Source organism: Pectinophora gossypiella, chromosome 20, assembly GCF_024362695.1.
Source record: "Pectinophora gossypiella chromosome 20, ilPecGoss1.1, whole genome shotgun sequence".
NCBI classification, from domain to species: Eukaryota; Metazoa; Arthropoda; class Insecta; order Lepidoptera; family Gelechiidae; genus Pectinophora; species Pectinophora gossypiella.
Genome location: NC_065423.1, coordinates 13,093,983 through 13,166,071, shown reverse-complemented (window position 1 = coordinate 13,166,071; position 72,089 = coordinate 13,093,983). Strand labels below are relative to the sequence as shown.

General features: G+C 39.1%; 1 long non-coding RNA gene and 1 other non-coding gene across 2 annotated transcripts; both read left to right on the top strand.

Moving 5' to 3' along the window:
* Positions 1-4,880: 4,880 nt before the first annotated feature.
* Positions 4,881-6,657, top strand: LOC126376356 (uncharacterized). Its single transcript, XR_007567716.1, has 2 exons — positions 4,881-5,612; positions 5,684-6,657. It is a non-coding gene; the product is annotated as an uncharacterized LOC126376356 (long non-coding RNA).
* Positions 6,658-52,589: 45,932 nt separating this feature from the next.
* On the top strand, positions 52,590-52,661 carry Trnal-caa (transfer RNA leucine (anticodon CAA)). The gene has a single exon. It is a non-coding gene; the product is annotated as a tRNA-Leu (tRNA).
* The last annotated feature ends 19,428 nt before the right edge of the window (positions 52,662-72,089 follow it).

The window sequence follows — 72,089 nt, the reverse complement described above, 5'->3', positions numbered from 1 at the left end:
GGCGTCCGACGGACGTAATATACGATCCCGACGACCCGATTACTCTAGCCATTGAGGCAGCCAATCAGCTCGCGACAACAAACACTTCAGGACCCCGATAACCGACTCCGCCGGCGCGGTCGACGACTTCCCTCAATCAGCGCTTATCGCTATCGACCCACTAAGGTCGATTAATTCTTTTAAATATTCTTCCTCTCAGACGACGCCCTGAGCTAAGGTTCGCACTCAACTGGGCACCCTCGGGCCTGTTGTCTTAAACGTTGTACCGGGTGAGAGCCTTCAGCGCAAAATAACTGGTCATGATCTGTGGTCCAGTGGTTGAGCGTCGGGCTCACGATCCGGAGGCCCCGGGTTCGAATCCCGGTGGAGACATATCACAAAAATCTCTTTGTGATCCCTAGTTTGGTAAGGACACTATAGGCTGATCACTTGATTGAAAGCACGTTAAGCCGTTGCTCCCGGTTACTACTTACCTACTGATGTAAGTACGTATTCGTTACATGAGCCATGTCAGGGGTCTTTGGCGGGTCAGTAATAACCCTGATACCAGGGTTGATGAGTTTGGAATTCCACCTCACAACCCACACGATAAGAAGAAGAAGTATCAAAAGAAAACCTCATTGCGATTTTGGCTACGTTTCCATTATGTAACCTCTCACGGTGCAACGTGCATTTGTTTCCATTACCGCGACAGACTGCTCTGTAAGTCTAGAATCTAGACTGGCAACCTAGTTACCTAGTCTAGCCCACGCGCCGTTGTTTGCATGTCAATGTGGCCGTTATCGGGTTCCTATCTCGACTGATGTTAGATATTGTTGTGAGGGGAACATTTACTGTGTTTTGAAGTGCTTTTTCTCTTTTATTTTATTACGAAGGACGTAATATACGATCCCAGCGACCGGATGAATCTAGCCATAGAAGCAGCAAATCAGCTCGTGACACCAAACACTTCAGAACCCCGATACCGATCCCGCCGGCGTGGTCGACGATTTCCCTCATTCAGCGCTTATCGCTATCGACCCACTTGAGTCGATGAAATCTTTCAAATATTTCTTCCTCTCAGTCGACGCCCTGAGCTGAGGTTCGCGCCCAACTGGGCACCCTCAGGCATGTTGTCTTAAATTTTGTACCGGGTGAGAGCCCTCAGCGCTCACCATTTGTCCGGTCAAGTACAATAAATCACGTCAAAAAAAAAAACATTTTTTTTATAAACGATAAGTTTGTGTTTGACCAAAGTCTCACCTGATAGTAGTGAAGATGTGGCTTAAGTTGGTACACGATTACCTAGTTTTGAGGAAGAGTGAATACTCGTAGGTATGGAAAAAGCAGTGATGCGAGGTACTACGTTGGCGGCCCAGCAGTGCGTACACCAGGGTACTGTACTGATGCACAGCACAAGTGCCCGGACCTCTTTCTTCAGCTTCTCCAGACATCATGCCTAAACACGAGTTTGTGTGTGGTAACTAGCCACGGCCTTCGCGGGTTCAGGTCCCGTTCGAGTCAATTTTTTTCAATTTAACAACAAGAAACTAAAGTAAGATTAGCATTCACCATCTGCCCGGACGGGTAGTGGATGCTATCTGTGGCACTATAAAAAAACAAAAAAAAACTTACCGTGGGATATCAGCAAGCCTAGGCGCACGCGCACGACGCGCCGTGCTGGCCGGTGGCAGCACGCCCATCTGTAGACAAACAAACATGTTATGTTTATTAAACATGATAATTAACTACAAAACAAATATTTAAAAAAATATTATAAATCGCCGTGGTCCCCTTAAATGGGGATACCCGGATCGAACCCCGGTACCGGACTTCCAGCAATGAATTGTTAATTTAGCCAGTTTTTCACTAACACAGTTGGCTCAACCATTAAAGACGGCGATATGGCTCATCGTCTATCACGTTGGCCTAACAGAAAGCTCAGTGAGGCGTGGGCCACGGAAAAATCCACTTGATATCAACTCAGAATCATGGTCTGTATCATCCCCCCTATACTTACACAGGGTGTTAGTGACATCGTAACGAAAACTTTGAGGGGTGATTCAGGCCACGATTCTGAGTTGATATGAAAATAATTAAAAAAATCACAAAAAAATTAATGAATTTTCCGATAGGAAATTCCACTTTATATCAACTGAGAATCATGGTCTGAACCATCCCGCTCAGTATTCGTTACGTTGTCACTAACACCCATACCTACTTGTATGGCTACCTGTATGTACTGGTACGGGTTGTAAGTGACATCGTAACGAATACTAAGGGGGCTGATTTAGCTCATTATTCTGAGTTAATATCAAGTACAATTTTCGATCGCAAAAGTATAGAATTGAAAATAATAAAAAAACTAAAGAAAAAAACATGATTTTTGCGACGGAAAATTCCACTTGATATTAACTCAGAATCATGGTCTGAATCATCCCCCTCAGTATACGTTACGATGTCACTAACACTCAGTATATAAGTATTATGGGAAATAAATGGAAAAAACAATATGAAACACTTGACATTCCAGTTTGAACTCTAAAGCTAAGGACTACAAACGCTTTTATCTATGAAAGTTTGTTCAAGTTCGTATTGTAACTTTAAATAGACTTGTGCCCAAAACTTCCCAAATAGGCCATTATTTTTTTTATTCGTTTTAGGCTTTTTATAGGGTACGCCATCCGTTAATCCGCAGTAAACAAGTCCATTTCTGTTTCAATAGGAGGCTTTGTTGGGTTGTAATGCCTTGGGACATGAAATGTTAATAAATTCCGTCCTTTGAGTTATTTACTTGAACTTAGTTAAGTACTTATTATACAAGTCAGCATTGAATGAGTCGAAAATTGGGGTACACATACATATAATCAGTGTTGCCCTCTGGGCAATCGCTGAACTTTGGCCTTTTTTCAGTGAGGCACCCACATAGAGCTACACGGAACCCTTTGGGCACCCAGAATTTGAGATTTTTATTTCATTGCTGCAAGGAAAGAGAGGAAAGGGAAGACCAAGTAAGAGCTTACATGGAACAGATTAAAGAGAAGGCGAACGTCGTGTCTTTTAAGCAGGTGAAGGAATTGGTCTTTGATAGACAAGAATGGAGAATGCTACACCGACAAGAGCGTGGCTCTTAATTAGTGAAGATTTCATCCTTAAATTGTGTAAATAAATGTAATATATATATATATGTCGGAGTTAGTTATGAATAAAGAAGAGAAATTGATCAAATCGGAAAATACAATGAAGTTGCAACGCTCCGACGTCAGGTGGCGTACGAGCAGAGCGGAGTGAAGTCGGGGGAGTCACTACAGAGTCGTCGTGTCGAGCGGACGTGCACTGCCGTTCTAGTCGGGCAGTCTACCGCGAACCATCGTCGTGAACGGACGTGTCGAATAATTACGATCGGAACGTGGAGTGATATAGTCGCTCACCTATAACTTGTAGGGACGTCAAGAAAGTGTGATCGGAAAAGAGTACCTAGCAAGTACGTTCACATGTCCCGATGATTCGGTCCGAATATAGGAACCATGGGTGGTGGAGGGCAAGTAGAGGGCGAGTAGCCCCTTCGCGCTAACGTCCTTATGCGCGCTAGATAACGAGAGACTGTGTAACCGTTACGAATACCGTGACGTTGCCGTGAGTGTGTACCTTATGCTGTGACTTTATTTAATCGTGATACAAAAACTATGTGGAAGTAAATAAAATGATTGTGATACTGATGACGGCCATTATTGTCTTCTAACGCCCACTCTTATAACGCCCACCCTCCATTCTGATGATGATGTTACGACCGACCACCCACTGTTACGACATCAGAAGCGGGATTAGTGGACTTGGATGAAGACAACGTAATGCGACGTTCACAACAAGACAATGCAAGTTTCGATTATCACAATCAGAAGAAGATTATGATGATTATCACATTCGTGTGACCACGTGATGAAGATGTAGTCTACAGCCATGCCTGAATTTGGAGATGGACCTGAATTTGAAGTGACCTGGACCTTGTTAATGATCGACATCACTACATGCCGTAAGATATGATGGCGTGAACATCACAATATGTCCATACTGTGTGCAGTCGTGTTTGAAAATTATGGAACCTGAAATTGAAAACTGTTATTACGGTGAGTCGTTTTCATACTGGAACCTTATTGTTGTTGACTTTATTGCTATGTGAATTTCCGTTTCTAATAATGAGGAAATTGTTTTTTAAAAAAAACAAAATTGACGAGACACATTGTGTCAATCCGTGTCAATCATACCGCGTTTTCCAATCTGTTTTCATCATTGTCAAATCTTTGTATTTTGGTCTAAAAATATTTCGAATTGGTGTAGACACGCTTAACCCGCGTGATCAAAGTTGTATTTTCTCACTCCAAGCAAAAAGAAATTAATCATGACATGATAATTGAGTCTCGTTAAATAACGTGTTTTGTTATCTACCGTCATTCATCAAATGTTTCAATATTCAACATTCTTTAATAATCTTTTTAAACTGATTGAAAGAAAGTCATGTGAATACGATAATACAGTGAATTCTTTTGTTTCATGTCATAACTTGGTTCGGCAATTGGTGGATTGCAAGCGGGGAAGAAAATGGCGCGGGCTGAGCCGTAGCCGTGTAAAGTGACGACATCATGGCAGCGAGTTGTATACCAGCCGGACTTGCTGCGCTGGTGTTGTTGAAGACCTAAACCATGTCACAAGACCAGTGGTTGATCTTTTATTGGAAATTCTTATAAGTCCTGGTGAGTCCTATCTGTTTTACCTGATTTGAAATATGGGAAGTTTAATAGGATACAAACGAATATAGTGGAGAATGTTATCGTAAAGAAGTGAAATAAACATTGCGAAGTAAAATGATTTGGATTATTGAAATAGGCTTAGAAAATGCCCGAAACAGAGTAAATCATAAGTGAGAAAATTGGAGCAAAACATTCTAAATGATGATCATACCGAATCGGTAATTGTTTAAGTGCGGTAATATTTCCTCGAGGTGTTGGTCGCTACATTGTGACTTTATGACTTGTGTGTGTGAGAGCAGGGTGCTCTGTCGTTTTGTGGTCGTGGACCATGGTGGCCATCCCGGGAGGGGATGTTGTGACTTATGACTGTTTTGTAGCGTAACCACAGTTTGGGGAGGAATATTACAGTCTGTTGTACTTTGCAGTAGATGTGTAATAATGTTAATTGATTTAATTGAGCAATGAAAGCTATGATTGACCTGTTTCGGAGCAACTCTGATAGGAAGCTGCGCACTTGTAGTGTTCGGGGCTGCAGCCACTTTTGTGCTGCTCGTCTTAGAAACTACAGGTATGCGGTCGAGGCCTGGATGTCATGTTGACTTTGTATTTGGTCATGACATTGTACCTGAATCTAAGTCAAGTTGACCTCCGGTAGAATTAGTCGAACTGCACAAATTAGAAATTAGTGATATAAAAGAAATTGTGTAACGCATTGACCACTATTCTACCAACTAAAATGTAAAGTTTGTGTGCTAGCTGTGTTGAGATATCGTCACTTGGTGTAAGTGGCATGAGTTGCTGTCGCTCGATTTAGGTGGCAGCAACGACTGTGTTGAGATATCGTCACTTGGTGTAAGTGGCATGAGTTGCTACCGCTCGATTTAGGTGGTAGTGACGCCTGGTTATGAGATATCGTCACTCAGTAGAGTGGCATGAGTTGCTACCGCTCGATTTAGGTGGTAGTGACGCCTGGTTTTGAGATATCGTCGCTCAGTAGAGTGGCATGAGTTACTATCGCTCGTTTAGGTGATAGTAACGACCGATGTGTAAAGAGTAATTGAATTTTCAAGTTTGGTTGTTTATAGTGTGTGAATACTGGTCAATGGTCCGTGTATTGTTAGTTGATGATTAATCATGATGTAATGTGAGCTCGTGTAGAGTCACAAGTAGAGCTCGTGTAGAGTCACAAGTAGAGCTCGTGTAGAGTCACAAGTAGAGCTCGTGTAGAGTCACAAGTAGAGCTCGTGTAGAGTCACAAGTAGAGCTCGTGTAGAGCTCATGCAGAGTCCTATATAGAGTCTCATGTTAGGTCAGGAATGACCGAGCGAACTTGGATACTGTGCTGTGGTATATTGTTTCAGATTAACACACGAGGACGTGTGTCACGCAGGATGGCCGTGTCGGAGTTAGTTATGAATAAAGAAGAGAAATTGATCAAATCGGAAAATACAATGAAGTTGCAACGCTCCGACGTCAGGTGGCGTACGAGCAGAGCGGAGTGAAGTCGGGGGAGTCACTACAGAGTCGTCGTGTCGAGCGGACGTGCACTGCCGTTCTAGTCGGGCAGTCTACCGCGAACCATCGTCGTGAACGGACGTGTCGAATAATTACGATCGGAACGTGGAGTGATATAGTCGCTCACCTATAACTTGTAGGGACGTCAAGAAAGTGTGATCGGAAAAGAGTACCTAGCAAGTACGTTCACATGTCCCGATGATTCGGTCCGAATATAGGAACCATGGGTGGTGGAGGGCAAGTAGAGGGCGAGTAGCCCCTTCGCGCTAACGTCCTTATGCGCGCTAGATAACGAGAGACTGTGTAACCGTTACGAATACCGTGACGTTGCCGTGAGTGTGTACCTTATGCTGTGACTTTATTTAATCGTGATACAAAAACTATGTGGAAGTAAATAAAATGATTGTGATACTGATGACGGCCATTATTGTCTTCTAACGCCCACTCTTATAACGCCCACCCTCCATTCTGATGATGATGTTACGACCGACACCCCACTGTTACGACATATATATGTGTGTTTATCAAGGACGCCTGTATCCCAGAAGGGGTAGGCAGAGGTTTATTGTATACACCCGCTTCGCCAGCTAAATTTAAGTGCCGTCTAATAGAGGGCGAACCTATTACCATTAACCAGGCTCAGATCCTGGAAACCACGTGATTTCAATTATCTATGATCCAAACATGTATTCAAACTCGAATTATAAAGTCAAATACAGTGGTTTAAAGCCGGGATCGGGATTCGACGAACGCATAACGGAAGTATACCAAATTCATAAAACAATACGATTGCTACGTTTGCTACGCGCGACGTAACGCTACGCCGTAGGTTAATCAAAGTTTCTACGAATTTCCATACCGGCGTAGCATATTGGATTGTAATTTCCATTTCAGTTTGATAACAGAGATAGGAAAGCGTGTAAGTGCATACATTCCATAAGATTGGCAAACAGCTGGGCGAACACGGAACATTCTGGAAGTTCTCGAATGTATTATTTAGGTACTAGCCTTTGCCCGCGGCTTTGCTCGCGTTAAATTCGCGGTAATACGTTTCCTCTTTCTTATTTAGCAATTTTAAGCTTCCTACTGCGAAAAGTTCCATATAAAATTTCACCCTCTCTATGAAGAGGTTCGGGGCAGATTACAAAAAAAATATTATGAACGATTTTTTTGTTAGTCACAAAAAGTCCGCATACCAATTTTTAGTTCACTGCCTTGAAAATTACGGAATTCTCCATATAAACTTCTACCCCCCCCCCCCATTTTAGAGAAGTGATGGGTTAGAAAGAGGCAAAAAGTAGCATATTTGTCACTTTACGTCCCACTTAAAAATCACGTTAATTCATTTTGCCTCCGCAGTACTGACTGATATTAGGCAGCCAAATTCCTAAATTGTATATACTTCTAATCTAATCTAATCTAGCCTACAAGGTCCCACTGCTGGGCAAAGACCTCCCCTTCCTCTTTCCATTTACAGAACTATCACGGAAGAAAATTTAATTACATTTCTGTTGCTTTCTTTCAACTTGTGCAATACAAAATATTTTATTCTTTTTGTTCCCTGTTTATGCCCGCCCTCGTTCAAGCTAACAGATGCCAAAACCATTCTCCCCTTTACTCAGACCCTTCAAGCGCAAACCTGATAATTTTATAAAAGATTTCAATTAAAATAGACTTTATAATAATTAGCCCCACAAAATTAATTTACTGAATACTGAATTTTGTAGCACAAAATTGTGTATTTGATCGGGAGGAACCTTGGAATAATTAATTTTAAGACTACTTATTATGGAATATTCAATTATTTTACAACTTATTTCTTCTTATATAAATACATTATAGTTACGCCGTTTTCCTACCGGAATTATTGCGAAATTATTATACTATATATATTTATATATAAAGTACGTTGAATAAATGATTCTGATTCTAAATAATTCCAAAAAAACATTAACGCATTTGACGTTTTTCCTTATTTCCATAAAAACCTTTTTTTCACCTCACCCTCGCAACCGTTTTAGCAATTTCCCCCAAGTGTTAAACCGACCTTGGTCAAACGAGCTCTTAACTTAAGCCCCTAATTTGTGGCGGACTTATTGCGTGCAGTTCCTCGCATGTTCACACTAAGTGTGGCAACATAAACACTTCGGATCAATTATATCTTTGAAAGAGAAGGCGGATCAAATCGACATTGTGAATCGGTCTGTAGTTATTATTTTTCATATAACAAGTTCGTGTTTTATAATCTCATAATAATAATTATGATTGCTAATGGCGCGATGTTTGACAGATTTTCTTAATGACGTCAAATGGAGAGGAGAGGCGTATATTTCCATACAATATCGATATTTTTTCGTTTTGACCTTGCGTGAAATGTATCTCATTTGCTTTTTCTTTTCCCTGGCTATACGGGTTGTGAGAAACTGCAGTAGTTTCAGACGGATGACACGTTTGTTATGTAAAAAATGTCGATTCAAATGTTAGGTTTTCTGTAATTTTGTGCGAATTTGTGTTGCCTTCATATGCCAACACTAGGAGAAAGGGTATAAAAAAGCGTGTTTGTCTTTCATTGGGGTTTTTTTGATTCGAGCACGCATCGAAGGCAGACGTACCATTTTGAACACGTGTGCACTTGTGTTTGAGCACGTGTGCGTTTTGGAAATTTAGAGTAAGTAACCAATATACTTATTATTTATTATTTCAATGGTTGTTTTATTTATAGAGCATGTACCTGAGGCAGCTTTATGTGTATCCAGGTATCCGTATGTTAGTTAATGATCATGTTACCGTGGTCTTACTACACAAAGTATAATGTTACCTACTGAATGAAGATATTTTTCAAATTTGAACTAGGTAATAAAATAGCTTATTATATTGTATGTACTAAATATTGAAGGAACGCAAATATAAAAATAAAAACTCATTTCATAAATAATCTTATAATCCCGTATCCGTGATGAAAAAATTAAAAGCATTTTCGTTTCAAAGGTGCTTTGTTGAATGATGAATGAACGAACGAGTGATGAATGAGTCGGTGAATGATGAATGGTGTAGCGATGTGGACTCTGTTGTTGAAAGGATTGAATGAATGACTGTGAAGTGTGGTTGGAAGATAATCGTTTGTTCAAATACAATGAAATGAAAACATTGAACGAAAAAGTGTTTTGATAAATCTGTTTTATAATAACTATAAAAATAAATTTGAAATAAAATTTGCAATTGAGTAAGATAAAAGGCGAATGAGGAAACCCAAATTCCCGAGAAATGCATTTTCGGAGGTATGTGACTAACTGTATTGGGCTGGCTTTCCCTTCGTGGGTTGGAAGGTCAGACAGGAAGTCGCTTTTGTAAAAAACCGGACCTATCAACACTTCTCTTGCTTCCTCCACATCATCATCATCAACAGCCTATATACGTCCCACTGCTGGGCACAGGCCTCCCCTCAATCAACAGGAAGGGGTATGGAGCATACTCCACCACGCTGCTCCAGTGCGGGTTGGTGGAGGTGTTTTTACGGGTAATAGCCGGGGAAGCACGGAATCATCTTACTTTTTCGGACAATCAGGTGATTCAAGCCTGAAAAGTCCTTACCAAACAATGGACAGTCTCACACTAACACAACTATCAATACAGACACACACACACAACAACACAACAACAACAACACAACACAACAACAACTATTAATTAACAACAACTATTACTATTAATTTTAATAAAGACTCAATTTACGTAATATTTATGTTGTAATATAACATAGTTTCCTATTAAAGTATCGGATGTCTTGTCGCTGAACATAACGACGTCCGTGCCTCCGGGCGCTTTGCTAAGATTATTATATCTAGACATTTATAATTAACCGGGTGACTCGCTTCGTCTTCGCATTTGAAGCCGACATTTGGAATACTGTACTGGTACTATATGGTGAAACGTGGACTATGACACAGAGAGACAGAGAGAGGTTGGAAGCGTTTGAGATGGACTGAAATGGTGTCAAATGAAAAAGTGCTGGAAATAGTTGAAGAAAAGAGAACCATATTGAAGATTATAGAGAACCGGAGAGGAAATATGATTGGCCACCTGATACGACACGATTCATTTAAACAAACATTATTATAGAAGGAAAAATTGAAGGGAAGAGAGGAAGGGGTAGACCTAGGATAACATTACTCATACTCATACTCATACTCATTTATTCATAAAATTTTTAAATTTTACATGTCAAATATCTACTTATAAATATCAAGTACCCATAGTTAATAATACATAATTATATCAGTGATGTCAACATATTATCTATCCATTACAGAACTCATCCATGTTATAAAAGGCACATTTAACAAGCCATTCTCTTAATTTATTCTCAAATTTGAAATCGTTTACACAATTTTTTATGTCGACAGGGATTTTATTGTAGATCTTTGGTCCAATAGCATGAATACTTTTAGTTGATTTTTCCAGCCTGCACAAGGGTCGCATTAACTCGGTTTTACTTCTAAGGTTGTAAGTGTGTACTTCACATTTCATAGAAAAGAGGGAAATGTTGGTCCTTACGTATTTTGCGATATTAAAGATATATTGTGAACAGAGTGTTAAAATCTTTAGTTTGATAAATAGTGGTTTAGCATGAGTTTTGACAGGTACTCCAGCAACGATTCGAACGGCCCGCTTCTGCAGCACAAATGCACGATCGTGATCAGCTGCCGTACCCCACAGCTCGAGGCCGTAGCACAGCACGGAGTGAAACAGCGAGAAGTAGCAGGAGCGCAGCGAGTCGCGCGGCAGCACGCCAGATAGCCTGCGCAGAGCGAAGCACGCGCCGCTCAGTTTACCACACAGCGCGGCTATGTGGTGTTCGAATGTTAACGAACTATCTATCGTTATTCCGAGGAATTTAGTATATTTTGTTTGGGGTACCTGGATACCATCTATGTTAATTATAAGTGGACGAGGAGGTCGACCACCTAAGTTAAAATGTAGGATTTGTGTTTTTGATAAATTAAGTAGTAAGCCGTTTACATTAAACCAGTTACGAAGGCTTGTTATGTCTTGCTTTATTTTGTATTCTAGGTCAGTTATTGTACTGCCTATTAAGATGTCACAGGCGTCATCAGCAAAAACGTATACATCTCCGGAAACAGCTTCTGGTAAGTCATTTACTTGAACCAGGAATGAAATGTTGGCGAGGGCGGAGCCCTGTGGGACGCCGACGTCGGTGCTGCCTTCGGGGGATTTGGTAACACCGTTGTTGAGTGTAACGGTTTGTTTTCTATTAGATAGAAAGTCTACCATGAAGTGTAAAGCCGGACCCCTTATCCCTATGTGTATCCATGTATCCATTTATGAAACAAATAAAAGAGAAGGTGCAGGTCGTGTCGTATCGGGAGGTGAAGGTTTTGGCGGGAAGAAGAGAGGAATGGCGGTTACTCCACCGACAAGAGCGCAGCTCTTAAATAGAGAGAGAGACTATATGGTACTCTCCACATAACATAGTACCAGTCCTCGTAAACGCCTTTTTGAATGTGATTTATGCTAACAATGTCTCTGCCTACCCCAACGGGACGCTTAACAGCCTCCGTGGTCTAGTGGTTAGAGCGTTAGGCTCACGATCTGGAGGTCCGGGTTCGATTCCCGATGGGGACATTGTCGCAATCACTTTGTGAGACTGTCCTTTGTTTGGTAAGGACTTTTCAGGCTTGAATCACCTGATTGTCCAAAAAAGTAAGATGATTCCGTGCTTCGGAGGGCACGTTAAGCCGTTGGTCCCGGCTATTAGTCGTAAAAACACCTCCACCAACCGTGGAGTATGCTCCATACCCCCTCCGGTTGGGGAGGCCTGTGCCCAGCAGTGAGACGTATATAGGCTGTTTATGTATGTATGTATGTATGCTAACAAAACCTCGCAACACACGAGTCTAGGTATAAATAACACAACACTTTTAACAAAACAAACTGGTATCTGGTGCCTTTGGCGGCTCAATAATAACCCTGACACCAGGGTTGATGAGGTTGGTATTCTCACAACCTACACGATAAGAAGACTGGTATCCCCGAAGGGAATTTAAGTCCCATATAACAGGGGGCGAGCCTAGTGCCATTAACCGTGCACAAATCAGATGATCCAAACATGAATTCGAACTCATGAAGTCAAATTCAGTGGTTTAGAGCCTGAGCTGAGATTCGAACTTATAAATAAATAATATGTTTGTACGTTGTCTGTATGTGCATTAGCAGTCGTTAATAACCACCAATCCGCACTGGGCCCGCGTGGTGGTTTAAGGCCCGATCTCCCTATCCATCCATAGGGACGGCCCGTGCCCCAGCAGTGGGGACGTTAATGGGCTGGTGATGATGATGTTAGTATGTATGTAACATATCTGGCATGAGTTTATGCGTATTCAAGCGGCCATGATGTCTTGCTACGTACGGTCACGAGTACTAATATGTATGCACTCTGAAACCATGTCACATTACCTGTTTTGACAAATTAAACCGTAAGTCTCATTAAATGTCAATTGTCGTAGTGCGACAGGGTTCTAAAGTGGGTAAATAATATTGCTAATGACTGTACATATTATAAATCCACGCCTGTTTCCCGCCGGGATAAGCAGAGACTGTGGAATTCCATTTGCTTCGATCCTGACACACTTCTCTAGCGTTCTCGGCAATCACATTGCTAACTCGTTCCTTATTAATAAAGTCTTTAATTATACTGTAATAGTAAAATCTGATTGTCCTTATTTAAACTGTAGGTACATTGTTCTTTGTAGACAGAGCGAGGTGGTCCATTATGTATTCAGAGGTACAAACAAGGTACAAAGACCCTCTGGGAGGATCCCTCGCCCGCGGTCGTACAAATTGTTGGATGCTACTGAATGTACGTACATTACAAAGGGAATATTTTGTCGGTGAGGTTTGTGTTTGGTTTTGACAGATTAAAAACTGAAGTGAAGAATTTTTTATATTCCATATAACACGTGTAATCTTTTCTCTCATCAAAGCTGATGTCAGGATTACAATTGAGCACACACACGCAAAAATGTGCATTGGAATCTAACGAACGTCACACACGCAGATACGCGTCTACGATAACGTCAATGTGTAGTGTCTGTGAAAAATGGAAATATTTGTATGAAGTGTCCAGTTTGTAGCATTATGTCTGTGATAATGAGAATCACTGTCACTCACAGATGCTTTTGATCATGGTATAAGAAAACCAGATACGCTCAATCCTATGAAAAGCCGCCATTGCTAGCCGTCTGATGACGTAAGTGTAACCACTGTGTTACCATTAAATTGGTATCTCCAACATACCAAGTACGTAAATTTTATTATTGAAAATTAAGCAAAATTAAAAATTTTGAAAAAAAAACCCCACAATTGTAAAAATCTCATCGAAAATGATTAAAATAACTCAAAACCCCCGACTTAACCCAATTATTATGTAACGTAATATTATAATAGACTTGAGTTGATATCTCGAGAAATCGGTAATAGATATACTTAAGTACCTAAACAATGAATATGGATGTTTACAGTTTTTTCCTAACGTGTCTGTTTCTCGAAGATGTACATAAATGTAGCGATAATAATTTTACCATAATACATAATCGAGGAATATCCGTCCTGCTCATTCCAATAGGAAACAGAGGCGTGATTTTTATGTAAGTAGTGTAATCCTTGACAGCGTCTGTGGTCTAGTGGTTAGAGAGTTGGCTCACGAACTGGAGGTCCGGGTTCGATTCCCGATGGGGACATTGTCGAAATGACTTTGTGAGACTTGACTTTTGTAGACTTGATGTACTTGAATCACCTGATTGTTTGAAAAAATAAGTTGAAAAATAAAACCTCCACCAACCCGCAGTGGAGTAGCGTGGTGGAGTATGCTCCAATCCGTGAAGGGAAAAAAACAGTCCAATACTTTAGGCCAAACACTTTGGAATCATATTTCTCGGGCACGTGAATTTCCTCGCGATGTTTTCCTTCATTCTATTTCTTTTCTTCTATCGTGTGGGTTGTGAGGTGGATTACCAACCCCATCAACCCTGGTGTCAGGGTTATTATTGAGCCGCCAAAGGTACCTGAAATGGCTTTTCTTCATTTATGATTCAAAGTTTAGGCCTGTTTCAGGATTCGAATCTGCGACCTCACGGCTCTCCAGGAAATCACCACTGAATTAATGTAAAAAAGCTTTTCATCTTTACTTTTTTTTTGACGTGACTTATTGTAGATTTGCCGAAGATGGCATTAACTACTTGGCCGGACAAATGGGGAGCGCTGAAGGCACTCACCCGGTACAACGTTTAAGACAACAGGCCTGAGGGTGCCCAGTTGGGCGCGAACCTCGGCTCAGGGCGTCGTCTGAGAGGAAAAAAAAATTGAAAGAATTAATCAACCCTAGTGGGTCGATAGCGATAAGCGCTGAATGAGGGAAATCGTCGACCACGTCGGTATCGGGGTCCTGAAGTGTTTGGTGTCGCGAGCTGATTGGCTGCCTCTATGGCTAGAGTGTTCATCTTTCCAATAATATTGGTAGCAGGTGTTATTACATGAATAGAGGAAGTTCTCGTGTTATTACGTCACTAAACATACTTACAAAATAGTTGCCTTTGCTAGTTCGCACCGATAACTTCGAGAATGTTATACTTATTACGACGGTTATTAGCGATATTACGGGAGAATGTTTATACAAGGATTACATTAACATACATAAATCTCCTTATCCATCCATAGCGAAGGCCCGTGCCCGAGCAGTGGGGACGTTAATAGGCTGATGATGATGACATAAATAGCCTATATACGTCCCACTGCTGGGCACAGGCCTCCCCTCAATCAACCGGAGGGGGTAACACGCATAAGAGTTTAAAATATGACGACAAACATGTAGAACAATAACACTGATAGAGTTCAATGAGTATGGCTGCGGACAGCAGCGAATTATTTCGAGGCGAGGAAACTGTTAGAAATAGAATAAAGTTTGGAAATAAGAAGATTGAAAGTTTTCGAGGTGCACAAAGATGTAAGTGACGCGTTCTCCAAACAGGGCTATCACGGATTTTTAGTAACATATATACAGGGTGTTAGTAACATCGTAACGCAAACTTTGAGGAATGTTTCTGGTCATGATTCTGAGTTGATATCAAGTCGAATTATCCGTTGCAAAAGTATGGAACGGAAAATAGTTTAATGAAACGCAAAAAAAAACATGAATTTTCCGATAAGAAATTCCACTTGACATCAACTCAGAATCATGGTCTGAATCATCCCCCTCAGCATTCGTATGGTGTCACTAGCGGGTGCGTACTTGTATTGTTACCTGTACAGTACTTGTACGGAGTGTAAGTGACATCGTAATAAATACTGAGGATAATTCTGCTCATTATTCTGAGTTAATATCAAGTGGAATTTTCCGTCGCAAAAGTATAGAATTAAAAACAAATTCAATTTTGATATTAACTCAAAACCATGGTCTGAATCATTCCCCTCAGTGTTCGGTACGATGTACCACTAACTCTCCTGCCTGAAATTATTTCTAAAGTGATTTAAATAGAGTGTCGGATATTGGATATCTTTGTAGCAGGTACAATGTATAAATGACAGAATGTAGATTTTATGCATGAGAATTCTGCGAAGTACTTTCTCGCTCACAAATCCCGAGGATCGAATTTTGTACAAAAAGCGATGTGATTCTATCTAAAACTGATTTTCCACTGACTGAGACCGAAAAAGGTTCTTTAAGGGTCAAATGAGATCAGCTGGAAATAAATCGGATTAACAGGACAGATTTTCAAGTTTTTCAGAAAATATATCTCCCAAGAACGATAAGCTAAATACATAAAGATTATTCGTACGCGGTCCCTCTTTTTACAGCACCTTTTTAAACAACACTCTGGTGTCTCTTTGTTGATTTTTTTTGGACGTAGCTTATTGTAGATTTGCCGCCTATTTCATTAATTACTTGGCCGAACAAATGGGGAGGGTTCTCACCCGGAACAATATTTATGATAACAGTCCTGAAAATGGCCAGTTGGGCGCGAACCTCGGCGCAAGGCGTCATCGTCGGCGATTATATTTGAAAGAATTAATCAAACCTAGCGGACTGATTGTGAATGAGGGAAATCTTCGACCACGCTGGCAGTATTGAAGGTCTCTTTGGTTTAAGTAATCGCGACGTCTCGTCCTACTAAGGTTTCGTTCAAATGTATAGGGTGTTAGTAGACACCGTAACGAAAATTTTGGGGAACGATTCAGGCCATGGTTCTGAGTTGATATCAAGTGGAATTTGTAGTCGGATAATTCATGATTAGATTAGATTAATTTATTTCACATTAAGTTATACAACACATTTTAGACACAATATAAAACGGTAACAACATAAATATGATCGTCGAAAATGATAATAAAATAAAATAATGACAACAAAGAAGATAATAATTAAATTAAAATGTCAAAAGATAATAAATCAATACAATGTCATGGCTAATATGAGTAATAAATTAAATTTGTATAAAATAAAATGACATTCAAGAAAACTTTAGTGTTTCTTGAATGTCATTTGTTGTTTTTATATTATTTCCTGTCTCATATTGTGCTTTAAGCTGCATCATTTATATGTTTTGTGTATTATTATAAAAAAATATAGTACATCAAAATTGTAACATTGATTCATTTAGATACTTACAATAGAATAGATATATTTTTAGACTAAGATGATTATCATTTTCTACTCACTTTGACTTCTTATTAAACATTTCGTTATGGTCACCATTTAGTTAATTGTAAAATATACGTGCAAAAGGAACTGAAGATAATGCGAAAGATATGGAAGACTTGGTAAGGCCAGAAAGTTACGGGAGCACAATCACCCCTTTGAACAGCATTGCTTATACACAGACCAAGAGCAGGGGTGGGGCGAGGATAAAAAAACAAATTTAAAATATAAAAATAAAAGTGATGAATTATCAAAAAAACAATCTTAATCAAAGAACGTGACCAATCGCCAGACTACGTATAGGCACGCGCGCTTTTCGTGTTGTTTGATTTACGATGAGGCGCAGTCAAAACTCAAAATCTTAATTAAACATTTCCGACACGAAAAATGTGTACCATTTTCAATAAAATCATGTCAGACTTTCAATTTTTTTTTCGATATTGTGTCACGCCAGCTACGCAAAACAATTCAGTGATCGAATTTTGACTTTGAAATGTATTCTGGGACCCCGTTGACAGTTTACTTAGAGATTCAGATACTATCCGTTGTTGATTGTTTATACGTAATATATTCAATTAGCTTAGAAAAATGACAGATCCGGTTTTTCACAGAAGCGACTGCCTGTCTGACCTTCCAACCCGCGAAGGAAACACCAGCCCAATACAGGTTCGGTCACATTCCTCCGAGGATGCATTTCTCGGGAATGTGGGTTTTCCTTCACCGATGAGGACGTGCTAATCATTTATGATCAAAACATGAATGCTACCTAATAATTCGTGAATCTTATAATAATTAATTTATTATTGCGTATGGTAGACAAAAATAAAATATCCTGATATAACATATCATAACATAAACTGCCTATATACGTCCCACTGCTGGGCACAGGCCTCCCCTCAATCAACCGGAGGGGGTATGGAGCATACTCCACCACGCTGCTCCACTGCGGGTTGGTGGAGGTGTTTTTACGGCTAATAGCCGGGACCAACGGCTTAACGTGCCCTCCGAAGCACGGAATCATCTTACTTTTTCGGACAATCAGGTGATTCAAGCCTGAAAAGTCCTTACCAAACAAAGGACAGTCTCTCATAGTGATTTCGACAATGTCCCCATCGGGAATCGAATCCTGATATAATAAAAATAAAAGTGAAGAATTATTAAAAAACAAAATTAATGAGGGAAATCTTCAACCACGCCGGCGGGATCGGTATTGGGTCTTGAAGTGTCTCTTGAAATTACTCTAGTAAGCGGGATTCATGATGATAAATGTTTAATAAGAAGTCAAAGTGAGTAGAAAATGATAATCATCTTAGTCTAAACTAGCTTTTGCCCGCGACTTCGTCCGCGTGGCGTGTTATATAAGAGAGAGATCTTTGTGTGTGTGGGAGTGCATATCAAATTTCAAGCATCTAACTTATGCAGTTTAGATTTTTTCATACAATTTTTTTCCCAATAACTCCCATTTTTCAAAATACAGCCAAAAATAAACTTTTTATTTACTAAGGTATGCATGCATGCTAGATTGAATCAATTGATTGAATTGATTTTTTTTTTAATTGATTGTTCATTGAGTTTTAATTTTAATACACACTTCCTCTCTTCCCTTCAACGTTGCTGTGCCCCACAGGGTCCATGTTTTAGTTCCTATGCCTATGTAACACCCCGTTGTACTACATGGAATGCAATAAATAATTTAATTGAATTGAATTGAAAACATCTATCTTACGCGGTTTCGATTTTTTCATACAAATGTTTTTTTCCCGCTAACTCCCGTTTCCGTGGGAATTTTGCAATATCCTGTTGCAACTAAGCTTTAAGTTAACTAAGGTACCTGCATGCCAAATTTCAAGCGTCTAACTTAAGCGGTTTAGATTTTTCATACAAAAGGATTTTCCCGCTTATTTCCGTTCCCGTGGGAATTCCGGAAATTCCTTTCTTAGTGCACCTCTACGGTACCTAAGCTATGTCTCTTCCAAATTTCAAATGCCTACGTTTAGCCGTTCAGGCTATGCGTTGATATGTCAGTCACTGAGTCAGTCAGTTTCTCCTTTTATTTAGATTTGATTTTTTCGTACAAATGTTTTTTCCCGCTAACTACCGTTCCCGTGGGAATTTTGTAATATCCTGTTGCAACTAAGCTTTAAGTTTACTAAAGTACCTGCATGCCAAATTTCAAACGTCTAACTTGAGTGGTTTAGATTTTTCATACAAAAGGATTTTCCCGTTAATTCCCGTTCCCGTGGGAATTTCGAGAATTCCTTTCTTAGTGCACCTCCACGGTACCTAAGGTACCTGCATGACAATTTTCAAACGTCTAACTTGAGTGGTTTAGATTTTTCATACAAAAGGATTTCCCGCTAATTCCCGTTCTCGTGGGAATTTCAGGAATTCCTTTCTTAGTGCACCTCTACGGTATCTAAGGTATCTGCATGTCAAATTTCAAACGTCTAACTTGAGTGGTTTAGATTTTTCATACAAAAGGATTTTCCCGCTAATTCCCGTTCCCGTGAGAATTTTGGGAATTCCTTTCTTAGTGCACCTCTACGATATCTATGGTACCTGCATGCCAAATTTCAAACGTCTAACTTGAGTGGTTTAGATTTTTCATACAAAAGGATTTTCCCGCTAATTCCCGTTCCCGTGGGAATTTCGAGAATTCCTTTCTTAGTGCACCTCCATGGTACCTAAGGTACCTGCATGACAAATTTCAAACGTCTAACTTGAGTGGTTTAGATTTTTCATACAAAAGGATTTTCCCGCTAATTCCCGTTCTCGTGAGAATTTCAGGAATTCCTTTCTTAGTGCACCTCTACGGTACCTAAGGTATCTGCATGTCAAATTTCAAACGTCTAACTTGAGTGGTTTAGATTTTTCATACAAAATGATTTTCCCGCTAATTCCCGTTCTCGTAGGAATTTCAGGAATTCCTTTCAAAGTGCACCTCTACGGTACCTAAGGTATCTGCATGTCAAATTTCAAACGTCTAACTTGAGTGGTTTAGATTTTTCATACAAAAGGATTTTCCCGCTAATTCCCGTTCTCGTGGGAATTTCGAGAATTCCTTTCTTAGTGCATCTCTACGGTACTTAAGGTATCTGCATGTCAAATTTCAAACGTCTAACTTGAGTGGTTTAGATTTTTCATACAAAAGGATTTTCCCGCTAATTCCCGTTCCCGTGAGAATTTTGGGAATTCCTTTCTTAGTGCACCTCTACGGTACCTATGGTACCTGCATGCCAAATTTCAAACGTCTAACTTGAGTGGTTTAGATTTTTCATACAAAAGGATTTTCCCGCTAATTCCCGTTCCCGTGGGAATTTCGGAAATTACTTTCTTAATACACCTCTACGGTATCTAAGGTACCTGCATGACAAATTTCAAACATCTATCTTGAATGGTTTAGATTTTTCATACAAAAGGATTTTTCCGCTAATTCCCGTTCCCATGGGAATTTCGGGAATTCCTTTCTTAGTGCACCTCTACGGTATCTAAGGTACCTGCATGCCAAATTTCAAACGTCTAACTTGAGTGGTTTAGATTTTTCATACAAAAGGATTTCTCTTCACTACTCTGCTCCTATTGATTGTAGCGTGATGAAAAGTATACTATAACCTGTACAGGAGTGTGAAGAATAATTGTACCAAGTTTCATTAAAATCCGTCCAGTAGTTTTTGTTTCTATAAGGAACATACAGACAGACAGACAGACAGACAGACAGACAGACAGACAGACAGACAGACAGACAGACAAAAATTTTACTGATTGCATTTTTGGCATCAGTATCGATCACTTATCACCCCCTGATAGTTATTTTGAAAAAATATTTAATGTACAGAATTGACCTCTCTACAGATTTATTATAAGTATAGATAATTCATTCATTCGTCGGTTTGTTCGTTCCACACATTTTTTCATATATATGAGAAAAATAAGTAATAAGCAGCTGAACACCTTTAAAATTTTATCTTTTACCTCTAAAGCAGAAAAATCCTTTCTAATGAAGTACAAGATTCAGTGCATAACTCGTATAAACGACAGTATTCTTTAAATGAATAAAACGGTCATGGAATAACAGCCAGTTCCTTCCTTCATACACAAAGCGGCAATACCCGAGCCTCGTTCACATCGCCGTCAACGGTAAGCAAGTTCAAACGAGCTTATTATCGACTTGTCCTAATAATACATTCCTTTGTCCTACGAATCTCGAATTACGTACTCAGGATTAAAGCGTGTGTTCTACTAACTACTAAATACATTAACAAAATACATTTTCATTTACAATTGTTAGTTAAAACGTAGGAAATATTATTTATAAATTATATAAATTATTATTATTTACATTACAAATAAAAAAAAACAATAAGCGAACTGTCCAATAACAACTATTCGATAAAATAAATAATTGGGAAAGGTTTAGTACGATCTACTCTGAACCGGCGTGAATGTGGAGGAAGCAAGAGAAGTGTATCAGGATCGAAGCAAATGGAATTCTATAGTATCTGCTTACCTCGGTGGGAAATAGGCGTGAGTTTATGTATGTATGTATATAATTAGGATAATACCCAATAAAGTACATATTAGGTTGGTCTAACAGAAGGCTCGGTGAGGCGTAGGTTGTACACGTTACATTGACAATAAAATTGTTCACGGTTTTGTTAGCTCACCGATGATATGCAGGGTGTTATTGACATCGTAACGAATACTGAGGGTCAGGATGGATCAGCTCTTGATTGTAAGTTAATAACAAATGGAAATTTTCATCGGAAAATTCCACTTGATATCAACTTGATAGCACCATAATTGGTATATGTTTACATCTTAATAAAGAAATTTGAAAAACAAAAACACTTTGAGGTTATCGTACACGCGCATCTGTGTGTATGACGTCTGACGCCATACGATGCAAGCACGGTATGCAAGTCTAAACTATGTTCGAGGGGGGTGAGGTAAACCTAGCTCAGCCGCTGGTGGGGAGCGGAGAGTTGCCGTTCTATACGTAGTATTATTCCTTATTCTATGCTTTAGGGTCAATTATTTACGGACGCGGTCGATAGGCCTGCGATTCACATGTCTCTCATTATATAAAGAAACTCGATATTATTGTCCCTGCGTACCTGTCGCGTTGTTTGTGGCTTTTACAATGCCTTGGGGAAATAACCGGGGTTTTGTTTGGTAAATTTTCTACACGAGACTAAAATAATAGTCATAAATATTCACAAAGAGAAAATTAGATCAAAAAATTCCAATACAATTGGGATTCGATTCGAAAAACACGAGTAAATTGATACTTTTAAATATTCGCGCTTTTTATAACATACAATAACTTAAGCTCACGACTATATCCCAATTGGGGTAGTCAGAGGTGCACCCATCGCAAGATGAACTAAGTACCCACACCTCACCGAGCTTTCTGTTAGACCAACGTGATAGGTGGTGAGCAGTATCGCCGTCTATAATGGTCGGGCCAACTGTGTTAGCTTACGCTTAATTTTTTTATACATAATCATCATCAGCCGTACGACGCCCACTGCTGGGCATAGGCCTCCCCCAAGGATCTCCACGACGATCGGTCCTGCGCTGCATAATAAGTTATCATTATCCGACAAAAAATAGTAGTGAAATGAGGGTAGTTACACCTACAACACCTTCGCAATGAAAAAAAAGAACAACGACAATCATTCGCCGCGCCAGTCATCACGTGACCACCGTCGTTGCAACCAGGGTAGTTACTTTTTACTAAACGGCAAAATACGAAATTACTATGGAATTTGTATGGAAAAGCAACCTGTGAAGTCGTAGAAAAACGTGACAATATGTCGCACTTATTAAAAAAAAATCTTTATTAAAATGCATAAATAAGTTGAACGTATTCTATTTTTTTATTCACTCCCGGTCTAACACAGTCGAAAAAAAAACACCTAACTATTCCACTCGTGAAAGAAAGAGTGAAAGCGATACTTTGGCTGTGGGATACTTTGATTGATAGAAAGGCTGAAAGGGTTCTCTGATAACAGGGGAGCTAAGATGGGTTAATGTATCGTGGAGGTAGTGAGGCGTGCTACGTGTACTTGAGGGTTAATAGGCGGTAAATTATGTTGGAATACGTCACCGGTACTTACCGGGATTAACTGTACATGTCCTCTACTCGTGTACAGTTAATCCCGGTAAGTATCGTTAGATATCCTGCCTGCCTACCTTTCAGTCTCAGGGTTTCGGGGTTGAGGAGCTCGGTTGCGCAGCGGTTAACGCGCTCGGTCTGCGATTGTTCAAGTTAAGCAACTTTCGTAAAGGCCGGTCATAGGATGGGTGACCACAAAAAAAAAATGTTTTCGTCTCGAGCTCCTCCGTGCTTCGGAAGGCACGTTAAGCCGTTGGTCCCGGCTGCATTAGCAATCGTTAATAACCACCAATCCGCACTGGGCCCGCGTGGTGGTTTAATGCCCGATCTCCCTATCCATCCATAGGGAAGGCCCGTGCCCCAGCAGTGGGGACGTTAATGGGCTGGTGATGATGATGATGATGACCTTTTAGTCAGTTACATTCGTAGGTACGGGACCATACCCAGCAACTACACAACGACAGATGGGCACAGCTGCCCACATGCAGACAGTCGAAGGATATCATGCCTATGATATCCAAGAGCTTCACTCGCCGACTGCTTCGCTTAAACCGCAACCACCTCCGAATAGTAGTGGGCAGCATCACAGGTCACTGCCCACTCAAGAAACATACATATATACACTCACGTGTATTTCCCACCGGGGTAAGCAGAGACTATAGAATTCCATTTGTTTCGATCCTGACACACTTCTCTTGCTCCTACTCAAGAAACACCTATTTAATTTAGGGAGAACGGACAGCCCACTTTGTAGAGGCTGTCTGGATGCAAAAGAAACTGCACCCCATGTAATCCTGCAATGCACGGGAGAGTCAGCACAACGGGTAAAAATCCTCAAAGAAATGGGGTCGCTCCGCGAAGCCTGTGAAAAGCCCAGGAGGCTTCTGACAATCTTGTTTTTTTTAAGAATGTCCAAAGTCCTGTGCTGAGGTTTTTCCTTACAGCTATTTATCCTCGGCTGTACAGGTTGTGAGGAGCTGCAGTTTAAAAATATATTTATGTAAAATATGTCAATTCAAAGTTTAACTATGTTACTTAATGAATAAAGATATAGGGTTTGAGTTTGCTACGTAACATTTTCCTTATTAGACATAAGCATACACTGCATCTATTGGTCGTGTGTGCATCGTTGGCTGCGTTTACGTAAACACGTTGCCTTTTGCGTAACTCACGCAAAAGGGGCTGGTCCTTATCAAAGTCTCTCTAGTCAGCACAAATGTGTCCAATGTATCATTATCCCTAATTTAACAGCCACTCTCTTGTCGCATTCTCCATTCTTGTCTATCAAAGGCCAATTCCTTCATTTCCTTATAAGACACGACGTTCGCCCTTCTATAATCTCTTCTTTCCATTCAAGTGTTACAAAATTGTTATATGAAATTCCAAAACGTTACAAGAATATAGAGCTCACGTAACTAACATAACGTTACGGAAAAGTCACGTTCTTGACAAATTACTTTCAATCTAACACCGGACTCCGCAGAACGATGTAACCCGAGAAAATAAGCAAAATAATTTTCAATCTCGACGACTAGGCGTCGACGAGCGGTCGTTAAGTTCAGATAGACGGATATTTACGTCGGCACGTGACATGGAAGGATACTGCGTGGGATTGGGATAACTTTAAATATACAATGGGTAGTTTCCTAGGTCACTAAATAAAGACCGATCTAAAAGTGACAAAAAAGTTTCCTTTTTTCTATTTAACTTACATACATACATAAATAGCCTATAAACGTCCCACTGCTGGGCACAGGCCTCCCCTCAATCAACCGGAGGGGGTATGGAGCATACTCCACCACGCTGCTCCACTGCGGGTAGCGGGTTTCTAGTTTACTTATTTATGAACTTTAATAACGAAAAATATCATAATAAGTGCGACATTTTGTCAAGTTTTTCTACGACGTCACCGTTTGCTTTTTTATTAAAATTCCATAGTAATTTTGTGTGTTGACGTTTAATAAATAGTAACAGATTTGACTAGTGGGAAACTACCCTATTGCTGAGATACATAGTTTTTATGGAAATTCATCATCATCATCATCACCAGCCCATTAACGTCCCCACTGCTGGGGCACGGGCCTTCCCTATGGATAGATAGGGAGATCGGGCCTTAAACCATCACGCGGGCCCAGTGCGGATTGATGGTTATTAACGACTGCTAATGCAGCCGGGACCAACGGCTTAACGTGCCTTCCGAAGCACGGAGGAGCTCGAGATGAAAACTTTTTTTTTGTGGTCACCCATCCTATGACCGGCCTTTGCGAAAGTTGCTTAACTTCAACAATCGCAGACCGAGCGCGTTTACCGCTGCGCCACCGAGCTCCTCATGGAAATTCAACGTAAACTTAAAATAATTACGACGTGTCAAATTCACATGGGACTTACACGTTGCTGGCGAGGGATGGGTGTGTTGTATATTGTCATATTTGAGCGGCTATTCTATTGAGCTGTTTTTCCGGTGTACATAAATTTACCATAAGCTCATAAGCGTCACTTCCGATAACCGTTATTAAAGTTGCCACTTTCACCGCCTCTTTAATGTCATTAGCGATAAAATATTGTTCTAGTCGATCCCAATTGTCTTTGTCAATGTCGAACGGAACTTCCCGATCGACATTATTGCACACTATAACCGTTACCAAACCCCGTAATAGTTTCACTTGACGTTATATTTTAACACTCGCGTGTGAACTTTCACTTCTCGTCGCCACTGTAAAATTTGTGAGTTTATAGTTTCATGAGAACACAATGAAACACGTCCGTTCGATATGACATATATATACGGAGAGAGCAAGTGAAACAACTACCCTCATAACAATCATAATAACGAACAACAGAAAGATACCCACATATCACTACATAGTATAAAACAAAGTCGCTTTTTCTGTCCCTATATTCCTATGTACTTACGCTTAAATCTTTAAAACTACGCATCGGGTGAGAGCCTTCAGCGCTCCACATTTGTCCGGCCAAGTAGTTAATGCCATCTGCGGCAAATCTACAATAAGTAAAAAAAAAAAAAATACGCAACGGATTTTGATGCGGTTTTTTTTTAATAGATAGAGTGATTCAAGAGAAAGGTTTATATGTGTAATAACATCCATTAAATAGTGGAGAAATACTGTTATTTTTGAGGTTTCTAATGTGATGTCGTAAATAATTTCATTTTTTCCTCAGCTTTGCATACGAGCGAAGCCGGGGCGGGTCGCTAGTACATAATATACTATACACTTTTACTTACCCCTTTAGGGATACAGTTGTGATGCTATGTGTGTGTGTATCGAACTATACTCAAACTCAATAATGTATTTCTTCAGTTGGTAACATAGTTACACTTTCAATATTCAATTAATACTTATATATCCCCTATGGAGGGAAAAGATTATAGAAGGGTGAACGTCGTGTCGTATAAGGAAGTGAAGGAATTGGCATTTGATAGACAAGAATGGATAATGCTACACCGACAAGAGCGTGGTTCTTAAATTAGTGATAATGATACATTGGACACATTTAATATCAACGGTGAATAGAGAGACTTTGACCCAATTATACCTTTATTCATTAAGTAACATAGTTACATTTTGAATTGTAATTTTTACATAAATATATTTTTAAAACTACTGCAGCTTCTCACAACGTGTATAGCGGAGGAAAAGTAGCTGCAAGAAAAACCTTAGCAAAGGTCAAGTTCTTTAAAAAATATATATAAAGTATTGTTATATAATTTAGTAATTGAGCTGCCTAATATAGGTTCCCAGACAGTTAAACCCATGCATTTTTTATCTTCAAAATAATCACTAACCTTATAATACCGGACTTGTACCAATGAGTTATGAGTTATCTTAAGTGCAGTTTTCACTAACACAGTTGGCTCGACCATTATATACGGCTCACCACCTATCACGCTGGTCAAGGTCGGTGAGGTATGGGTACTAAGTTCATCTTGCGATGGGTGTACCTCTGCCTACCCCAGTTGGGATATAGTTGTGATAAATGTTATGTCTTTTCAAGCGTTCAGGCTGAAAACTTCGGTGCGTAATGTCAAATACCGCTCACTGGACATTTTAATCTATGAAAGTGTGAAATATTAATTTGTTTATCCTTGCCCGTGGACGTATCAAAACAAAAAAAAATTGCCACGTGCGTCCGTAGTACAGTGGTTGAGCGTTGGGCTCACGATCTGGAGGTCCCGGATTTGAATCCCGGTGGTAATATATCACAAAAATCACTGTGTGAGCTGTGGTTTGATTAGGAAATTGCTGCCTGATCATGACTGACTCGATTGTCCGAAAGTAAGATAATCCGTGCGTCGGAAGGCATTTTTTCTAACTTACAACATTTTTTTCCCGCTAACTCCCATTTTTCAAAATACAGCCATAACTAAACTTTGTATTTACTAAGGTATGCATGCATGCTAGATTGAAAGCTGATCGGCGCGGCGGTCGAATGGAAAAAAAATATTTTGTTTGTAAGTACTAGTAGTAACCAAACTACTTTACCGACCGAGCTAGAATCGGGGTGCGGCGCGCGCGATATACATATAGGTTCTAACACAGACAGACTACACAATACACATTCATGGAATTCGTATTTGTTTATATTATTACATTTGTTTACTAGTTTTACCTATATTAATAACTTTCTTTTTTATTCTAACCTTAAGTATTTACGTATACATCTTTGCGATAATATTTGTCTATGTACACTCTAATTCTATTAAAATAATTTGGTATATATTATAAAGTATATTTTGGAATTGAATTGGAATATATACACCATTAACACATGTTTATGAAATACGATGTTCGTGCGTCACCCAACAGGGTCCACATAATATCAGCGTCGTGGTTCACGCCGCGACTTGTGCTGAGTGAGGCCCTTTTATCTCAGGACGTCCACCACCACCTTATGGTCATTTCGACAAACATCCGTCTTGCTTTTTTGTAATTGTTTTAGTGGAAATTTGATATGATGTTGTTGTCTTTTTTTTTGTGAGTGGCGTCCTTTTATAATAAACTTTTTCTATTCTATTCTATTCTATTCTAAAACATCTATCTTACGTAGTTTAGATTTTTTCATACAAATGTTTTTTTTCCGCTAACTCCCGTTTCCGTGGGAATTTTGCAATATCCTGTTGCAACTAGGCTTTAAGTTTACTAAGGTACCTGCATGCCAAATTTCAAGCATCTAACTTAAGTGGTTTAGATTTTTCATACAATAGGATTTTCCCGCTAATTCCCGTTCCCGTGGGAATTCCTTTCTTAGTGCACCTCTACGGTACCTAGTCTACGTCCCTTCCACGTTTAGCCATTTAGGCTGTGCGTTGATATGTCAGTCAGTCACTCACTCAGTTTCTCCTTTTATACATTTAGATTAGATTATTTTATTTAACTCATATCAAAGAGTTACGAATAATATTCGAGTAAAACCATATCTCTATTTACCGAGAATTAATTAAAGATGTAAGTTATATTAAAACCTATATTGACTGCTTGTATTTTCATGTTTATTCCAGACAATTTATTATACAACATACAAGCATACTGAAAACCACGCTGGCATACTCTACTAGGGTGAGCAGAGTAAGTTGTCACAGACGTCGACTGAGAGATCACATTGAACAGTATTTATTTAAGGCATAAGTAACTTTTTTATTGGTTGGCAGCTCGCTGCCGTCTACTAGTCCGGCCACGTAGTGAGAATCAATTTTGTAGCAAATTAAAATCAGACGAGAGAGTAGCTATGTACCAAAATAGTGTTAAGTAAGTATTTAAAAAACACCAACCTTCCACAATCCTTAATATTTAATTTGTTGCGAGCTCTTCGCAGGTTTTATAATCTTTCTATATGTTTTTTATATATATTCCTTGTTTTTTGACGTTTTTGTATTTTGGTTTTGTTTCGTTGTTACGTCTTGTGCTTTTTTTGGTGACTTTGGTGGAATTACATTAAAAATCTCTATCAAAGCTAAGTATTTGTTATTCATTCATTTAGTAATACAGTCCACAACATAATATTCATCAGCTACCACCGTAGCTCACATACTTATATAAAAGAATCGTACCATAGATGCGTAATTAACACATACATACACGTATAGAATAGAATAGAATAGAATAGAATAGAATAGAATAGAAATTGTTTATTATAAAAGGACGCCACACACAAAGACAAGACAATAACATCACTTATTTTTTTTTTACAAAACAATTACAAAAAGCATAGAAGGATGTTCATTACAAAGATCATAAGGTGGTGGTGGACGTCTTATGTACATGTAATTGTTGATTTGTCGATCTAAAGTAATATTAGTACTCAATATTTTAGATAGATGGCGCAGGCGTTGGCCTAAGGACGATACATAGATCGATAGAATTTCGCATGGACAGGAGGAGGACCTGGTGGTATAATCGATGTGCCCACACACAACCTCCGGCCACGCAGCCGCCCGCTGCTGGCTGTGCCGCCGGCGCGCACTGTCTCTCGCAGACACTCGCCGCTCCTCCGCGCACAGCACATGCTCAATACACTCTTGGACTCAGCACCAGAGTGTGATCTGTTTATGAATGAATGGACGAGTGTGTGTCGTGAGTGTCTGAGGTTCTGTGAGGCTATGAATGATGAGTGAAAGGTGATTTAATTTTAGTTTAAGTATTGTGATTTTTGTGATTTCTGTTTTATAATGCTCTATTAATGACACCTGCGTGTGCCTCTATTTAACTTTCACGGCGCATTAGCGCTTCGGCACTGTAATGTCGTGAACGTAAAAGATATAATAAATAAATAAATGGTAAACAAATGGTGGCATGGTTAATGGTGGGGCTGAAGGCAAGGGGAAACCACTGCCCTATTTTTCCCTAAAAAGCAGCATGGAGAATGCTACACCGACAAGAGCGTGGCTCTTAAATTAGTGATGATGATGATGAAATGGTTAACACACTCGTCCTGGCTTGACAAGAGCTGCGGGTTCAAGTCCCGTTCGAGTCAGATTTTTTTTCGATTTAAATTTTCTCTTTGTGAGATTCCCTAGGCACGGGTAAATGCCATAAAAACAAATATAATCGTACTATAACTACCTATTAAATACTTCCGGATATAAGTTATTCCGGATATAGCAGATATTAATTCAATTCTTGACTGTATTACTGTACAGGGGACCGGTACAAACTTCACATGACAGTAACTCGATAAACCGCCGGCGTAGCAAGTGGCTACGGGTATCAATTTACTGCTACGTGCTACGCGCTACGTCGTGAGCCGTAGAACAGCGTTATATCAGTTGGCTAATTGCCCAAATTACGGCGGAACGTTTTGCATTTACCTCATTTATAAATTATTATTTTTTTTAATTTCTAATAGCCATCACTTATAGATGAGTAATATTTAAAAATGGGTTGATCAACCCTGATTATACATATAATTTAAGTCAAAAATGTTTGCGTACAACATACATACACAAACTCATCCTTTTTCCCACTGGAGTAAGCAGAGACTATGGAATTCCATTTCCCTCCTGACACACTTCTCATTCATCAATCGTTTCATATGCGTATCGTACTAAACTTTTTCTAAGGACATCTCCAATTTGGTCAATGTACGTCCTTCTAAGTACTAAAAGATAAATAAACTCTCAGCATATCATGGGAGCAAGCTATAGAAGCTTCAAATAATCGCGAGGCGTAGAAATGTGTTATCCATCCCAACAGAGGATATAAGGATTAGAAGAAAAAATAAATGTAAGTATACTCAGTACCTACGAGAAGTACTCTTATAGCGGTGGGCAAATTAACGCAGGACTGAAAAAATAAACTATTTTTTTAATAACATGACACAATGCTGGGTGTTATTGATACCGTAACAAAGACTTTGAGGTGTGATTCAGACAACGATTTTGAGTTGATATCAAGTGGAATTTTCCGTCGCAAAAGTATGAACTTGAAAATAATTTAAAAAAACACTACAACTTTCATCAGGTTCCACTTGATATCAACTCAGAATCAGTATTTGTTACGAAACCACTAACACCCTGATTAATTTAAAAAAATAACCTATTTTATTTTACTAACAGGAAAACAAGGATTATTAAAGTATTATACTGCGCGGTGTTACGTAGTAGTGAAACCTTTCGCCTTTCTAGAATTTATTAATTTGAATCGAATTGAATAATAAATATTTGAAATCCTATTTAGAATTGATATTATTAGAAATTAATTGAAAATACCAGAACAAAAGCTGCGAAATACTCTCAATTAATTTCAAAATTAGAATTTATTTTTATTATATATATATGTCACCGTAAAATTGTAAATATCGTTAGATTATAATCTATCTCGCGAGATTGTGAACTGTCGAAAAATTGTGAAACGTAATATACTGCTTACAATTTAACGTATTATTATTCGTCAGATTATAATCTATCGAAGTAAAACTGTTAAATCACAATCTTACAATTGTCAAATTGTCAACTGTCCTACGGCTGTCCCTGATTGGTCGGCCTTACAGTAGACCGTTCTGTGTCCATAGATTTAGGAATAAAACACAGGTGTCAGTCAAATAAAATAAATGCTCTTCAAGATTGTGAAATCAAGTACGTATTTATTAATTATTTAGTAAGTAATCAATAATTCTGACATCACATGGTAAGAAAAAATGTATCAAAATTAAAAAATCTGAAACGTATCATTCAGTATACTTTTCGTGTGTAAGATAAACATGCTGGCGGCATAGGGGTGGCCCAAGGGCCACCCCCGCCGCACCCTAACCTACTGTTATGCCTTGTAAAAATTATGACAAAACACTATTATTCTAAAAAAGAATTATGGATATCTATTTATTAATCCCAAAAATAAGTTATACCTAACAAACCAGTATTCCTAGATGTTATTATGGGAAAGTAAAACTATTATGCTAAAAAACGTTATGCAAAAAGGATTATGATAATTAAAATTATGACAAAAACATTTATGCATTTTAAGAGAATCCCAAATAAACATTATGCTCACTCTAATAGTTTTGTAACTCTATGGTATAGCACGCGAGGTGCGTTTCGTATCACAATTTGACGGTTTCACTTCGATAAATTATAATCTACCGAAAAATAATACGTGAAATTGTAAGCAATATAATACGATTCATAATTATTCGACAGTTCACAATCTCGCGAGATTCAAATCGATAGATTATAATCTAACGTTATTTACAATTTTACGGTGACATATATAATAGACACTCATTAACGGAGTCGGTAGAACAATAGAATATACCTTACCTGCCATAGAATAAGGAATAACACTACGTACAGAACGGCAACTCGCCGCGTGTTTATAATGTCAATGTGTAGTGTATGTGTAAACTTTTTTTTTGAAAAGCCGTGGTAGCTTTGTTGGTAGAACGCTTGCTTCTCACTTTGAGGTCGCAGGTTCGAATCTAACACAGGCCTACTAATGATTATCACGTGTTGAGCGGTGAAAGAAAACACAGTGAGGAAACCCACTTTCCCGGGAAATGGTTTTTCAGAGGTATGTGACCTAACCTGTATTGGGCTGGATTTCCCTTCGCGGGTTCGAAGGTCAGACAGGCAGTCGCTTCTGTACAAACCGGACTAGAAGAAATTGCTATTTAGCAATAAGGCCGCCGATTGTGTCACTTTTGTAATTGTTTTTAATGTTATGTTTATATGTGCAGTAAAGAGTTTTTGTATTGTATTATATTGTAAAGGTAAAGGTAAGTCGTATTGCCGTCTATAATGGTCGAGCTAGCTGTGTTAACTAAGATAAATAAATATATTTATTGGTGCAAGTTTGGTACCGGGATTCGAACCGACGCTTCCCGTTTGAGAAGCAAGCCGATGAGCCACAGAACCACAGTGCCTATACTTATTGTAATTGCTTCAAAAATGCCTCTCACATTGTTATTCATAACTTCAACAAATATGTTGCACAGTAAACACATAACATTTGCATTAACAATAATTTCCACGCTATTAGCCGCATGTTTTCCAACATATTTCCTCTCTATGACGGGACGTTATGTTTTCGCAATTTACTCATTCGTATAAAACCAATATTGAATTTTCCGTTACATTTATTGTAATTGGAGATGAAGGTAAATATTAGGAGAACTTTTTAAATATTAGTTTAGTGTCCAATCCAAACAGGAATAAAATTTTCTTGTAATAAATTAATTTGTATATTCAATAAATATTTAAATTTAATAAATTATCAAATATGAAAAAAACATTATATTATTAAATATAATAAAAAAGTAAAGTAAAGTATAATTTGTATTTATTTGTATTTTTGAGTGATCGGGATTTATATGAAGATCCTTGTTATGCAATATTGGAATAACTATTTAAGTTTCGGTAATTGAGCATTTTTTGTTAATGCGTTATTTTTTTATTTAACTAGGTACTCTATTTATTTTATTTTTACAATTTCACATTCAGCAGTACAGAAAAACCAATTCGACTGAAACAAACTCATATTAGACAAAACTATTCGCTCTCTTATTTAAGATCTGCGCTCTTGTCGGTGGAATAATCGCCATTCCTCTCTTCTTCCAGCCAAATCCTTACGATACGATCAAACAAACAAAACAACACTATTACTGCAACAACACTAAACAACACTAGTGTTTGAACACACTCACTCTATGTGTGTCGCCAGTGTTTGAAATTTTGCGAGATGATGAGTGAAAATTAAATATTAAACATATTGTTTACACCTAAGTATCATATATCTAATTATGATTATTATATATTATGAAAGTTTATATTGAAAATTTCACGGCGCATTAGCGATTCTGCACTTTATTTTAATGAACATTTTAGTGTTTTTTTAAATTATTTTCTGTTCCATACTTTTGCGACAGAAAATTCCACTTGATACCATCCCTCAAAGTTTTCATTACGATGTTGGCACTAACAACCTGTATAGTATATGCAGTACACCTAGGCCTCGGCAGCTATTTTTAAGTCCCATATGTTAGGGAGCCAGCCTATTGGCGTTAACCGGGCGCAAATCCTGAAAATCTCGTAATATCAACTAGCTATAATAGAAGTATGAATTCAAATTCATAGTCGAGATCAGTGGTTGTGGTCAGTCACTTATTGAGTCGTTAAAGTCCCCTGACATGGCTCATGTAATGACTACATAATTTACTTAAGTAAATAGTAAACGGGACCGACTGCTCCACGTGCCTCCCAAAGCACGGATCATCTTTCTTAAGGACAATCGGGTGGGTGGCCTTCAATATCCGAAACTAACTTAGGAAGGGCTCAGGAAGTGATTTTTGGCTTCACCGAGATTCGAACCCGGGAATAAACTAGGGATCTCAAGGTGATTTTTGTGATGATGTCTCTACCGGGATTCGAAATCAGGGCCTCCGGATTATGAGTCCAACGCTAACCACTGAACCACGATGGCCATACCAGTAACTTTACGCCAGTCTTTGATATTCTACACTTTAATGTACCCTGCCTATCTACAAACAGATCAGATTTGAACTTTTGACCTCTTGCATCAAAGTCGAGTATATTTAGACCTTTGTAGGTACAGGTAGATGCTAAGTTATATGCTGTTTATGTTTTCTATTACATTTTCCAGCTCCTATAGATATAATTTTGTCTTCTTTCTTTGTCTATGTTATTATAACTTCGTGTTTTTTCTTTCTATTTGAGGATACGTTATGATATTATGTCTTTTTTGTGATTTTTTGTAAATCTTCCAAGTGGTCTTCTTCTTCTATCGTGTGGGTTGTGAAGTGGATTATCACTTTGTGATCCCTAGTTTGGTTAGGACATTGATGATCACCTAATTGTCCAAAAGTAAGATGATCCGTGCTTCGGATGGCACGTTAAGCTGTTGGTCCCGGTTACTACTTACTAATGTAAGTAAGTAGTCGTTACATGAGCCATGTCGGGGGCCTTTGGCGGCTCAACAGTAACCCTGACACCAGGGTTGATGAGGTTGGTAATGCACCTCACAATCCACACGATAGAAGAAGATGTACGTATTTATGAGCAAGTGATAAACATCGATATCGTAAACTAAGTATACTTTAAGAGGTACTAAATCCTATCTTTATTTGCCTATAAATATATCTCCACCCTTCCAATAAAACACATTCCACCAAAATATACTATTGAAAAAGGCAGCCAAGTTCTCGATAGCTTTATTGAACAAAAAAGTATTTAAGAGTCTAATGCGAAGTTGAAATGCATTACCCAACACCAAACTAAAATAGGTATTATGTTCATGGTTATGAATAAAACTTTGTTTAAAGTACTTTTCTATTTATATATTATATTTTCGGTAATATATTTTTAGATTTCTTTCCTTATTAGGTTAAATTATTATTATTATTTTTTTTGTTTATTTTTTATTTTTATTGTATATACAGGGTGTTAGTGACATCATAACGAATACTGATGGGGATGATTTAGCTCAAGATTTTGAGTTAATATCAAGTGGAATTTCCCGTCGCAAAACTTTGTATTTTTTTTTTAATTGTTTTCATTTCCATGCTTTTGCGACGGAAAATTCCACTTGAAATAAACTCAGAGTCATGATCTTTCGTTACGATGTCACTAACACGTATTTACTGTAGTCGACCCAATTACTCCAGGCATAGAGGCGGCCAATCAGCTCGCGACAACTGACACTTCAGGACCCCCATCCCTCATTTTGGCGCTTACATTTATTTATTTTTTGATATTTTTTATGACAGATATCCAATAAAAAAGAAACCTAAGTACTTTTATTAAATTTAAACTTAGCAGTATACAAGACATGATATTTTTCCTCTTTCTTTATTTTTCCTTTTTCCTCCACAGCATACTGATAAGTATTTCCGAGACGCGTAGTTTCCGTTCGGTAAAATGTGCTCAGAATGTCAGTTGACGAGGGTGCTTATCACCGGTTTACCCGAATAGACGATAAGCGCGTTATGACGTCATCCTAGAACGCTGGTGAAATAACTTGCGGATTTTATTTTAATTCGCTTTTCTAGTCTTTTTTGACTTCTGTTTTTATAATTAAAACACGTCATAATAACGGGTTCTTACCGCGTTTAAATGGGGATATGAGACTCCCGATATTTCGACACTGTTGCAAGTGCCATGATCACGGGATGACTGATGAGATTGGAGTGGAGTAGGTAGATCCATAATTTTCTACGGGCAGACATATCTGTCTACCCTCTTTCTTTGCCGCTTGTTTATGTTTTTGATATCGGAATGTTCGGAACCATCTGAACTCGCACCAAACTCACTACGACAAACCGCACTCACTGTGTCCTCACGTTTTTTCACCACATTAGGCCGTTTCAAGCTTTTTACAACACCTACTACTGGATTCCATTTCTGTTTCTGTTTTTATTCTGAATTATAATAAATCTACCATAACTACATGACATTACGTTATTACATTACATTATTTATCTAATCTTTTTTGACTTGACTTGTTGTAGATTTGCCGTAGATGGTATTAAAGTCGTAACGCCGACAGTCCTTTTAAAATCCAAACTCCATTGTTTTTCTATTGTGTCTGGAAACCTCGGCTTTACGAGGTTAACTACATAGCCGGACATATGGAGAGCGCTGAGAGCTCTCACCTGGTACAAAATTTAAGACAACAGGCCTCATTGGGCGCGAACCTCGGCTCAGGACGTCGTCTGAAGGGATAATAGTTGAAAGAATAAATCGACCCTAGTGGATCGGTAGCGGTAAGCGCCGAAATGAGGGAAAATGTCGACCACGCCGGCGGGGTCGGTATCGGGGTCCTGAATTTTTTGTTGTCGCGAGCTGATTGGCTGCCTCTATGGCTAGAGTAATCGGATCGACTTGGGTGATCGAATCAATAGCAAGAACAATAGCTGGACTAGGGGCGAATAAAAGACATAAAACGCGGTCAGCTGCTTATTTTTCCAGGCATGTCGTAAAATAGTACAAGAGAGCAGGCTCCGTTGGTTTGGGCACGTAAAAAGAAGACCTCCAGATTATGTGGGTAACGTTACAGCCAATCTAAACATACCAGGGCTTAGACCAAGAGGACGACCAAAAACAAGATGGGCGGATGTGGTCAAAAAGGACCTGTGTATGTGCAATGTCTCCGAGAACGACACGTCCGATAGAGCAAAGTGGAAGAGAAGTACGAAGAAGGCAGACCCCACCATCAGATGGGAATAATAAATGCCAAGGAGAGAGAGAGAGAGAGTCGTAAAATAGTACAACTGGCATAAGGACTGTGTCCTTCCTAGTATGATGGGCCATTTTATGGACGATGGGCTGACCATCAGTCACTAACACGTAACATAACATGACAAATCCCTTATCACCATAAGGTTTATCATATCCAGCTTACGACATCGTATCAACAGTGGTTGCAAGTTGTTTTTGATTACTTGTGGCTCTGCCCACCCCATTAGGGATTACGGGCGTGAGTTTATGTATGTATGTATGACATAACAAATAGTTTATTGCCCACACAGTAAATACAAACCAAAAGAGAAATAGAAAGAGTTCAATAGGCGGCGTTATTGCTAAGTAGCAATCTATTCCAGGCAACTTTTGAGTATAGCAGACATTTGTTGTACATCTACGTATCAGCAGGTCTACATTTTTTCTAGGTCAGGTCTAGCTTTTTAACAATATTTTTTAGCGTTCCTTTTAAATCTAGACGTTAACATAATTTATACGGCATCTATTAAGCTCTAGAACTAGCTCTAGCTCTCAGAACTAGACCAAATAGTCCAACTTTACCCATAAATATAACCACACGAAATGCGGAAACTTGCCCAAAAGAAGTTTTTGCCAGTTTGATGTATAAAAATACTTTTTAACCGACACCAAAAAAGAAGGAGGTTATTGACTATAATTTTGTCACTTATCTACTAAAACCGACCGTGACCTGCTGGTTAGATCTGGAGATCATGAGCTGGAGGTTCGGGTTTGATTCCCGATGTGGACATTATCCAAATCACTTTGTGACACTGTCCTTTATTAACCACATACACACGTAAATATACATAGATTCATAATTATACAAAACTCACGCCCGTAATTCCTAACAGGTTTGGCAGAGACGCAAGTACCCAGAAGAAGACTCGCAGTCAGCCGCCACTGCTGAATACGGAGTCCTAAGATGGATATGATGAATAATTATGGCGACAAATGGTGCATCATGTCAGAAAAGACACAATCCATGTGTTGGTAAAGATACTCATCAATTGATCCCATTGTTCAACATTCATTTGTTATTTAAAAAAAAAGAAAGAAAAAATAATAATAATAAAAATAAATATACCTCTATAATATAATAATATATTATTATTATAATAATAATTAAAGTCCGGGTCTCCATAGGCCCGAGATATGGAAACGACATACAAATAATAATAATTATATAAAAAATATTATAATTAATAATATAATCACTATTAAATTTATTTTGGAAAGTAAAATGTTTTATTGTACAATAATAGGTACACATGCTTTTTTGTTTTTAAACATACGAAAACTTTCGCCTTTTTCGTAGGCAGAGACTATGGAATTCCGTTATTTTACAACAACTTTAAAAATTCAAAATAAAAAATATAAAAAAATAATAATAATAAATTGTTCAATCAATCAGTGTTTTTTTCATTGTTTTTGTTTATGTATTGATTTTATGGCATTCTCTAATGATAAATATTTTCTTTTGCATTCCAGATAACGGATTAACCATTGTGATGTTCGTGTTAACTTTAAATTCTAGGGCTCTACTTTGAAGGTCTCTCACTGACCTCTAAAGCTGACGTCGGAGGTCTACACTTCCTCTTCACATAAAGGTTGAATAAGAGTCTTATAGTGAGAAAAACATTATATTCTTCTTATTCTATCGTGTGGGTTGAGTTCCAACCTCATCAATCCTGGTGTCAGGGTTACTATTGAGCCGCCAAAGGCAAAAAGGAAGATCCGTGCTTCGGAAGGCACGTTAAGCTGTTATTCCAGGTTAATACTTACTGATGTAATCACGTAGTCATTACTTGAGTCACGTCAGGGGCCTTTGGCGGCTCAATAATTACCCTGACACCAGGGTTGATGGGGTTGGTCATCCACCTCACAACCCAAACGAGAAGAAGAATCTTTCATTTCATTAATTACAAACAAAAAAATAGACAAATTGTTATAATATTATCAAGCTTGTTAAAACATGTTTATCCTGATGAAAACGTCAAAGTGCTGTCAACCTATCAGGTAAGATAATAAGGCGACCCTGACCGTGCATACCGAAGCACAATCGATCTAACAGGTCAAACTGAAGGTCGTGGGGGTAATAAAGGATTTAGGTTGTTTTTCAAATTACGAAGTTATTTCGTCCTATGACCGACCTTAACCAAACGAACGGATTCCCTGGTCCTGTAGTTGAGCGTTGGGTTCACAATGTGGAGGTCCCGGGTTTGAGTCCTGGTAGGGACATATCGCAGAAATTACTTTGTGAGCCCTGGTTTGGATGGGACATTACTTACATATGTTACTACTTACTTGCGTACCCTGACACCAGGGTTGATGAGGTTGGTAATTCACCTCACAACCCACACGATAGAAGAAGAGACTTACTGGTGTAAGTAAGTAGTAGTGCCTTTGTCGCTTATCAATAACCCTGACACTAGTGTTCATGTGGTTGATAATCCACCTCATAACCCACACGATAGAAGAAGTGTCAGGATTGAAGCAAATCGAATTTCATAGTCTGCTTACCAAAATGGGTATATTGATGTCATTGATTGTTATATGTTGTTTGTTGTGTTGTTATTTATAATGTTATTGAACCGCTGTAGCCCAGTTGGTAGAACGCTTGTCTCTCACTTTGAGGTCGCAGGTTCGAATCCAGCATAGACCTAAACCAATGATTGTCGCATTTGTTTTCGAATTCATGTTTGGATCATAAATGATTATCACGTACTCAGCGGTAAAGGAAAACATCGAAACGAAGGAAATTCCCGAGAAATGCATTTTCAGAGGTATGTGACCTAACCTATATAGGGCTGGATTTCCCTTCGCGGGTTGGAAGGTAAGACAGGCAGTCGCTTCTGTAAAAAACCGGACCTGTCATATCTTCAGGTTAGGTAAGCGGAACCCGTGAGAAACTGAAGAATGGTATAGAAAGATGATGATTGATTCTTCTGATCTTTACAGCAAGTGGCTCTACTTCGCGTCTGTCATTTGTCTGTGCAGTTCGAAACTCAATTATAATCTCTCTCCCTTTATGTAAGAGCTGCGCTCTTGTCGGTGGAGTAATCGCCATTCCTCTCTTCTTCCCGCCAAATCCTTCACATCCTGATACGACACGACCTGCACCTTCTCTTTTATTTATTGAAGGGAAGAGAGGAAGGGGTAGACCTAGGAGAATATTTATGAAACAATTAGAATCACGCTACATAAAATATTTTGTTTTCGAATGAAATAATTGCGTTTTCGATTCAAATGTACCCTAAAACCTCTCTTTTGTTACTTTGCTCACGTTATCCGTATTAACATAGACTGTCAGGCATTTTTTTTCTTCTACTAGCTGATCCGCAGTTCTGATAGTTTGCTCGTTAAAAAAACTCGGCCCAAAACGAGCATGCGAGCGTAAAAAGTTGGAGCAGCGACGGCAAAAACCGTCTCTTCATAGTTTACGAGTTGTGTAAAAAAACTGCAGTGTTTTTGCTGGAAAAATATGTCGTAAAAAAGCGTAAACATTGACTAAGGGATTTAGGATCTTAAACGATAGACATGTTTATTCTATAAAATTGACATGGTGGGACAGCGGTTTGCTTCTGAAACTTGGAGCGCTTGCGTATGCATTTTTCTTCTTCTTCTCTCGTGTGGGTTCAGGGGTAGATTACCAACCTCATCAACCCTGGTGTCAGGGTTACTATTGAGCCGCCAAAGGCCCCTGACATGACTCATGTACGGAATACTTACTTACATCAGTAAGTAGTAACATGCCTTCCGAAACACGGATCATCTTACTTTCGGACAATCAGCTGATCAGCCTGTAATGTTCTAACCAAACTAAGGATCACAAAGTAATTTTTGTGATATTTTTCCACCGGGATTCGAACCCGGATCGTGAGCCTAACGCTCAACCACTGGACCACGAGGCTCAACCGGCTCACCACTTATAGAATAGAATAGAATAGAATAGAATAACTTAACTTATCGCGTTGTTCTAACACAAAGCTCGGTGAGGTGTGGGTACTTAGTTCATATTCTTATATCTCTGACTACCCCAATCGGGATATAGTCGTGAGCTTATGTTATGTTATATTATTCTAGTCGTCGACGGGCTCTGACAAACAGACGCAGCGTATGATAATCGTTATGTTGTTGGTCAAAGCCGGGCAGAGAGCTATAATCCTTATTTTTGTATTGATGGTAGAGGCTCCAATTAAAAGAAAGCCAACTAAGATGTACATCCATCTCATGATGAACTAAGTACGTGGGTACTTTAACCTCCGCGAGCTTTCTGTTAGACCAAGGTGATAAGTGGTGAGCCGTATCGCCAAAATATTCGAGCCAACTGTGTTAGTGAAAACTGCACTTAAGATAAATTAATAACTCATTGATGCAAATTCGGTACCGGGTTTTGAACCGACGCTCCCCGTAGAAGCAAGCTGGTGACCCACAGGGCAGTAACTTCTGGAAGCCGATTACTTGGGTAATATCGTAGTCGGCATTCAATGCCTCGCGCATTCTATAGCTAACGTTTCAAATATGATAAATTCCTTTCAATATTACCCCACGTTCAAATTTGGCGTGCAGCCAAATGCGAAATTCGAGCACATTAGAAAGCATCGGTTAAATGGGACCGCATCTGGTCCGGGAGAACAATATTGGACCGCTGCTGATCTATACAGAGAGAGGTCCAAGTTTTTGCTGGTGATACACAGATTAAATATAATAACACGACGCCATACAGCCATATGAAGAGGGTAGAGTCACAATTGAAACTCGACATCTTGAAGCCCTTATGGTTTGTGTGCGTTGTCTAATGTAAACACAGGAAGTTAGAGACATTCTAACGAAAATTTTAGAGGACTTCAGATGATGACTCTGAGTTGATAACAATTGGAATTTTTAAAAGCTACATGCGAGAACATTACCGTCGGAGTTGAAGCAGTCGCCGTAGCCGAAAGCGGCTGGATCATATGATCGGTGCCCAACGGATTTTAACGCAGAATAATGAGCTGCACCTGAATACTAGTAGCCACACAAGTAGGTATGGCTGTTAGTGACACCGTAACGAATACCGAGGGGGATGATTCAGACCATGATTCTGCGTTGATATCAAGTGGAATTTCCTGTCGGAAAATTCATGAAAATTTTAGTGGTTTTTTTCATTATTTTCAGTTCCATACTTTTTCGACGGAAAATTCTACTTGATGTCACTAACACCCTGTGTAGTATAAGTTACATAAGAAAACTTCTGGTAATTGCCAGAAAATTATGGAAATCTTTCTAAAATTAGCTTTCACTGTTGTGCGAAATGAAATTTTAATATTTTTTATCTTAATAGTAATTAAAAAAAAAGATAATGATCAAACTTCATTTCATACTTTTTGTAATAACGTAGGTACGATGAAATTGGCGGGGATCCAAACAATGAGGCTTGGGTCTTTAGAAGCACCGTGTGGGTGGACGATAAAACCCTGGACAAAAGCACCTTACACTATTTATACCCACGTACTTATATAGCAGAGAAATTTAGAGCAATTGTCTGAAAATTACGCTTAAACTTGCCAAAGAAGATTTTAAACTATGATGTCTTATTATAGAAATTCAAACTTAAATTCAAACTTAAAATATCTTTATTCAGTAGGTATAAAATTACGCTTTGAATCGTCCATTTTTAACATTACATAAGGTCATGGTTATATCCCTATTGAGGTAAGTAGTCAGCGGTACTTTCATCCTTCGCAAGATGAACTAACACTTTGAGAGAGATGAATTAACTTACATAAATACTTATAATGTGGCATCTGCCTAAAAGTACTGGCGCTTCTAAACCTTTATAACTGAGGTTCCGGCCAAGTAGTTAATGCCATCTGCGGCAAATCTACAATAAGTCACGTCAAAAAAAAACAGCTGCGGAAATGTAGCTGCATGAAAACGTCGGCACATGGCTTTAGATGTTCTTAAAATAAAAATATGTTTATGTAATACAATTTCAATTTTTGAGGAGCTCGGTGGCGCAGCGGTAAACGCGCTCGGTCTGCGATTGTTAAAGTTAAGCAAGTTTCGCAAAGGCCGGTCATAGGATGGGTGACCACAAAAAAAAAGGTTTCATCTCGAGCTCCTCCGTGCTTCGGAAGGCACGTTAAGCCGTTGGACCCGGCTGCATTAGCAGTCCTTAATAACCATCAATCCGCACTGGGCCCGCGTGATGGTTTAAGGCCCGATCTCCCTATCCATCCATAAGGAAGGCCCGTGCCCCAGCAGTGGGGACGTTAATGAGCTGATGATGATGATGATGAATACAATTTCAGTAATTTTGCTGCTTAGTATTGAATTCTCTTTATCCACTTAATAGTCAAAGGAAAATCTATTGTGAGTTATTAAAAAAACACACACACACATACATAAACACACGCCTATCTCCCACCGCAAGCAGAGACTATGTAATTGCATTTGCTTTGATCCTGACACACTTCTCTTGCTTCCTCCACATTCATCAATCGTTTCATGCACGCACGCCGGTTCAGAGATGCGCGCGCGGTAAGTAATTAAAATAATACTTTAAAACGCGATATTGCTTGAAGCAAATCATCTAAAAAGCAATTTTATAATTTGACATTTTCGCTAAGAGTATGTGCGCAATGTCAAGAAATTAATTATGTCAAATAGCAATATTGAATTTTTAGGTAAGTTGCTTCAATTTGGCCATTTAACCCAATTACAATTTCCCACATTAAACAAACTCTCGCAGTTTTCCTTTTAGTTTTAGAGCCTTGAATGTCATCTTAATTGGTTAATTATTTCACCTCGTGGCACACGTGGATGGCACTCTGCCAAACAGCCTTCCTAACTGAATTACAACCAGCTACATATACTACATATAAAACAACCCGGTTTACACAGACACTACACATTGACGTATGACGTCATACGATTAGTGATGTGCCGTTCCCGGTTTGGGAACGTTCCTGTCAGTATATAGGCGCAAAACTTATGTAAAAATAGCAGCTGTTTTTTAAATAAGACCTTAAAGTGATTCACGATTAAATTAAAAACTGAAAAGAAAACCCCGTCCAGAAAAAAGTACGCTAACAGCAGACCAGCTCAGTGGTCCCAGAAGACATTAGTGTTCCAAATGTCAGATCCCACATATGCTTGCAAGCAAACTGAGCGTGTAACATTCCTATCACACTTAACAAACGACCTGATGACCTTGAAGACCTGAACCGATTTCCACCAAACATAGCTAAGAACACTCAGGGTTATGATTGACACGCCAAAGGCCCCTGAAATGTCTCATGTAACGATTACTCACTTACATAAGTAAATAGTAACAGGGACCAACGGCTTAACGTGCCTTCCGAAGCAAGGATCATCTTACTTTCGAACAGTTAGATCAACCTGTAATGTCCTAACCAAACTAGGGATCACAAAGTGATTTTTTTTGTGATATGTCCCCACCGGGATTCGATCCCGGGGTGAGAGATCGTGAGTTCAACGCTCAACCACTGGACCACAGAGGCCGGTAGCGCGGTAAGATCTCGGTCTTACGTGTTTTAATTATAAGTATGACGTGTTAGACACAGACAAAAGATGTGTAACTTTAATTAAGTATGTTTGTTGTACTGGATCATAGTTATATTATTATTACTCTAAATGGTATACCTTATCCGCCGAACACAGCTGGGATTCGATTCCAAGCTCCGGTGATCCCATAGCACCATTAAAAGGGGTCTCAATGGAAAAAAAGGAAAAAATACCAATAACAACGTCCGGACAGTGATGTTTGACCTCATTTTGTTTGCGACGAAAAAGTACAAAAAGTAACAGCTTTACTTTTTATTTTTTATGTAACCGTTTTTGTTTTTTTTTTCTGCAGTGAGCGAGGACCTTCTATTAGATCAACACACACAGCCCTCCTACTAGATACTTTCTTTCACATCAATATTAAGTACTGGAACACTAATTATGTCTCATTACTCATTATTAACGGCCTCTGTGGTCCAGTGCTTGAGCGTTAGTGCCAAGATCTCTTACCCCGGGATCGAATCCCGGTGGGGACATATCACAAAAATCACTTTGTGATTCCCAGTTTAGTCAGGACATTACAGGCTGATCACCTGTTTGTCCGACAGTGAGATTAACACGCTAAGCTGTTCGTCCCGGTTACTACTTACTGACAGCCTCTGTGGTTTAGTGGTTAGAGCGTTAGGCTCACGATCTGGAGGTCCGGGTTCGATTCCCCATGGGGACATTGTCGAAATCACTTTGTGAGACTGTCCTTTGTTTGGTAAGGACTTTTCAGGCTTGAATCACCTGATTGTCCAAAAAGTAAGATGATTCTGTGTTTCGGAGGGCACGTTAAGCCGTTGGTCCCGGCTATTAGCCGTAAAAACACCTCCACCAACCCGCATTGGAGCAGCGTGGTGGAGTATGCTCCATACCCCCTCCGGTTGATTGAGAGGTGGCCTGTGCCCAGCAGTGGGACGTATATAGGCAGTTTATGTACTACTTACTGATGTAAGTATGTAATCGTTACATGAGCCATGTCAAGGGCCTTTGGCGGCTCAATAATAACCCTGACACTAGAGTTGATGAGGTTGGTCATCCACATCTCAACCCACACGATAAGAAGAAGAATTGGTTGCCGGAAAAGTAAGATGATTGCGTACTGCGAAGGGCACGTTAAACCGTTGATCCCGGCTATTAGCCGTAAAAACACCACTAATCGGTTGATTGAGGGGAGGCCTGTGCCCAGCATTGGGACGTATATACGCTTCTTCTTCTATCGTGTGGGTTGTTAGATGAATTACTAACCTCATCAACCCTGTTGTCAGGGTTATTATTGAGCCGCCAAAGGCCCCTGACATGGCTCATGTAACGACTACATACTTACATCAGTAAGTAGTAACCGGGACCAACGGCTTAACGTGCCTTCCGTATCATCTTACTTTTTATATAGGCTGTTTATGTTATGTTGACATAGGACTTTGGAACAACCTCAGGCATGCGTAACCTGAAAGCCGTATATAAAATCATTGCTCCTTTATAATCAAGCAGTAATCAAACTTGAGCCCCCATTTGATGATGCGAAAATAAAATTGATTATCCTAATCCTTCAATGTACATATCGTAAAGGTTGCAAAATTACTTTGACGATTAACTACGAGATTATCTATCCATTATTAAATTGAAAACAGTAAATGTAATCCGAATGAGCTTAAGGCTCAGTAATCCAATCTAATAATCTCAATCTTAAACTCTGTCAAGCCTGCAATGTCCATACGAAACAAAGGAAAGTCTCACAAAGTGATTTTAAAAATGTCCCCGTTGGGAATCGAACCCGGACCTCCTGAACGTGAGCCGAGCACTCTAACCACTAGGCTACGGAGGCTGTCGTACTCCATACCCCCTCCGGTTGATTGAGGGGAGGATTGAACACAGCAGTGGGACGTATATATAGGCTGTTCATGTTTTATCGTACGAACTCTGTCTGTCTGTTACATTTTCACTTCAAAGGTAAACCAGTTAAACCCTCATTTGCTTACTAAACTAGAATATAAGTTAACCACACAAAAATGTCTTCAGAGACTGTCTCACGACGACACTGAATCCCTTCTACACCCAATTGTTTAGATACGAACATCCACTGGTAAACATCTATCACATACATTACCCCTGTCGCAGTCGAAATGTTGTCAAACATTAAGCTAAGCTTGCTTCACGAATCTGTGTCGAAAATCTAATACTATCTATAAATGATTGTAACACTAAGATGGTAGCTGATGCCTATAGCACAGCCTTGAGTCTATTTTAGGCATCAGCTGAAATGATTATTTTGTAACTTGCTTCTTACTAATTTTGTAACTTTAAAATTGTTAAATGGCTTTGTGTGAAAAATAAATTTTAATATTATTATTAGTTAACTTTATGTAAATGAGATTCGGTACAGCGATAGTTTGAGGTCGAGAAAAGAGCAAAGGATAGTTTTTTTACCTTCGAAATCATCTCGTAAAAGGGATGGAAAACAACAAATCCATGCAGATATGGCTCAGTATATATAAGCAGCATTAGATATTACCTAGCAAAAGGGTTGCCTATTTATTCTTTCTTTTTCTCTTTTATTTTGTATTTCTGTATTTCCTATGTGTGCAATAAATTATTTCTTATCTTGTGTTACCTACTGCACTGCATTCATTTACTGCATTACATTATTGGTTAGAACAAGTATTGGTTAGTATATTATGATAACTAATAGTGATAAAAATGTACGGGATTGGCAAAAGGTGACCATGACAATCTTGCGAATGGAAAAAAAGACGAGAGTAAGACGATCCGTGCTTCGGAAGGCACGTTAAGCCGTTGGTCCTGGTTACTACTTACTGATGTAAGTACGTAGTCGTTATATGAGTCATGTCAGGGGCTTTCGGCGGCTTAATAGTAACCCTGACACCAGGGTTGATGGGGTTGGTAATCCACCTCACAACCCACACGATAGAAGAATGGAAAAAAAGAAAAAGAAAACAAAAAATAAACCCATGTTACGTTACTGATTTTCTGTGTGTAAAGATACTTTGGCCTTGTGTAAAGTTTGACCCAGATTTAAGGCGATCTCTGTTGGGATCGATTAGGGGTAACCATGTTTTTTATTATTAAATATAATATAATGCCTTTGATCACAATCTGTAGTCAAAAGCGGTTACCTATTAAATACCTATTCACTCTTGCTTTGAGAAGTTGATTATTATTAACCTTCCATCTTAATATTTATAATAGTTTTTCAAAGAGAAAATTAACATAACATACATACATAAACAGCCTATATACGTCCCACTACTGGGCACAGGCCTCCCTTAAATGGGAATTTTTAATAGCCTCAGACTTATAATAAACTTAAAGAAAATAGGAAGGGTTTAAAATATTTTTTATCGTTTGTAGGTTCTCTAGACCTTCAAGCAGTGGCAAAAAGTTGTAGAGCTCATTTAGCATAATTTACCTATGCCAAAAAGAAAATTTTGATCACCGAAAGGTGTGGCTACACTTACGCCATCTATTGTCGCCGAAAATTAAAGCTGTCAACTTAAACACCGTTAAAAGATTATTGTTTTTTACAGCACTCACCCGTGGTTAGGGAAACTAATGAAGAGAAAAAAATCGAAAGTAGTTTTTCTTTGCCTATGCCGCAAGAAATGTGGAGCAGACCTTGATATCTTGTTTCCACGCCCTATCTTGTTTACTCCAGTCTAGTAATAAATTGATCACCCTTCCTCCCTCTTTGCTCTACTTTCTTCAATAATAAATTTGCATCAGCATTTCTTGAACGGCCTCTGTGGTCCAGTGGTTGAGCGTTGGGCTCCCGATCCGGAGGTCCCCGGTTCGACTCCCAGGGGGACAAATCACAAAAATCACTTTGTGATCACTTGGTTAGGACATTACAGGCTGATCATCTGATTGTCCAAAAAGTAAGATGGTCCGTGCTTCGGAAGGCACGTTAAGCCGTTGGTCCCGGTTACTACTTACTGATATAAGTAAATAGTCGTTACATGAGCCATGTCAGGGAAATATGGCGGCTCAAAAATAACCCTGACACTAGGCTTGATGAGGCTGGTATTCCACCTCGCAACCCACACGATAAGAAGAAGAAGAAGCATTTCTTGCACAAAACTGAGCTATCAGTTGGAAGAACACTTGATTCTCACTGTGGCGTCGTAAGTTCGAATCCGCTCTGTGTAAACTATGATTTTAATTTTAATTTGAGTGTTTATTTAATTTCACGTCCCTTATGTTTTAGATTTGTATAGTAGCAGAAGAGAATGTGGTCGAGTTCATCTAATTAAAAAAGATGAAAAATAATTTAGACAAATTGTCTTGACCGGGAATCAAACCAGAGACCTCCGATTTGTGGCTGGACTGTACCACCAACAAAGAATATACCCAAATCATGGACAGCGAAAAAATATGCAACGTAAAGTGAATATCCATAAAGCTGCGCATTCAATATGTACTTGCCAATTATTCCAAATGGAATAAACGAAGAATCTATATGCTTTTATTTGAATTTTCTTTTTCCATTTTTAAACCAGTGCCGTTCTGTGTTCTGTGGGCGTGTAATCCTAAAAGTAAAAGACTGAAAATCTATGTTTAAACCTTAAAAATGATGTTCTTTTTGTTGTGACTTCTGTTCTAGCCGTAGGTCACTGGCTCGGCAATATACGCACACAAACTATAACAATGTCCACACACGCCCGCGGCTCACGTGACACAGACGTTTGTTTCACGAGACAATGTATATACGTCTTTATTAGACATACACTACATACATACATAGACAGCCTATATACATCCCACTGCTGGGCATAGGCCTCCCCTCAATCAATCGGAGGGGGTATGGAGCATACTCCACCACGCTGCTCCAATGCGGGTTGGTGGAGGTGTTTTTACGGCTAATAGCCGGGACCAACGGTTTAACGTGCCCTCCGAAGCACGGAATCATCTTACTTTTTCGAACAATCAGGTGATTTAAGCCTGAAAAGTCCTTACCAAACAAAGGGCAGTAACCCGGACCCCCAGATCGTGAGCCTAACGCTCTAACCACTAAACCACGAAGCCTGTTAACATATTTTTTGACATACACTACACTTTTCATAAATTATTTTAAAGACATTTGCACCATTTCAATGACGCGATAATAAATAAAAATAGTAAATATTGACAGTATACTGGTCTTAAATGTGTTCCTTTAGTTATTGAATAACTTGTAATATATACCTATGTACATTGATTTAAAAAATGTGTTTCTTGAAAAAAAGAAAGAAAGAAAGCAGCAGCAGAAGCAGAAGCTTGCAGTTTCTTGTCATTTCTTTTCCTCAGCCATAACACATTGCGAAATTACGTAGATCCCTTAAAAAAGTTTATTTATGATAATTACGTTGAATAAATGATTCTGATTTATTTATAACATACAAGCTAGATGGAAAATATGTTAGACGAAAGTGTAAAAAGTTCTTTGAATCGCATCGAAGTGCTTTTCAAGAAAACTGTTCAATTTTCTTTGTATTTCGCATTCGATATTACGTACTCGGAAACTCTACCGATAGCCCCTAGCGTTCTACTCTTGACCTAACATCTAGTAGGTCAGGCGCCTGAATGAATTCCGATACACATTTACACTTCTTTAGTAAAATGCTAGACGACTGGAGTGCTATGACAATATTGTCAGGCGCTTTAAGGAAATGTCGGATTTTTTCCTTTTCCTTCTTAGCAGCCTGTTAAGCCTGTTGACAGACGATTAGCCCTTTAAAGATACACACCTTTATGATATCTTGACTGGGAACAGCCTCCGTGGTCCAGTGGTTGAGCGTCGGGCTCACGATCCGGAGGCCCCGGGTTCGAATCCCGGTGGGGACACACATTGTGTAAGTCACATTGTGATCCCCAGTTTGTTTAGGACATTACAGGCTGATCACCTGATTGTCCGAAAGTAGGATGATCCGTGCTTCTGAAGGCACGTTAAGCCATTGGTCTCGGATACTATTTACTGATGTAAGTACGTAGTCGTTATATGAGCCATGTCAGGAGCCTTTTGTGGTTCAATAATAACCCTGACACCAGGGTTGATGAGGTTGATACTCCACCTCACAACCCACACGATAGAAGAAGATCGTCCTTCATTATCCGCACTGCTAGGGAGTGGTATTCTTTGGCGTCTTCTATAACCCGGGTGGGTACTTTCAAAGCCAGAGTGAACAGCCACCTTCTGCGCGATGCCTCAAGCTCCATCTTAGACTTCGTCAATGCCTTCGGGCAAGTCTGGGGCCAACAGCAAACCCATCAAAGGTAAAAAACAAAAGAAAATATAAATAAGTTCGGCCAGAATAACAGTCGGAAATTCTGTGTTTATTATTCATGACATTAATTATTAACGCGACGGAGAGCGATCGATGGTGACAAATTTGTTTCCCTACTCTGTCTGTTTTCAGGTTTTACGGGGTCAATGCCTTAATTTAACATCTACAGAAGTGTTCATCACCTCCCTAGCATTGCTCTGACATGGCTCATGTAACGACTACTTACAGGGTTATCAGTAAGTAGTAACCGGGACCAACCAAATAACGGCTAACAAAGTGATTTTTGTGATATGTCCCCACCGGAATTCCGGGTGGTTGAGTGCCGGGTTTGAATCCCGGAGGCCGCTGTTATTCATATAAGATCACACCTATTTCCAGCATTTTCTACTTACCTTACTTTCAAACTAGCAGTTAGTAACAATGTTATCAGAGACTGGTCTCAAAATCAATACTTCCCAACAAACTCGCAAGGGTACTTATACGAAGGTAAACTAAAACCGGATCATATTGAACCCGGATACCGATCCGGAGGGTTATCTGTCCGGATGCCATCGCTGTTTGATTACCTCCTGAAACAGCTCCACAAAAGACGTGTATTGGTAGCGCTACACTGCTGTTGTTTAACATATTTTAAAACATGCATTGCAAACATGCATTAATTAACTTTGCTAAACACTTTAATCGATAAGGTATTTGACTGGGACAAAGATACTCGTAAATCATCATCATCATCAGCCCATTAACGTCCCCACTGCTGGGGCACGGGCCTTCCCTATGGATGGATAGGGAGATCGGGCCTTAAACCATCACGCGGGCCCAGTGCGGATTGATGGTTATTAACGACTGCTAATGCAGCCGGGACCAACGGCTTAACGTGGCTTCCGAAGCACGGAGGAGCTCGCGATGCTTTACTTCAACAATCGCAGACCGAGCGCGTTTACCGCTGCGCCACCGAGCTCCTAAACTCATAAATTTAAAATGCTAATATAGAAATAGAAGCCAGTCTAAGCTGATAAAAAATCAATCTCATTTTTTTTACATTTCGACTTATTTTCGAATTTTATTTATGAACAACGTTTGACCGCATAGGACAGTATTTCCATACAAACTCCAAAGAAAACTTTCGTTTTAACGTTTCGTAAAGAGTTTCTTCTCATTTGACTAGGTTGGCAAAAAGCCTATTAGTACATAGGTACTTACATACATTCACGTACGTAATCACCAATGGGGCGGGTTTTCCGAAATTGTATATTGGTCAATAACCCGACAGAATTAAGTTGATAGCACACGTATATGAGCGAGATGCCTATATTATTCGCCCGGGTTATTCATTCTTATCTTAAAATAAAATTAGGATATGTCTGCAGGAATCGGGTCCATAGTTTTTAACACAAAAACATTTAGTAACACAATGTTACAATTTGTACCAAAACGTACACACTATTACTTATTATTTTTTCTTACGGTCTCTGTGGTCCAGTGGTTGAGCGTTGGACTCAAGTTCCGGAGGCCCCGAGTTCGAATCCCGGTGGGGACATATCATAAAAAAACACTTTGTGATCTCTAGTTTTATTAGGACATTACATGCTGATCACCTGATTGTCCGAAAGTAAGATGATCCGTGCTTCAGAAGGCACGTTCAGCCGTTGGTCCCGGTTACTATTTACTGATATAAGTGAGTAATCGTTACGTGAGCCATGTCAGGAGCCTTTGGCGGCTCAATCTTAACCCTGACACCAGGGTTGATGAGGTTGGTGAGGTAGAAACCTCACAACCCACACGATAAGAAGAGATTATTATTTTTTTAAGTTTTTTACATTTTATAATAGCAGTGTAGAAGTACCGAAATAGTGCCACAAAGGGCGTGTACTGGTGCTCAAAGCGACACGAGTTTAGAAACTCGACTAAAACTCCACACAGGGATTGTCAACAAACGGTTAATTAAATAGTTGCTCATGTTTAGTAAATATATTCAGAGAGATGTGCAGGGTGTGAGTGACACCGTATCGAATACTGAGGTTGATGATTCAGACCATGATTCTGAGTTAATACCAAGTTGAATTTCCTTTCGGAATATTCATAATAGGTGTAGCTGATCAAAAAACATTTTCTTTTTTCTATTTAAGTACTAAATTTATTAATGAATTTTAATAAAGATGAAATAATAAGAATAATAAGAAATAAAATTTTAATAAAGATGTAATAATAATTTTGAAGTCACAGGTTGCTTTTTCACACAAAATCCGTAGTAACTTCGTGTTTTGATGTTTAGTAAAAAGTGACTGATTTGACTTGTTGGAAACTACCCTATTCTCTAAGACGATACCCCGAGTTGAGTTTCTGCCATCCGAGGCACCCTCAGGCCTGTTGTTTCTACCGGTTTAAGAGTCTTCTGTGGTCCCCATTTGTCCGGCAGAGTACATGCTATCAAATCTTGTTAAGTCAAAAACAACACTCACAGGCGTAATTAATATCAGTGTAGTGTCTTTTAGCTGTTTGAATCATCTGATAAAGATGTAAAGGCCAATGATGATGATGATGATGAGTGTCTTTTAGGACCTCACAATCTGGAAATCATGCTTCGATTCCTTCGTAAAAGCTTTGTGAAACTGGCCCTGGTTTAGTACAAAACGAGAGTACAAGTAAACGTGAACTCGCCACGTTTTCCTCATAATATAATCACTAACGTGAAATCGATATCATATTCGAGGACAAATTAAATTCCGTTTGTGATAATCGCTTTAATAAAGACGACCCTAGCTACATGTGAATATTACGGGTGTTTGAGTACATACATCGATTTTAGTTGCACGGGCAAAACTGGAAAGTATTAAAATAATGTTTTTATAATCGATATGTACTTACTAAAGAATTTAAAAGTGGAATAGCCTTCATTTATTTTTCTCTTAAGTTTTTTTTTAACAGCCTACATGGTTTACTGGTAAGATTCCTGATAGGGACATTGTCGAATTCACTTTATGAAAAAGTTCTTTGTTTGGTAAGGACTTTACAGGCTTGGAAGGCACGTTAAGCCGTTGGTCCCAGCTATTAACCATAAAAACACCTTCACCAACGCGCAGTGGAGGGGCGTGGTGGAGTATACTCCTTACCAAGGTTGATTGAGGGGAGGCCTATGCCCAGGAGTGGGACGTATATAGAATATTTATGTATTTTTTAATACATTTTTAGCTTCTACCAGCATTAGTGGCATTACTTTAACACACTGAACTAAGACCGAAAAAAAAAACAGAATACGTAGCTGCTTTTCTCGGGCATGTCGTAAAAGCCGACAGTTATGTGTTCTTTTTAACATGATGTATAATTATAATAATAGGCGATAGAGGGAGGAGGAAGAAGTCATGGCTGCGGAACATCCGCGAATGGACTGGCGTTACAACCGTAGAACAGCTGTTTCGTCTTGCTTCTGACAGAGAAGAGTTCTCAAAGCTGACGGCCAACGTCCAGTAATGGACAGGCACTAGAAAAAGAAGAAGAAGAAGAGGCGATAGACCGATTGCCTGCTACTATACGGTTCTTCATAATCCAACTTAGGACATCATAACAAAGTTTCCTTCAAGTCTTCTTTTAGTTGTGGTTATGCCCAATTAAGGATCATGGGAATGAGTAAATACTAAAGTATGTATGTTCTGTTCGCAAGTTTTCCAATCTTCAATATCCAACAGCAACACTTGACCATTCAACACAAACTCAAAGCAATACTGAACCAAGTCTCAACTAAACATCGACGATACAACCAAATAGACACCTAGGGCATGGATTAAGGAATAATACTACGTATAGAACGGCAACACTCCGCTCTCCACCAGCGTCTGAGCTAGGTTTACCTCACCCCCCCTCGAACATAGTTTAGAATTCAAACGTATGGTGTCAGACGTCACACACACAGATGCGCGTGTACGATAATGTCAATGTGTAGTGTCTGTGTAAAACGAAGTTGTTTGTATGTGTCCGAAGTATGCCTAGGGTTTACTTTTTCGTATTTAATTAATTCTGTCAACTAGCTGAGGTAAGAGGGATGAGGGTGTTCTGGTTGGGTCGGCACAAGAAAACCAGCAGCAGATCAGAAACAGCGCAGGATAGTTTCAATGCTGGTCCGCGTCACAACCGCGTTCAGGGGGTCTAAACGTCACATGGAAGCTATCTAAAAGCTATATCCCAATTTGACATGTGCGCATAATCAAAAATATAATCATATCATAAGTTATACCAAAAGTATTTGCGTAATCTTTGCTTTTTTAGATGAATTTATTCAATATGGCCTTTTTAAACTCCCGTTTGCTATATTTTATTATCGTGCAATATATTCTACATATTCACCCACGACGCTGTAAATTATCTTTTTTTATAGTAACTTTTATTTCTACATTTGCCAGCGCTGCTGCTTGGTGTGCCGAACCGGCGCCATTGCTCCAAGGTTGCCAGCCGGCATCTTATAACTGACCCATTTGTCAGATGTGTTGACAGAACTCGTCTTTTGTTATTAGGAGTCTAAAGGCCGTATCGACGATGCCACTGAACTAGTTTAAAGTGCTTTTCTGTTCCCTGAATTGAGTTGGTCTGTACAGCTACTGTATTCTGTAGGTGACTTATGTGGTGGACCGGGAATAAAGAAGTGAGCGGGAGGGGGGTATAGGCATGTTGTATAAACTCATTACTATGTCTAATTAACTGAGAGCTGCAGTAGTTCACTTGGAAGAACGCTTGTTCTTACGGTGAAGTCACAGGATCGAATCCTAAACCAATTAATTTCGAAAACAGCCACTGAGATTTGAAGCTGTGACACTGGGATGTAAATCGCGCGTTCTCCGAACAGGGCTATCCTTTATAGATCTTTAATATCGAGTGAAACAAGTATTCTTGTGTGGCATCTGACTATTTCCAGCTAGACAGGACGCCGTGGGCGTGAAATGTCAGTCTGTTTCTATTATTTTTTTATCTATTAGAAAATCCAATTGTCGGCAAGAGAAATCCGACCATTCAACTCAAAACCAGCACTCAAACTCACAAAGCAATATGTCTAAACCTAGTCATGCCAAGGCAGCATAGGCTTTGCGGCATAGGTTACACATAGCGCGCGACGCGACAGCAGATCCCGCGAAGATTTGGGAAGTCTCGACATTTTCAACAGTTAACATTATTAAAAATGAATCAGATAATCAAATAAAATTGATTTGCAAGGACACAAAATTTTACAAAAAAAGTGATTTTATACATAACAAAGCTGTGATGCATTTGTGATGTGTATTATTTGATTTACACAATAAACATCTTCATACAAATCCGACAAAAAACCCGAATTAAATCCTGGGACTTCAAATTCGAGGCACAAAATATCTCGGGACCAAAACCCTAATACGCGAGTTACTTATCGCGTGTATTTCGATAGCATCACCTTTGCTGCGGGGACTGGAATGAACTTCTACGAAGTGCTTTTCTATTTCCTGAACGTAGTTTATCTATAGGTACGTCAATGCTATTCTATAGGAAAATAGTTGTGCTCGTAGCGAGATGAGCACTTCCCGAGAGATTTTCAATTAAAAACTCATTTGTCTTCTTTCCTTACGACAGTATAACAACGAGACATAAACCACAACTATATTCCTTGGTATTCCTCCCATGGGATTGACGATAGCAATGTGGTCACAGTATAAACGCAACAAGTTTTTTCGAAAGGTATGTGGTTTTTCCATAATTTTATGAACAAAAAAATGTATGAGGAGAAAAAATGAGGAAACTTTATGTATAGGACAATAACAATTATGAATGAGTACTATTAGATAAACCACTGCCCTATTATTCCCTAAAGCGAGCGAGGCTCTTAAATTAGTGATGACTATTAGATATTTGAACTCACATTCCCGAGAAATGCGTTTATAACCTGTATTGGGCTGGTTTTTAGAGAGTAGGAGGGCCAGACAGGCCGTCGCTTCTATAAATAACCGTACCTGTCGAATCTTCAAATCTTTAAAGCTAAGCGGCCCCTGTGAGAACGGGATAACGCTAGGAAGATGATGATGACTATTTATTAGGTAATAGACACGACGATAGTATTAATTGTATATGGGTAGTGATCATTATGTTGTCGCTATAAGAGCCATGGCAATAATAATCTTGACACCAGGGTTAATGAGGTTGCTATTGATCTCACCACCCACACAATAGAAGAAGTGCTATTCTATACCTATATGGATCGCAGTCTTCGTTTTATCGTTTGGGTTATGAGGTGGATGCGTCACCCTGGTGTCATGGTTGAGCCGCCAAAGGATCCTGACACGACTCATGTAACGACTACTTACATCAAACCTAGCTCAGCTGCTGGTGGGGAGCGCAGAGTTGCCGTTCTATGCGTATTCCTTATTCTATGCTTTAAGTACTTACTGACAGTCTAGCACCGAGCTGAACACTTCCTGGGGGGTTTTCAATTAAAAACTCGTTCGGTAGCCCCATTCACCAGTCCGAGTCGTTTAGTGTTCCGTTGGAATACTTGAAACGTTTTTACTGAAACTCTTTTATAATTTTCGAATAAGAAAAACTTGGTAAATGGAGGATTAATAGGTATACGAGTTGCAGCTGGGTGAGACGTAAGCCGCATGAACTAAGATGGACCAATATTGATACTTAATAGCTGCCTCATGATGGACCCTGAAAAAGATGGAGAGGCGATCTTGATGCTTATCGGACAAATTGGTAGCAGGTTTACCGAAAACCGTGAGAAGAAGCATAAAACTTGAAGATGTAGTGTCTTGAATGCGAATCCCGGCTCCGGGTCTAAACCACTGAATTCGACTTTATGAGTTTGAATTCATATTTGGATCATACATAATTATCATTGCCAAAATGAAGTGGCAGTGAGCAGGACACATAGCGAGGAGAACCGATGGCCGCTGGGGCGGAAAGGTTCTAGAATGGCGACCACGTGTCGGACGACGCTCAGTGGGTAGGCCCGCTACAAAGTGGACCGACGATCTGGTGAAGGTCGCGGGAAGCCGCTGGATGCGGGCAGCGCAGGACCAATCGTCGTGGAGATCCTTGGGGGAGGCCTATGCCCAGCAGTGGGCGTCGTACGGCTGATAATGATGAGGATCGGATGATAATTATCACGTGATTCTCAGGATTTGTGCCCAGTTAATAGGGTTAGGCTTGCCCCATGGGACTTAAACATAGCTGGCGAGGAGTGGCTTAATAATGCTAATCTGCCTACCATTTCTGGGATGATAATGATGCTGTTATTCAAAGTAAATCCGTCTCCACGTATAGCTACGCTTTCTCTGTGTATACGATTTTTAAAATAGACTGCTGCTACTTTCCTCAACCATAAAGTTCACGACCTATTGATCGAAATCCAATTATGCTTGGTCATCTATAGAATCAGTCAATTTTCCGGTCATAGAATTACTTTTTGGTATCATTTCAAGGTCTTTTAGATGGTGAAAGTAATATTTAAACATAACACAAAACATGCATCACGCCTGTGTCTCTGAAGGGGTAAGCATAAGTGTACAGTCATGAGCAATATAATGAACCCACTTTAGGACTCTGTCGCACTAACATACAGGGTGTTAGTGACATCGTAACGAATACTCAGGGGGATGATTCACGCCATGATTCTGAGTTAATATCAAGTGTAATTTTTCGTCGCAAAATTCATGATTTTTTTTTTAGTTTTTTTAATTATTTTCAATTCTATACTTTTGCGATGAAAAATTCCACTTGATATTAACTTAAAATAATCAGCTGAATCATCCCCCTCAGTATTCGTTACGATGTCACTTACACCCCACACAAGTACATACGGTAGCCGTACAAGTAGGTATGGGTGTTAGTGACACCGTAACGAATACTGAGGGGGATGGTTCAGACCATGATTCTGAGTTGATATCAAGTGGAATTTTCAGTCTGAATATTCCTAAAAATTTTTATGTTTTTTTAAATTATTTTCTTTTCCATACTTTTGCGACGGAAAATTCCACTTGATATCATCTCAGAATCATGGCCTCAATCACCCGTCAAAGTTTTCGTTACGATGTCACTAACATCCTGTATTTAACATTTAGTGAGACTTACAGTTCAATTTGTCAAAAAAGTTAATGTGACATGGTACCAAAGTGTATACATATTAATGTTCGTGACCGTACAGTATAACATCATTCATCAGTTTATCTAGGTATACTTATATTTTTCAACTTTTTATTTAGCACTGTCTATCCCGCTACGCTTATTATTAAATTAATTTCCTGTACCTAAAGGTTGCCTGGAAGATATTGCTACCTTAGCAATAAGGCCGCTTGTTGTACTACCTATCTAATTATAATGCCTAATGTATTTTAGTATGATATAAGTGCAATAAAGAATTTATATTTGTATTTTGTATTTCCCCCTCCGGTTGTTTGAGGAGAGGCCTGTGCCCAGCAGTGGGTCGTATATAGGCTGTTTATGTGTTTTTTTATTTATTTTGTATTTGTATCCACTCCTCGCCAGTTACGTTCAAGTCTCAAGTAAAAATGTATAAGAGTGTTTGTACTGTAAAGACAAGTTCAAAAATTTAAACATACAGAACTGATTCTTATTCAGTTCGATACGCCCTTGACCGATTTTAAAACTATTATTCCGATAGCTGGATCGTCTTAAGGATTAGTTCTTGTTACTCTCTGGAAATAAGTTTTTAATCATCTACGATCATTCTCTAATAGACTAGAAAGAAACCATTAGAAGTTTTCTCTAAGTGAGTTAGTCAATTGCTCTGTTTAGAAATGCGTAAATACAGTCATGAGCAATATCATGTACCCACTTTAGAACCCTGTCGCACTACCATATTTGACATTTAATTACAAGTATGTACTAAATAAGGACAATTTATTTGGCTAAGTTGTTATTATCCGTTGGGAACAGGCGCTGCATGCTGAGATACAGGTTTCACCTAGTTCGGCTGCAGAGGCTTATTACCTTACCTGTTATAAATATGTTATTAGCCTATGAAACAATGTATTGCACTGTACTATACTTTATATGAACAAATAAATAAATAAATAAATAAAAAAATGAGACTTACGGTTTAATTTGTCAAAAAAGTTAATGTGATATGGTTTCAAAGTGTATACATATTAGTACTCGTGACCGTACATACATTCTCATAACATAGCATCATCATCATAGCGTGTATAGTAGTGATCTACATTGAATAGTCTATAATCAATACTATATGTGTAAATTTTATAATCCATCGCTGTTAATTTGAATGTTAATTACACAGAGCAAATTATTGTTCTGTTCAAAACTAAACTACTTAATTCTGTTTAGATAATTTGTTTGTGTATTCAAACCTCTGTTCTACAGAACTAGTTGTTAATTATGTTTACCTATCCGCTGTTTTGTAGGCGAAAATACTACTAATATTAAATTCAGGATGTTTTGAACATAGGACAGGTCGAGAGGACAAAATACCTGAAACACCAATGAGTTTCTTTCAGGTAGCAATAAGCTCGCCTATGCTTTCAATCAATCAATCAATAATATTTTACAGCACAACGACATATACAAAGAACATAAACATACGAATAAAGACATAACATGCTTTATGTAACAATAATTATTATGGGTAAATTTCCTTTGTATTTTAAAGCAATACGACCTCCGTAGTCCAGTGGTTGGGCGTTCGGCTCACGATTCACATATCACATATCACAAAAAATACTTTGTGTTCCCTAGTTTGGTTAGGACATTACAGGCTGATCACCTGATTGCTCCTAAGATGATCCGTGCTTCGGAAGGCACGTTATGCCGTTGGTCCCGGTTACTACTTATTAATGTAAGTACGAGTAAGTAGTCGTTACATGAGCCATGTCAAGGGCCTCAATAGTAACCCTGGGCTAGTTAAGCCTGAGATTGGTACTCCACCTCACAACCCACACGATAAAAGAAGAAAGCAATAAAGAGTGTACAGACAAAACAAACAAGACCATTGGCCGAATAGTTAATGCCATAGGCCGTTTTTTTTCGTCATATGACGACGTTGCCACGTTTATTGGCTGGCCAAATCCATACGTGGCAAATATATAACAAGTCAAGTAAAAAGTATTCTAAATCGGCGAGCGTCTATCAGGATTGTAGTTTCCGTGATGTCTGCCTACTCCGATTATAGCACGGAATGATATTATTTTCCAAGCGTGACTTGTAGGTTTACTTCAAATTGTATTACTATTTGACTGGATAAATTGGGTGTGCCGAGGGTTCTTACCCGGTAAAAAAAATGTAAAACAACAGGACTGAGGATGCCCAGTTGGGCGCGAACTACGATTCATGGCGTCGTCTGAGGGATTAAAAAGGCCACATCGAAGCAATTCATCTAAAAAAGCGATTTGACATTCACGCATACAACAATAAGTGCGCAATGGAAACAAGTAGTCAAATAGTAATATCTAATATTTATTGCTTTTTTAGATGAATTGCTGCGATATGGCTTTTTAGCCCTCCTGGGGGGTTAAAATGGCCACATAGAAGCAATTCATCTAAGAGAGCAATATTGCTATTTGACATTTTGTTTGCATTGCGCACTTACTTTTATATGCGCAAATGTCAAATTGCAATATTGCTTTCCTAGATGAATTGCTGCGATATGGCTTTTTAGCCCTCCTGGTGTATATTTGAAACAGTTAATCGATCCCAGTGGGCACTGAAAACCCACCATTGAATGAGGGAAATCGTCGACCCTTGTCACTGTAAGTTCATCATATCCACCTTAGTACTGCGTATCAACACTAGCTTCAAGTTGTATTTGATGACTTGTGTCTCTGCTCACCCCTTTAGGGATCACACGCGTGATTTTACGGATATATGTACAATTATCATCATCCCTAGCATTAATTATCCCGTTTTTCACAGGGTCCGCTTACCTAACCAGACGATTTGACAGGTCCGGTTTTTTTACAGATGCGACTGCCTGTCTGACCTTTGTGAGGTGGAGTACCAACCTTGCCAACCCTGGTGTCAGGGTTACTATTGAGCCGCCAAAGGCCCCTGATATGACTTATGTAACGACTACTTACTTACACCAGTAAGTAGTAACCGGGATTAACTGCTTAACGTGCCTTCCGAAGCACGGAAAATCAGGTGATCAGCCTGTAGTGTCCTAACCAAACTAATTCACAAAGTAATTTTTGTGATATGTCCCCACCGGGAATTGAACCCCTTCGGATCGTGAGTCCAACGCTCATCCACTGGACCACGGGGGCCGTTCTTGTTCATGTTAACCTTCGTGACTCGACAAAAACACGAAAGTAAAACCATCATTATTCTATTTCTGAACAAGATCACTATTTTATCGTCCTACTTCAGAAGTATTTGGCATTATCATAAATAGGAGCGCCCGGCCTAGTTTGTGGTACCCGTAGTACAGTCATGATCAATATCATGTACCCACTTTAGAACCCTGTTGCACTACCATATTTGACATTTAATGAGATTTACTGTTTAATTTGTCAAAAGTTAATGTGACATGGTTTCAAAGTGTATACATACTAGTACTCGTGATCGTACCTTAGTTGAATAGGCAAGTTTCCAACTAATCAAATCAGTTACTTTTTACTAAATGTCAAAACACGAAATTACTATGGAATTTGTATGAAAAAGCACACTGTGACGTCATAGAAAATATGTGTTAAAATGTCGGACTTATTATTACGCTTTTCTTAACTAAAATTCATAAATATGTTAAATAGAAAAATAACATGTTTTTCGTTAGGTTTAGATCTGTCTTTAGTTAGTAATCAGAATTTCATAATCTAAATATATAAAAGGAGAAACTGTCTGACTGACATATCAACGCACAGCCTAAACGGCTAAACGTAGGCACTTGAAATTTGGAAGGGACGTAGCTTAGGCACCATAGAGGTGCACTAAGAAACGAATTCCCGGTATTCCTACGGGAATGGGAATTAGCGGGAAAATCCTTTTGTATGAAAAATCTAAACCGCTTAAGTTAGATGCTTGAAATTTGGCATGCAGGTACCCTAGTTCTTAAAGCTTAGTTGCAACAGGATATTGCAAAATTCCCACGGAAACGGGAGTTAGCGGGAAAAAACATTTGTATTAAAAAATCATGCATGCATACTTTAGTAAATATAAAGTGTAGTTATGGCTGTATTTTGAAAAATGGGAGTTAGCGGGAAAAAAATAGTATGAAAAAATCTAAACAGCAGAAGTTAGATGCTTGAAATTTGATATGCACTCCCACATACACAAAGATCTCTCTTTTATAACACGCCACGCGGACGAAGTCGCGGGCAAAAGCTAGTTTATCATGAAAAGGAAAACCTTCTTTTCCTTTTTTTGTAGTGGGGTGGATAGAGCCACTAATAATCAGAAAACAGCTTGTAGCCACTTGTGATACGAAATCCTGAGTGTTTACAGCATATTTTGTATTTATTTAAATTTAAACGAGGAGCTCGGTGGCGCAGCGGTAAACGCGCTCGGTCTGCGATTGTTGAAGTTAAGCAACTTTCGCAAAGGCCGGTCATAGGATGGGTGACCACAAAAAAAAAGTTTTCATCTCGAGCTCCTCCGTGCTTCCGAAGGCACGTTAAGCCGTTGGTCCCGGCTGCATTAGCGGTCGTTAATAACCATCAATCCGCACTGGGCCCGCGTGATGGTTTAAGGCCCGATCTCCCTATCCATCCATAGGGAAGGCCCGTGCCCCAGCTGTGGGGACATTAATGGGCTGATGATGATGATTTAAATACTTTCTTGGGTCAGAAAATAGGTTAGGTGAGTACAGAAAGGCCGGTAAGTTGTGGGTACATGGTTCATCTTGCGATGGATATACCTCTGAGTACTTCTCTTGGGATATAGTCTTGATGTGTTAAAAAGTTTGTTAATAAAAACATTTTGGACGAACCCCGGGTAATGATTTTCTTAAGGAAAAATGAAAATTTAATTGTATAATTAGTCGTGTTTTGCTTAATTAACTGTAGAAAAGTTTGAAATAACTGTTTCCTTGAAAAATGTTGTGAAAAATCATCATCACGCATTATTTACTTATAGTAAATTCAGCTCTTTATTGTTATGTGTCTTATACATTTATTTCAAATATCATTCACTTCTTGGCCAGACAAATGGGGAGCGTTATAGATAAAGTATATAAATTAGATCCATCGAGTGCAAGAAGTACAACCAAACACAAAAAAAAGAAACAATATTACATAACAGATGGATGATTGGATATTTTATCATTGTGTATTATTTATGGCATTAACTACTTGGCCGGTCAAATGGGGAGCACTGAAGGCTAGGTAAGTAGGAAGGTAGGCAGCTGAGTTCTATGTTTTTTTTTCTATATACAAGGCTTAAATACCTTACAAAGCATATTTGCGTCGTGTGTGTAAACTCCGGGCGTTCTTGTAAAATGAAATTTTTCAGTTTTACACGCTTCTCGAGAAAGCTTTATTACATTGTTTGAAGGTGGAATTTTGTAATTTAAGCAATATCGCGAGGAATATTACCGAGAGAGGTACCTACCATAATGGTAAGCGCCGTGTCATAAGAACATATAGACGCACATCACGCCTGTGATACCTATCGATGAGGGCAGAGCTACAGCTTAAAAAAAAAGAAAAGAAAGGAAAACATGAAACAGTAGGACTAGGGCCCTGTGCTGGGAGGTTTTCTGGCCACGTCTTTGCCTCAGCGTTACAGATTCCGATGTGGTAGTAGTTTTACAGCTAGGTACATAATATGTAATTTAAATTTAAAAAAAAAAAAATCAAAGAGCGCTAACTTTGTAAGCCAATTTAAAAAAATAAATATTTTTGATTTTTTTTTTTTGCTTGGACGCTCCATACAAAAAATTCATTCTTACCGCATGCGAGCGACATACCAGGGTTTACACCGAGAGGATGACCAGAAACAAGATAGGCGGATGTGGTTAAAAAGGACCTGTGCATGTGCATTGTCTCCGAGTACGACACGTCTGATAGAGCGAAGTGGAAGAGAAGTACGAAGAAGGCAGACCCCACCATCAGATGGGAATAATAAATGCTAAGGAGAGAGAGAGAGAGAGACAGAGAGAGAGAGAGAAACCGCATGCGAGCGAGATACAGCCATCTCCATCCATACATAGACGCCCTGAGCCGAAGTCCGCGGCCCGCCTGGGCATTCTTAAAAAAAATAAAAAAATATCGTTTATTACCTCCACAATGTAATAGTAAAAAGTTACATTTTGACTCAAAAAACTGTATTAATTATTCTTTTATTTCTTTTTTTTTCCTTATTCATTTTTTTTATTTTTCTATTAAATTTTTTTGTTATTTTTTATTTTGACTCTATTTTTTTTTTAATCTTTCATGTTGTCTTAAATTTTGTACCGGGTGAGAGCCTTCAGCGCTCCCCATTTGTCCAGCCAAATAGTTAATGCCATCTGCGGTAAATCTACAATAAGTCATGTCAAAAAAAAAGCCTCCAGGGAGGATGAGGTTGGTCATCTAACAACCCTCACGATAGAAGAACTAGTCAAATAAGAAACTTTTTTTCGAAACGGTGAAGCATTACGGATTTAGCTTTTACTTTTGGATGGTTTTTTCATCATTTTGTGTCTATTCGAGGATTAATATTTAACCCAGTTACCTAGATCAATAACCCTGTTAGGTGCAACTTTTTCAGTAAGCACGTTGAACGAGCTTTGTAGATGATTATGACCTCCCCTTCTCCTCATCCCCTCAACACCCCTCTTAACAGCCGACCCTGGCTGCCTCCCTCTCATCCACAAACGAAGCCGCGGGCAAAAACTAGTAATTGAAAAAAAAACTGGAACAAAATTACTTCTCTACTGCATGGGGAATGAAAAAAGGCGTATCTTCTACCGCGAAAACCACATAAGCGCCTTCCTGAAAGCTCTTCTTCTTATCGTGTGGGTTGTGAGGTGGATTACCAGCCTCATTAACCCTGGTGTCAGGGTTATTATGTGTTTTAAATATTTTCTTGTTATATACTTTTTAGAGCGTGACTTTTCCATAGTTGGGTTTCGAGGGGGATGATTCAGACCATGATTCTTAGTTAATATCAAGTGGAATTTTCCATTGCAAAATTCATGACTTTTACGATGGAAATTTCCACTTGATATTAACTTAGAATAATGAGCTGAATCATCCCTCTCAGTATTTGTTACGATGTCACTTATACCCCATTCAAGTACATACAGGTAGCCACAAATTAGGTATGGGTGTTAGTTACACCGTAACGAATACTGAGTAGGATGGTTCAGACCATGACTCTGAGTTGATATCACGTGGAATTTCTTGTCGGAAAATTCATGATTTTTTTATGTTTTTTTTTAAATTCCATACTTTTGCGACGGAAAATTCCACTTGATATCATCTCAGAATTATGATCTGAATCATCCCTCAAACTTTTCGTTAGGATATCACTAACACCCTGTATTTAGGTCATAACCACGAGATGGTTCCATTTGGCTCGCAACACTCGGCAGTAATGGTCTTGCAGTGTGAGGTGAGTGTGACCCTGGCTCGGTCACGGACATGATACTTCCAACTTACACTTGAAGACAACTACGTTTTTATCGTCCAACCTTTTATCTTTATTACCAATTAACTTCTCCGCTGGAGCAGAAATAATAGAAAACCGCAGTAGATAAACTACGTCTTCTAGAAAATAATTAATTGAAAAATCAAACTTCTGCGACATTTCCGAGATGATGATCGAGCGCCTTAATAACATAATCACAACATAGTATTAAAGAAAGCATTTTTTCTGTCCCTATATCCCTATGTACGCTTTAGTCTTTAAAACTACGCAACGGATTTTGATGCGGTTTTTTTAATAGATAGAGTGATTCAAGCGGAAGATTTATATGTATGATAACATCCATTAAATAGTGGACAAATACTATTATTTTGATGTTTTTAATGTGATGTCGTAAATATTTTTTTCATTTTTTCCTCAGCATTGCACCCGAGCGAAGCCGGGGCGGGTCGCTAGTATGTATAATAAATGTGAGGCTACTCACATTTGTACCCCCCAAGGGACAGTCCTGTAGCATAGATTATACATCTACTCCTCGCCAGTTATAACCGAAGGGGTATGGAGCATACTCCAATACTCCAATGGAGGTGTTTGGGCTAGAAGCCCGGGACCAACGGCAAAAATTCAAAAATATTTATTTTTCAAAATTGGCTTACAAAATATGCGCTTTTTGAACGTCAAAAAAATTAAATTACATAATTATGTAACTAGCTGTAAAACTACTACCACATCGGAATCTGTAACGCTGAGGGAAAGACGTGGGCAGAAAACCTCCCAGCACAGGGCCCTAGTCCTACTGTTTCATGTTTTCCTTTCTTTTCTTTTTAATCCAGTTTGTATTACATAATTTATAGACTTAAATACAATGGTATTCCAATTAAAGTTAGTGGAAGGAAAGTGAAAAATAAAGAGTTTATGTGACTTTATCACAGAAACAGTGTTTTATGAGCTCCCTGACAGAAACAGGCCTGTCCATATACGCAGCACCGGCTTAACCTGCCTTCCGAAGCACGAAGACAATCAAGTAATTCGGCCTATAACGTTGGCCCAACGGCTCAGCGCTCTAACCACTATATTATGGAAGCTCTTAAAGCAGCAAACAAACCAAAAATACTGAGGGTTGATACCTGATAGTAGAACTGCGCAAAACACAGACATCTCACGTGTTTGTCAATCGTTAGTAACGTTTATACTGCTATAAAGAGAGCGATTCCTCCTCCTCCCAATTGCCTTGAGTAAACAATTATTTATAGACAGTGTAACGTATCATTGTAGGTATCCACAATAACGAGCCTATAGCCACACCTGTAACCTAGTTTCGCGAGTTGATTAGCTGAAGTGATCAAATTCAGGATGTTTTATCAAGAAATAGTTATAAAGTTAAGAGTGCTAAAATAACAGAAAGCTCGGTGAGGATTTTTTTAACTTATTTATCATTTCTTTGGGGTCCTTTAAGCGAAGCGTGAAGAAGCACCTAGTAGGCCAGTATGGTAGTCGCAACTGATCACACTGTTTCTCACTCTATCACTCAACTTACTCTTCTTCTGTCTTGTGGGTTGTTAGGTGCATTACCAACCTCATCAACCCTGGTGTCGGGGTTATTATTCAGCTACGTACTACGTACTTACGTCAGTCAGTAGTAACCGGGACCAACGGCTTAACGTGCCTTCCGTAGCACGGATCATCATACTTTCGGACACTCATCTTACCACCGCAGATGTTACGCAACTACCTCATTTCTACGGCACTGATCCTACTTTCATGTTTCTTCTGCCATACCCAACATTCACTACCGTACTTCAGCGTAGGGACAAGCACTGCATTGTGAACAGCCATCCTCGCATCTTGCGAGATACAGGCGTTATGTATGTTCTAACTAAGTAACGTACCTAAGTCATATCCATAATAATATGTTCAAGTTAAGTAATCTATTACTAACTAACTAACTTGACTCAGATTGAGAAGGGAATGTTAGGTTGGTTTGGACACGTAGAGCGGATGGAGGATAATAGAAATACAAAAGCGGTATATAAAGCAAAAGTTGATGGTAGAGCTGGCAGAGGAAGACCGAGAAGGACTTACGATGACCAAATTGGAGATGTCCTTAGAAAAGGTTTCATACGATCTACTCTGATCCGGCGTGCGTGTATGAACCGATTGATGAATGTGGACGAAGCAAGAGAAGCGTGTCAGGATCGAAGCAAATGGAATTCTATAGTCTCTGCTTACCCCGGTGGGAAATAGGCGTGAGTTTATGTATGTATGTAAGTAATCTATTAACCACACATGATCGAAAGTTCTACTAACATGTAGATGTAGATACATCTCGAGACTCGAGAATCCTGTGGGACCAACTAGTTACCGAAGGGTTTTAGTTTGGTGCAATAAAGTGTATTTGTATTGTTTGTATTGTAAGGACAGAAACGGACAAATTGGAATTGTCTATTGCGTGCCTTAATATTTGTCCTTTGAAGAATAAATCTGACATGATAATAATTAAGAAAAATCGTAAAAAAAATGTATCTCTGTTATTAACATTGGTCGAGCAGGCACCATAGTCCCCATAGCCCCAGTATCCCGGTTCACTAAACCGCAGCCCAGTTCCCTTTGTTCCCATAATCTGCAATAGTCCTACACGAACCGGGGATTGTCTTTGGGTGCACTCCCATAGTACATACAGGGATAATCGCCGGTTGGTGTCACACCACATTTAGACAAAATTGTCTTAAGGGGCCTCTACGTGTTGGCTTGGGCCCAACGCACGCCTTCCAAAAGTCCGGGACTCCATAGGCCCGAGATATGGAAACGACAAACAAATAGTAAAGATTACGCTTTTCAAAGCATTTTGTATATCTTTGTACATGTGCGATTTGTGGATCAGCTTTTTTTTTTGACGTGACTTATTGTAGATTTGCCTCAGATGGCATTAACTACTTGGCCGGAGAAATGGGGAGCGCTGAAGGCTCTCACCCGAACAGTGACCTGGGAGTGTAATACAACAATGCGTTCAGGGCGCTGCTGGGGCTGCCGCGACGCTGTAGCGCCTCCAGTATATTCTGTGAGGCGCGTGTAGACGACTTCCACGCGATTATGCGTAAGCTCTGTGCGTCTTTGTTGCGCCGTGCGCGGCAGCCCCGACACCATCATGAGCGCATTGGTGGACCGGCACGACTGGCCGCTGCTGAGCCGCTGAGTGCGATTGCACGTTTACAGAGCTGCCCGCGGCATATAATATAGAGAATGAACTTCAAAGTAAAAATAATGTACTTCATAGTAGATAAATAATTCTACCAAATAAAATGTTTCTAGGAAGCGACACCAGTATGTAATAACGGCCTCCGTGGTCCAGTGGTTGAGCATTGTGCTCACGATCCGGAGGTCCCGGGTTCGAATCCCAGTGGGGACAAATCACGAAAATCACTTTGTGATCCCTAGTTTGTTTGGGACATTACAGGCTGATCACCTGATTGTCCAAAAGTAAAATGATCCGTGCTTCGGAAGGCACGTTAAGCCGTTGATAAGTAAGTAAGTAAGTAAGTAAAATCTTTATTTCCTCTACAAATTATAAAACACATGGATACATAAATACATACAAAAATACAATATTTGTAGAGGCTGGAGCCTAAACTAGGATACCCTGTGTTTTAGGACTCCAGGCCTCCACCCCCAAAAAGTCATGGTCAAGAAAAAATAACAAAATATAAAAAAAATAAGTTTTTTTTTTAATCGTTAGACACACACACAAACTCACGCCCGTAATCCCTAATGGGGTGGGCAGAGCCACAAGTTATCAAAGACAACTTGCAGCCACTGTTGATACGATGTCATAAGCTGGATATGATGAACCTTATGGTGATAAGGGATCAGCCTATCGCCCATAACATTAGTCCATCATGTCTTCTTCTGTCGGTTTAATCGTTAGACTAAATCATAAAATATTTCTTAAAAAGAAAATATCAAATTTATAAAAGCTTGTATGTGTATGTGTGTGTGTGTGTGTGTGTGTGTGTGTGTGTGTGTGTGATCCCGGCTATTACTTACTAATTAAGTAATGTACGTTGTCGTTACATGAGTCATGTCAGGGGCCTATAGCGGCTCAATAATAACCAGGTGGCTCAATGACACCAGGGTTGATGGGGTTGGTAATCCACCTTACAACCCACACGATAGAAGTAGAAGAATAAGTTGAGTGATAGAGTGAGAAACAGTGTGATAATAGAAAGTTGTAGTGTTATAGACGATATAGTGACTAAGATTGTGAAAATAATGTTAACTTGGTTTGGACACATAAAGCGTATGAAGGATAATAGTTTTACGAAAGCAGTATACAAAGCGAAGGTTGATGATAAATATAAAGGTAGAGCTGGCAGAGATATACCTAGAAGAACGTACATTGACCAAATTGGAGATGTCCTTAGGAAAGGTTCAGTACGATCTACTCTGACCGGCGTGCGTGTATGAAACGATTGATGAATGTGGAGGAAGTAAGAGAAGTATGTCAGGATCGAAGCAAATGGAATTCCACAGTCTCTGCTTACCCCGGTGGGAAATAGCGTGAGTTTACTTTCCAGGCTACATTCTTCAAAAACAATATAGATGGCGTTGTAATGATTTTCCTTCGTTAAACCTTCTAATTTCAGTGTTCAGATAAGTATAAAGGTAATCTTGATTGATCACACCTTCAAACCCAGACAACTGATTAGACGGTAAATAGATAAAAAAGTCAAGTATCTGTGATTACTTATAATTAAAAATAGCAAGGGGGGTTTCGGCTCACCACCTATCACGTTGGTCTAACAGAAAGCTCGGGTGAAGCGTGGATACTTAGTTCATCTTGCGATGGATGTACCACTAACTAGCCCAATTGGAAAAGTTGTGAGCTTACGTGGAAATAAAGAAATACTTAAGTAAATGTTATGTTATGTGGCTGTACGGTCACGATTACTAATATGTACATACACTTTGAAACCATATCACATTAAGTTTTTTGACAAATTAAACCGTTAGTCTCATTAAATGTCAAATATGAAAGTGCGACAGGGTTCTGAAGTGGGTGCATAATATTGCTCATGACTGTACTTATAAGTTGCCTTCAGTAGACTCGTAGCTCTGCCTACCCCGACAACATAATAACGTAACATAACAAATACTTTACGGCACAAACAGGAAAACACAAAACAAAATATAAATAGAAAGAGTACAATAGGTGGCCTTATTGCTAAGTAAAAATCTCCTCCACGCAACCTTTAAGTAAATAACCGATAGTGATTCTTGTCTGTGTTATGTCTGTCTGTCCATTTATTTACATTGATATAACTACGAATGAACAGATGTTCCATCTATTACCTATAAAGTCTAAAAATAGCTTCGTGCCCAAATATTTCATTTAGTAGAATGCCGTCCCTGATAATGTGTT